Genomic DNA, 70,138 nt, shown 5'->3' with positions numbered 1-70,138 from the left:
TTTAAATGAGTAGCAATTTTAACAATATTATGCACTACTAAACAAGATGTTGGATAATAAACTCCTGATAAACTCACAGTTGAATCATAAAAAAATTCAAGAAACTCCAGTATCCTTGCAGCAACATACCAATGCGCTTCTGTGAGTAAAGTTTGACCCCCATGCTGATGGTAATGTGTATGAATAAACACATCAAATGTGCTCTTATATGGTATAATATTTTTAAGCATCAAGAAAGTAGAGTTCCATCTCACCGCATGTCCAGAGTAAACTTATGTGGACGCACACCTATTGCAACACAATACTGTTTATATGCTGCAATTCGTTGGTTAGGGGAGTTCCCAAAAGATATTGCAGTACGAAAATCGTCTAAGTATCGCGACAACCTCTTCAAAACGGATTTTACTATAAGATTGATAATATGACAAGCACAACGTTGATGTAACAAGAAAGATTCAACATAGGTACTAAACAACGGAGTAAGAATATCCATTGCTCTAGAATTTGTACCGGCATTATCTAAAGTGATAGAAAATATTTTATTCGTGAGACCAAAGTCTGCAACTACTTGAGATATTTTTTCAGCAATATTTTCACCGGTATGCGCGTTGTCAATCAAACGAAAACCTATTATTCTCTTTTCTAATTCCCAATCATTATTAACAAAATGAGCAACTACATTAAGATAATCCTCTCTAGCCCTACCTGCCCATATGTCCGAGGTCAAAGCAACTGAAAATGTACATATTTGCAACATTTCTTTAAGCTTGTTACGACACGTATTGTAGTATCTTACCATATCAATACTAGTTGTCTGTCTAGAAACATGCGTGAACCTAGGATTATGAGCTTGCTTAATGTAATCTTCAAATGCAGCAGACTCACCGATATTGAGTGGTAGATTCGCTCTTCTAATGAAGCGACATAGCTCTTTTCGAGCATTGGCAGAGTCGTACTCCCAATGACGAACAGAGCCGTCGGGGTTGTACTGCAACACCGCCTGCTTCATGGCTGCTCCACTCTTTCACTTGCAACTTGTGGCGTGCCTCTTCAAGTGCCCCGTTTCACCCGAGGGCTTTGCAGATAATTCATGTTTACAAATATAACACCTAACATACCTGACACTTACCCAATCTCCCTCTTTGTAGAACCTTTCAAAGTCTTGCCAAACTTCGGAAGTACCGGCTCTTGATCTTTTAGACCCGGTGTTTGCTAATGTGTGCGCACTTGTAGAGCCTGACGATGGAACTGCTGCTGCATCACCTGCATGTGAACCAACCGGAGGTTCACCGTCGGGTCCATCATCACCTGCAACACTGGTATCAAAGGGGCCTTAGTCCCCTGTGAGTCCTTGGAGAAAAAAATCATGATCTATGGATGTATCATGATCACCGGCATCCATGATCAATGTCGAATGACACTACAAAAATTGCAAATATTCAGAGTTAGAAATAATCAAGTAATAAAACTAATAATAAAATAAGACTCAACAACGATGCAAAAAAATCACCAAGATTTCTTCAACTTCAAGATAGCAAGTCAGCAGGATGACGGTTTTGGAATTGCTCGGATTTTTTTGCAACAATTCAAACTAATTTTGCCAAATTATCGCTAATTCTCAAGAACTTTGAGACAAGAATGAGAGGAGGAAACAAGAGAGAAAATAGTGTTGCTGATGTGGAATGGAAGGACAGGGTGCTCCTCTATTTATAGGTGAAAAATGGTGATTTTTACAATTCTTTTCGAATTTTTTGAGCTCAAACGGTCACAAAACGGCTATAAAATTCAAAAATATCGGGTTAAACGGGCTGTTCCCGGCCCGTTTAACCCGTTAACCCGTGTGCCCTCGCGTGCCCCCACCGGCCCGTCGTGCCCCCACGTGCCGGCCGAGCCGTGCCCCGCGCGGTGGGCCGTGCCGTGCCGTGCGGGCCGCCGCGTTCCCAGGCCGTGCCTCCTGGGCCGCTCGTGCTCGAGCCGGGCCGTGCTCGTGCCGACCCAACTCGACCGGGCCGTACCGTGCCGGCCCGCCGTGCCACGCGCTCGGCCTAGGCACAGCCCGTGGCCTCGTGCCGTGCCGACCCGACCCATCTCGGCTCGGGCCGGGCCGTGCCTACAGTGCCGTGCCTCGGGCCGGCCCAGTAGGCACGGTCCATATAGACATCTTTAGGATTATGATCGTTGATGGAATTTGGGGAGCTATGTATATTCGTAAGTCATTGGTCAGTTAAACTATTATTTTGCATTAGCTATACATATTAAATTATATTATCTCGTAAATTTTTTTGATTCCCGTTGCAACATACGAGCAATTATTTAGTAATAAAATAAAAAGTAACAAAGACCAGTGTGTCGTGGGGGTAATTCAGAAAACAACACTCTTTCTTGTTGCTGTTATGGATATAGCATCCTAAAGTGGTGTATTCATGAGATAGCACTGTAAGCACCAAATATGGATTCAAAAAAGCACCCCACCTCCTTTTCCCACTCTTCTATTTTTCTCTATGCCTTTTAATGACCAAATTGTTCCTGCAAGGCACACCGGCCTCCTTTTGGGCCCCTTCTGTGCATTTTAAACAAAGACATCACAAATTGCCCCATCTAAACAAAACACACGCAGATGAAAAAAGAGACATCAGAAATAGATAAATGGACAAATACGAGTTCCATTTAAGTAAGCCTAAACAGATCCAGCAGATTGCATATTAATGAGTCTGAGAAACAGTAAAGGGTAAGTCGGTCATTTGCTTTTGGGGAAAACTCTGGAAAAAAAAATAGAAGAGGGGGGAAATGAGGAGCGCTGTAATTTCGGTGTTGTTTCGTGAATCGGAAATGTTGTGGTACGGCCCTTGGACACATCGGACATTTTGACTGGACCCGCTTACACTTGGGCAGAAAAATTATCTATTTGAGTTAATTTTTATATTTTCATAATTTTAATGTTTTAGACGTTCAAATTTAATATTTCAAATGTTATGAAAATTTGTTGTCATAGTTATTTTCGTATATTACATCTCGAAATCTCTTGCGTACAGATTCGGACCGAAAAAATTATCCATTTGAGTTAATTCCTATATTTTCACATCTCTAATATTTCAGACGTTCAAATTTAATATTTTAAATGTTATATTTTTTTTGTCATAGTTATTTTCGTATGCTGCATTCTGGAATCTCTTCCTTATAGATTCAAATCCGAAAAAATTATCTATTTGAGTTAATCATATATTTTCGTATTTATAATGTTTCAGATGTTCAAATTTAATGTTTCAGACGTTATGAAAATTTATTGTCATAGTTATTTTTTATGTTACACCCAATTCTACACCACATATATTTTACATGAAAATATTATATTAAATAAGCCATAACGTTGCGATGAAATTTTTTTTCTAAATCAGATACATATGATGTGCTATTTTAATATATGTCTTTTGATATTGTAAACAGTCGATTTCAATGTTACCGACGTTATTTCTTGGAACTCCGATCCATCAAACGTGGGAACACTAGCAGCTCCCTTAAATACACAGCTTTGGGGTGCTATTTACTAAACACCACAGGAAAATAGCATTATTTTCTGCATTTCCCCGTGCACCGTGAGACGTGAGGGCAAGCCTGCAGGGCGCAACCAGTCAACCACCCACCGCCCCAATCCAGCACTATTCAGCTACTATTCCCCTACCCAGCCGCCACCGCCGTCGCGCGCTCAGATGCAAATCCTCCGCTCTATTCTACGTCTCCTCCGACGCCCTAAAGTCGCCACCTCTCCTGCCCCAATGCACCGCCTCTCATCTCCTTCGCGATCTCTCCTCCCTTTCATGGCATCTGCTCCGCCTCGCTGGTGGTCACCAGCGCTTGCGCGACGAGTTTTCCCACTCACGGCGGCTCCCAATCCACCTGTCCGTCGTGTTTTCCGGTGTGTTTTCTTTTTCTGTTGCTAAAGTTTGCGCCTTTACTTGGTTGCTATAGTTTTGGATGTGGATTATGACCAACTTTTGGTTTTTATTTACCCTTCTCATGTTGATTTTTGAAAGCAAATGGGGGAAAATATGTTTTCTTGTTCTGATGCTAAAGTTTGCGCCTTTAGTTGGTTGCTATAGTTTTTGGATCTGGATTGTGACCAACTTTGGGTTTTGATTTACCCTAGTTATGTTGGCTTTTGAAGGCAAATGGGGGAAAATCATTTAGTTAATCCCATATGACTCCAAAACAGAGAAAAAAGAGACGGAAAAAAAAAATAGAAATCAGTTTCAGGCTTAGATAATGTTACATTACGATTTCAATCCTTACTGGTGATACCATCTTATTTATGTCGGATGCTGAGATTGGCTTTTTGTGCGCTTTGGTGATAGATTTCCTCATGGATCTCGGAACATGGCCACCATCAGTCGAGTACAAGGCGATGAGTCTGGTAAACCATACAGGCGACTGCCCATCTCTTCTGGTAAGGTTATTATTATTTCCCAGGGCAACGAGCATTCTGCGATCGCCCAAGGCATGAAAAACATTAAGACGGACAATTCAAAAAAAATGAAAAACATTGAAACGCGGGGCACAATCTCGGAGGTTATAGATGAAGATTTGAGGAGAAGTGATAAAGATGCTTGTAGGACAACCTCAGAGGTTATAGATGGCAAACGTAATACATGGGGCCAAAATGTGAACCTCACTGGTTGTGAGGAAGATCGAAGGAGCGCAACCAAGGATCATACGGCAGAAATCGTTGTCAGTGAGGACGAAGAAGTCAGTGATGACGAAGGATATACTGTGAATGATATACTTGCAAAAAGCAGACACCGTGATGGTTCTATATACAGGGGTATGGATTTATGGTGGAAAAAAGAGTATTGTATTGCAGACCGTAATGAGAGTAAGTGATCAATATCTCTTTTCCTATTTTTATTTGTTATTATTAGAGATATGATCTGTTTCCTTAAACATAGCGTATCTCTTTCCATATCCTACAGCTGTACATATTTGATTGTGATCCTAGATATTATTTTTATGGAGCCCTATGGCACTGCCAGCACTCTCAGTTATGAGAGAATTGCACTGGAAGTCCTTAAACTTGGACGAGAGTAGCACTTGCACCCCAAAACCTGCACTTCACTTTCGCAGACCCTTCAACCTGGCACCGTTTGCACAAATAGCAATTTGCGCTGTTACCTGACAGGAGAGGCTGAGGTGGCATGTAGAGTTTTGATGACATGGACTATGACCTTATTCCATGCTATGTAATTACATAAATGCCCAATTGCCCATGTGAGGCTGAATAAAGTAATGCTTTCTCCCTGAAATTTGCTTCCATATCAAACCGTGCAGCAACACAGTGACACAGCCTTTGAGCGTGTATTTGAACGGCAGAATACACAGGAAAATGACAGACATAAGTGCAAATAACATTCTAAATATGGGCAGTCACACTGCTGTAGTTACAATTAGGTTTAAAGTCTCCATACGTGCAGCCACAAGCCGCCAATAATACAAAGGTTTTCAAGTCCGCAGGCAGCCACATACTAGCAATAACATAAGTCCTCAGGCAGTTCACATACTATAATATACATAACCTAAAGGACTACTAGGTATGAAAGGGGCCAACCAAACCTTCCAATACCCCTGTTTTGCATGAGGTTTGGGTTGCCACTTTCCAAAATGTATACCACTTCCCAAAATATGTACCACGTCCTAGCTAGCAAAATTATAAGTGATTTTTTTGCTGCTGCACAAAAGTATTTCCTGCACAAAAAGAGACATGCCTCATTGATTGATATCAATTCTTCTTGGTAGTTGTTGTCTTCTTCTTTGAACCCACCACCTTAACCCTCAATGCTTGTCTATCCTTCCTGCTTGCTGTTGTGTGTGGAACCTCAATTGCTTCTGACCTCATGTTGGATATGAAAGTGGGATATGGAAGAGGTGCTTTGTTGCTGTTCTGAGTAATTGATTGCTTGTAGTTTTGAGTGATGAATGCGCACACAGGAAGCCTTAGCTGTGACAAGGGAAAAAAATAGCATTTAGAAGTGAAGTTCTATAGTCTAGAAGGCTGGTAAAGGAAAGAGTATACCTGGTTTGCTGTAGAGGTAGCCTGCTCTTCAGTTATTATTGGTCCCTCCTCACCCTGTTGGTCTTCAAGCATCTCTGTAGCTTTTCTCTTCCTTGGCTTTGTAGGCTTAATACCAGCTTTTCTGAACTTATATCCCTTCTTGTTGTGGTTCGGTTCATTGCAATAGCTGCAGTGTATTGTGACTCCTTGTTTGGACATCTTGTTTTTCCCTGGCACCTCATGAGGTTGCTTTTTCCTTGACCTTCTGGACCTACCTGCCTTGTCATACAAAGGTGAGTTTACAGGAGACCCATTAGTCTTATCCCATTCACTGGAATCTCTTAAGTGGAATAATCCTATTGCCATATGCTTGTAGGTGATACAAGGAGTCTTATCCCATTAGAACTTTAGAAGGATGGAGGTTGCTCTCCTCCCTCACTCTTCTGCAGTGATACTAGAGGGTATTGAGTTGTAGCGCCAATGGACTGGAAATTATCCCAGTCAACTCCTTCTAGCACACCAATCTCATTTAAATAGATGACAAGTGTTGTATGCTTTGGGACAAAAGAGGCCATACAATTTGTGTCGATATCCCCTTTAATCCTCATTAGCCCCGTGCTCAATGTTTTCCTTGGAAGCAACCAATAAGCTTTTCAAGGCAATGCTTTCTTTTGGTGTTCCTAAAGAAGAACTTTTCGAGGGAGAAAAATTCCTAGTAAAAAGAACATATATAGTTTCTACTTAGTAGATGAAAAGGAAAAATTCCAATAGGGCCATGTAATCCTAAACAGCATTTTTACTTTTCGAATGGCATGTATTTGTTTACTGCATTAATTTCCAGCTACAAATTTACAATATAACTTTACTTTTTATGAAGCTCGGTTGGAGGCAATGATGTTATCAGATCCCACAAATTGCATCATTCGCAATGGAACTTGCATGAAACATGATCCTCGTCGCATGCTACAACTTTTCTCATTAGAGTTGGCTAAAACTCCTGTGGATGGTGGCTTAGTAGAGTTGTATGGATACATAGCAATGCGGGATGATCTGGATCCATTGCTTAATTATGTCGTCAATATTAGCAGGGATGATCCCATCATTGTGGAGCAGGTGCACATCCATACTTATCTGCAATTATTTCAAGGAATAAGTCTACCCTAACACCCCCTAGTATCGAGGTTTGTCCGCTTAACCCCCTTAATTATAAAACCAGGTGTTTGCCACTTAAAAGTATCCACTACCATCTAAATCGCACCTTGGGGCAGTTTTGGAGGCTGTTTCACCCATGTGGCTCGTTAGGTGGACGCTGCCACGTGGGCAAAACCGCCCTAGAGAATCATTTAGATGGTATATTTAGATGGTATGGAATATTTCAGGGGTCAAATACCAGATTTTGTACTTAAGTGTGTTAAGTAGACGAACCTCGATACTTGATGGGGGTTAAGTAGACTTATTCCTTATTTTAAATTACATTATTCATTTCACAACATAAGGCTAAACTTATCACATGCATAGAACATACGAGATTGGATCACTACATTCTCTCGATGGCATACTACAACTACTACTCTCTTTTACATCATTAAAGTTGGGATAGATTGTGAATGTTGTATTATTTGTGCTCTTGAATTATTTAGTAGACATAAAGCTCAGTTTTCACTCTTGATTTCGTTAATAACTAGAAATAGGATTAGTTTATTGTTGTTGTTCCACAGATATTTATTGTGTTATAGCTCCCATATAATATTTTGTCTTAGCTGCAAAAAAAAAGAGCTTCCGTGTGATTAATCTGTCCAAAAGTAGCAGAATAATAGTATAATACTTTGGATTGTACAAGCCACTACTATATTATGAAATGATGATTTACTATGAGAACAGATTTAAATTATGAAACTAAGGGAGTAACACGAATTCCAAACAAAATCAAACTGAATAGTTTTGGATTCTTGGTGGCTACTTAGTACACTACATAAAATTGATTTCCTTTTGTTTATAGGCATATGAAGACGCATATCATTAATGATCCCATCACTACAAAAGTCATTTTCTTTTCTCTTTTCATTTCACACAGGCTTATGTAAATATTTGGGATTTGAAACAAAATCAAATGAATAACTGGGGCCAATTTTCCCTCTCTGTCACCATTATGCACTTTGTAACCATTTTGTTTGATACGTGACAAAGATCTTGGTTATCAGTTGTAAAATATTCCTTGAAGTAAATGTTGTTACAAGTGAAACATCATAAGGGAAGTATTTAGCTTTAGATATTTCCTACTTTATATGAAGAACTACTAAATATAATAATTTTGTAGGGTTCTCTCATCAACATGGCTGGCCCTAAGCGAGGGATAGACATGATGGACTTTACTCTAATCGAATATGACATGAGGATCAAGACAGGTGAACAAGAAAAAGATGACCTACAGCTGATCGATGGTGCGTCAATCATAGGCCCTGCAGGCACATGGAATCGGCCATTCACATTTCACATCCCTGGCGACTGTGGCGCAGTTGACATAACTTTATCACGTCTTAACAATGCAGTTGAGGCGACTGTAGAGGTTCTCATATCGGAAGTGCAAAGCAGTTTCAATTTGTCTCTCGGTTGTTTAACCAGTGGGTTGAATGAGGAAATCCGGCTCTTTGATGGCACCATCACTGAGTCACGTGGCTTACAGAGGTCTGTGGTTGCTGTAGTGAAGCATTCTTTGATAGATTTGAAGTTCAAGGTAGGCACACTGTCATCCAGTTCCGACCAACATTGTTGTTCCTTCAAGGCGAAAACCCATGGGCATGATACTCAAGAAATAAAGACTGATTTTGCGTTAATCTCAGTGAAGGTGACTTGGTCGACTTTGCCTGGTAGCTTTTCTGCCTAAGGTTTGTCTGGCCATACTAGACGAGTGGACCAAGAGACTAAGAACTTAGGCAGTCTAGAGTCGCGGACTGGTGACAAACTGGAGTGTAATCAAACTATTGTAGTAAGTCGGTCTTTGTACTATCTACTTACATATTCGGCTCAGAGGCCATGGATGCTCCACAGTCGTGCAGTGCAGTTGTTTCACATTTTGTTTCGTTTCACATTTTGTTTCATCTCTCCATTATTTTAGCACCAGGGGTTAGGTTAAAAATACGGAGGAATTTCCCAGCTACACATCCAGAGAGTGGCTTCTCTGATGATCTTAGGTGGATGAGAATTGGGAAAGCGAGGGCGGAGGATGTACATGACTCCAGTTTCTGACTGAATGTTTAGTTCTAGTTTCTGAATTATTTATTATGTAGTACATCTTAACTCCGTATGGAAGCTTTTCATGACTTCATTGAGCAGCTGATCAACTTGAACAACCTACTGAATCAGGAATTAATGTAGTTAAAATTGGACTTCAGGTCTACCTTTTGAAATTTCTCTTGCATTGAACCGAAATTTTTGCTCTGGATAGTTAAAGTTTATCGAGTTCTGTAATTATGCCAAAATTATCAATATGACATTTAGCAGTACATGCATGTGGTGGTTGCACTTTGCTTGGCTTCCAGAGTAGCTGCACTGCAGCAACTTTTAGAACTTTGCTCGGCTTCTAGGCTGCTGCAAGTTTTCTCCTTTTGTGCTTTGACGCTGCATCTTTTCTTTACAAAGACATGTTGTAGAGAGGTTCAGTCAATTGTAATGGCAAATTTCTGCATCTTATTGTGCTGTCCTTTATATACAAATTGTGTACAAAGATTGTGAGAAAAAAATTTGATGTACATCAGCACATGTATGTGTATATCAAGCCAAAATTAAGGAGGCGGAAATATTTTTTCAATTCTCTGCATTGGCTTGAGAGCAAGCCAAAATTGAAGGAGGGGGAAATGTTAGGACTCAGTGGGCTGCCTGTCACATGGGCCATGGGCTTTGGCGAATTCGGGTTGAATGCGAAGTATAAGAAAGGAGTAACAACATTGAGGAGGGCCCTTCTAAAATGCGTGCGCGCCAGGAGCCCAACTGGCAATTTTTCGTCCCGTGTCTTTCCATTTTTGAAAAAGTTTTTTGAATAAGTTATCTGAACAAGTTTTTTAAACAAAAGTTAACGAGAAAAGTTTTGAGAAAAAATTAACAAGAAAAGTTTGGTAAGAAAAGTTTTGAGAAAAAGATTTCGAAAAAAAAATTCCAAAAATGGAAAGTGGGTCTGTTAGGGGGGGGGGGGGGGGCAGCGTGAGCAAGGCAACCGCGCACGCGTGTGAAAAAGAATTTTAGACTTTTCTAATTCATGCGCGCGCGTTAGGGAGGGAACCAACAACTTTTCAGATAGCCCCCCTCCACTTTCTGTTTTTGAAAATTTTCCCCTCTCACATCTTTCTATTTTTTGAAAAAATTTCTGAATAAGTCATTCGAAAAAGTTAATAAGAAAAGTTTACTCAAAAACATTTTGAGGAAATGATTTTGGAAAAAAATCAAAAAATGAAAGTGGGGCCTGTTGGGGGGGGGGGGGGCAGCGGTAAATCGCGCGCGCGTGCTAATAAGCATTTTCGGATTGAATATTAAGAAACCGATAACTGGCTTCTTCTACCTCTGCCTCTTTGCTTTCTTCCCCAAATATCCTTCCATGTATATCTGATCTTCCTTCCTAGAACTTGGCTGTACTTCTATTCTCGATTCCCCTTGCTTGGGTTCCTATCCCTAATTCCATCTCTCTCATTTTGTGTCAAATTCTACTATCAATGCTTGCTAATGGAGGTGGTGTGATCGAGGTGGTTAACAATTGGTAATCAAAGCCGTTCCATCCGCGGGATTCAAACAAGGAGATGATGTGGAAGGTCAGTAGTTGTTGTTGTTGCATCCTGTGGTCGGATTCGGGCAAGGGCAACTCCTATGGGGAGAACGCCTACTAGTTGTTCGATGGATTGCCTACTGGCGGATCTCAGAGCTGGACGCCCCCAAATCGCATCCTCGAGGTCACTATCGGCTTCTATCCAAGTCAAAGTATGATGCTATTGAAGCCTTTGGGGAATTGCATAGCCGAAATATGTACCATGGTTGTTGCCAATTGGTCATTTAGTATGGGTCATTCCAGAAGCCCGTGGCTACGGAGGGGAGTGATGGTGTCACTGTCACTAGCTTGACATCAGTGTTCCCAACTTCTTCTATGTCCACCGTCACGGAGGAGGTCGTCCCTGACACATGTCCTGGTTGTAGGACTGAGGTGACCCCAGAGTGAGGGAGGTGAATTGGGTATTTCGAAGCTTTAAAAACTCTCTAACTACACCCCTAAACAAACCTTAGCCTAGTGTGGACTCGTTGGGGCACGAAAATATGCCCCAACAGCATGCTCACCTCGCTAATAAGAGGAGGCTCAAACTTAGAGATGAACAATGAGTCAAAAGGAGAGAGCCAGAGAGAAATAAAGCCAGTGTAATGGGGAAAACCTCTGGGATCCCCTTCTCCTGCTCTTTGAGGGCTTATTTATATAGAGAAGGGGTAGAGAAAATTACCAGTTTACCCCTAAGATATTATGTTACAATAATATCTATAGAGTGGTATTTTGGGTATTTCACCCTTTACATATGACGTGGTGGCTGAGATACTATGATAGCTATAGTAATACCACAGTGCATCGTCTAAATATCTCCAGGCTGGGGTATTCCCCCAGCAGCACCCCCTCATCCGCTAGTTCCGAGGTCCTGAGGGATGGACGGATGTATATAAAACTAGCTCCAACCCTTTTGAAGCCAGGCTATCCCGGATCGCTCCCTACCGCTCTGATGTGGACGTCTAGGTCAAGGAGTGAAGTGTCGCAAAGCTCTTCGGGGTTGCACACCAGGGGCAATGGTAGCGTGGCCCGAAGGAGCTGCATCACTCGGAGTGCCACTACGGTGGGACTCGATGGAGGCGTGGCTGTCACAGGGCTGCGAGGGCCAGAGGAGAGGATGACGGCGAGGCAGACGGATGCAGTCCGCTATCCCCTCAGCGGTGGACGTGACGGGGCTCGACAGAGGAGGAGCCGTCCGGAGCCCCTCGTGGTGGTACCGAAGATGAGGCCGATGGTGAGGCTGAATAGGGAAGTACGCTACCCCCTCGGTAGCGGGCGCGATGAGACTTGACAAAGGCAGAGCTGTCCGGAGCCCCCTGTGTTAGTAGCCAGAGACAGAGTCAATGGTGAGGCTGAGGGGGGCAGTATGCTAACCCCTTAGCGGTAAGCGCGGTGAGGCTCATCGGAGGCAGGGCCGTCTGGAGGTCCACGCGTTGGTAGCTAGAGACGGAGTGGATGGCGAGGCTAAGGGAGGCAGTACGCTACCCCCTCAGTGGTAAGCGTGGTGGGACTCGTCGGAGGCAGAGCCGTCTGGAGCACCCCACATTGGTAGCCAGAGACAGAGTCGATGGCAAGGCTGAGGGGGGCAGTACGCTACCCTGTCAACGGTAAGCACGGCGTGACTCATCGGAGGCAGAGCCTTCCGGAGCACCCCACATTGGTAGCTGGAGACAGAGTCGATGCTAATGCTGAGAGGGGCAGTATGCTACCCCCTCAGTGGTAAGCGCGGTGGAACTCATCGAAGGCAGAGCTGTCCAGAGCCCCCCCCCCATCGGTAGCCAGAGACGCAGTCAATGGCGAGGCTGAGGGAGGTAGTACCCTACCCCCTTAACGGTAAGGGTGGCGGGACTCATCGGAGGCAGAGCCGTCCGGAGCCCCCCCCCCCCCCCCCCCGCGTCTGTAGCCGAAGACGGAGTCAATGGCAAGGCTGAGGAGGGAAGTACGCTACCCCCTTAGCGGTACGCGTGGCAGGACTCATCGGAGGCATGGCCGTCCGGAGCCCCCCGCGTCGGTAGCAGGAGACGGAGTCAATGGCGAGGCTAAGGGAGGCAGTATGCTACCCCCTCAACGGTAAGCGTAGCGGGACTCATCGGAGGCATGGTCGTTCGGAGCCCCTCGCGTCAGTAGCTGGAGACGAAGTCGATGGTGAGGCTGAGGGGTGCAATACGCACCCCTCAGCGGTAAGCGTGACGGGCCTCATCAGAGGCAGAGCCGTCTGGAGCCCCCCGTGTTGGTATCTAGAGACAGAGTCGATGGCAAGGCTTTGAGTGGCAGTATGCTACCCCCTTAGCGGTAAGCGTGGCGGGACTCATCGGAGGCGGTGCCGTCCGAAGCCCCCCGCGTCGGTAGCCAGAGACATAGTCGACAGCAAGGTTGTTGGAGGCAGTACGCTACCCCTTCAACGGTAAGCGTGATGGGGCTCATCGGAGGTAGGGCCGTCTAGAGCCCCCCCCCCACGTCGGTATCTGGAGACGGTGGATATTGATTCTTGCACCGATCCTGTAATTCTTTGAAAATAATGTGTTTTCACAGAGTTAGAGAAATTCTGCAACTTATGCCGGATCGATCAAGCCTTTTGGAGCTAGTGAAATTCTGCAACTTGTGCAGGATTGGCCAAGCCTTTTGGCTCCATGACTCCCCGACCCCCTAACATTTTTCGGCCGTGAGGGAGCGGAGGGCGCATTATATTTGCGCTATTGTCATGGTTTTAGCCAACGTAGGGAAGCTTCTAAGGAGGTTATACCACATGTATGTATGTATGTATGTATGTATGTATGTGTACATGTAAGTAAGTAAGTAAGTAAGTATGTATGTATGTATGTATGTATGATGCATGAATGTATGTGTATATGTATGTATGATGTATGAAATGAAGTAATTTTTAGATTAATCAATAAGCTGATTTGGACAGCTTCCGCCACCGAGGCTATGCCTGCAGGTGCATAGGCATCTCCGTCACTAGGGCTATGCCCGCAGGTGCGTAGGCATCTCCGTCACCGGGGTTATGCCCATAGGTACATAGGCATCTCCGCGTGCGGAGGTTTTCAAGATATCTCCACGTGCGGAGGTTTTTCAAAACATCTTTGCATGCGGAGGTTTTCAAGATATCTCTGCGTGCGGGGGTTTTCAAGAAATCTCCGCGTGTAAAGATTTCTCACATCTCCACACGCGGAGGTTTTTAATTGCTAGGCACTATTTGAGTAAAGGTATAACTTAAGTTTTGTACTTTACTGTTATCAGCAAATAGCTAATTTGTAGTAGAATGTAAACAACGAGTACGATCTATGTAAATATTCGCCGAGAGCCAAATATGTGACTGGAGCATTGATGAGTTCTCATCTAGCTGACGTAAGTACTCACTGAGAGCTCATTCTAGTTTTTTGCACAACAATAAAAAAGACTGTGTGGGTACCTATAGAGGCCGGAGGCATGGTCTGGAGCCACGGAGGCTGGGCTCCATGGTCGCTGAGGAGCAACCCAAGGGGCTTGTGCTCTTGGTGCGGAGGGTCTCGGTTCCACGGGCCTCGGCTGTAGCTTGAAGCGCAGAGGGGGCCTCCCTCTACGGCGTGATGGAGGTTGGTGGCATGGTTTTCGCCGGTGAGCATGGTGGAGATGTTGCTGATGTTGACAACGAACAAATCCATGAGGTACCATACTGCGAGCCCCACGCCAATGATGAACACCCACAGCCCACCGATGTCATCCTGGTGCGTGGAAGTAGACCGAAGGTTGCTTGCGTAGCGGATTCCATGCCTCCATGGGCAGTGGATTGCCAAGATGGCTCATGATTCTTGCAAGTTGCAGGGTGTGCGTTAATGTAGTGTTAGATTGTGAGTTCGAGGGGGCTCCGTCCCAAGGTTATGAACACATCGAAGGTGGCGGCGACCCCTGACGTGGAGCCTCCAAGGTGCACGACCTCCGCTGTGAACAGCTCCAACGTGGAGGTGGTCATGGAGCTTGTCCTCCGGCGAGGTGGGCGTGGAGCATGGCCTCCGGCGAGGTGGTCGCAGAGCACGACCCATGGCCGAAGAACAATCTTCGGCGAAGAGGAGGACTGGAGCATGGCCTTCAGCGCGGAGCTCGTCCTACGAGTGAGTGGAGGAGGCGTAGATGATCATTGAGCTGATTGGTAGGGACTGTCTAGGCATCCTATTGGAGGTGTTCACAGTGCACATGGACCTCAAGTGCATCGCTGTGGCATCGGATGTGTGGGCGCACGACGTCCGCGTGGTGGTGCTGGTGTGCGTGATGGCTATTGAGATGCTTGACGCTATTGAGGACCTCAAGGGGTTGGACATGGTGAAGCACCTCCTCCGGCACATCCTGTAGAGAAGCCGTCAGGACAAGAAATTGCTCGTGCTGCCATCTCGATGTGCGTGGCTCACACGCATTGCCGACTGCACCAGATTATGTACGAGGACCAGAGCGGCCACCGCAACGAGGACGGTGAGAATGGCCTGGCCTCTGGGTGAGCAGCCTCCGATGTGAAGGTTGCCGCGGATGTCGTGCGCAGAGGTCAGCCACGGCCTCTTGCATGCAGAGGGGTGGTCCGAGTATGGAGGTGACCCAAAGGGGCCTTCGTTGCGTCAGTGAGCCAGAGGGGCCTTTGGAGCGGCAGTGGACGGAGGGGCCCTCCGGAGCGGCTATGATCCAAAGGGGCCTCCGGAGCAGCTGTGGACGGAGAGGCCTCTGACACCACAGTTGGCGGAGTGGGCCTCCAGAGTGGTAGTGGGCCGGATGAGCCTCCGGTGAGAGTAGACAAAGGGGCCTCCAAAGGGGGCCTTCGGAGTGCCTGTGAGCCAGAGGGGCCCAGGGCAGAGGAGATTGGAGGAGCTCTGGCCGATGAGGGTCGCTTGGTCACAGCCTCCAGAGTGGTGCGCGGATGGGCTCCGGGCAGCGGATCCTGGAGGGGCTTTGGCCGATGAGCGTCGTGCGGTCGCGCGGCCTCCGGAGTGGTGCGCGGAGATTGGCCAGAGTTGAAGCCCACAAGGTCGGACCCAGATGGAGCCGACAAAGCTCTCGATGCTGGAGACAGAGCCCGCAACGCCGGAGACAGAGCCCGCAACGCCGGAGCCAGAGCCCGTGACATCGGAGCCTGCCAGAGCCAGAGGCCGTCTAGAGCCAGAGCCAGTGACGCTGAAGTCTGTGAAGCTGTCTGGAGCAGCGTTGGAGCATGCGAAGCCGTCCAGAGCATCGCCTGGAGCGTTCGAAGCAGAGGATGCCGACGCCGCTACACACTACGTCGGGGCTGCCCCGACGCGTCCATCTGGTGCTTGTACCCGATGACAGTGGCCACCGTGATGTAGAGGAAGAGCAGCATGGCGATGAACACAGCGATGTCCTTTGCCATGCCCACACCCAACTCTCACTCTCTGCTCTGGAGAAGCTTTAGCTCAGGCGGCTATGGGCTTGTTGCAGCTGGGTGTGTGCATGCGTCATGTGAGGAACCGTCCAAATTGAATTCTAATTAATCATTAAGTTGATCATTGATATAATCATGACTACAATGATTAATTAGAATGCAATCCCGGTAGTCCCGGCATGTGTTTTGTGTTTAAGATTGGAACACACGCCTTTCCAACATATCATCACAACAAAGCTTAATAAAGAGCGAGTAATTAAAATTATATTACAAGTCTTCAGAGAATTACCAATTACAACAAAAGAGAGCTAGGAGGTTAAAGAACAGATCCATCTCCTATCCCAAAAGAGAAACTACACAGCGGAAAGTAAAGCTATAAACAACAAAAGGTGGGTGGAGCCATTGCCCTGAGGCACCACCCCAAAATCTCGCCATTCGAGTAGTTTGCACTACTCATGCCCGCCACCTACATCGGCAGGCGTGAAGTAGCCAAACACTAGCTCCTCCTCACCTACATAACCTGAAAGAGCTGCGTGAGTACGAAGGTAGTCGCAAGACTTAATCCATGATTGGTACATATAAATAACCCGACTCCAAGGATTATGCATTCGAATATTTAGCAAGGAATGGCCAAAGGTTAAGTAAATTCATATGCGAAAGCCATGTTTTGACACAAATGTGTGAGCATCTATACTTAACCATAAACACCTTATTCATGAGATTCATGAAATAAGCTGGTGCATTGGTTAATCCAAAAGACATAACTGTATACTCATATAATCCATATCGAGTACTGAAGGCGGTCTTGGGTATATTTGACAAACGAATCTTCAACTGATAATATCTATTACTCCATCCGAGACTAACCATCATGTAAACTATAACCATCTAGTACTCCATGTACTAGAACCAAAACTATGACCATAACCATCTCCAACTAATCACGTGAGCATCCAAGTCATCCATAACCGCGGCACGACTGTTATAATAGATTTTATACTATGCAGAGGTTATCCAACTTTTAGCCACGAGTCGTGATATCCATGTTGCCATCTTTGCAAGAAACTTAATACACTTCAATGGTGTGCCGCTAGGAGATCACTACAAAGCATGGTCCATCAATTAGGTCCTGGTACTCCAACGAATGCCAGCCAGGTGTCTAATCGATATGCTAAGCCTTACCCATATCGACATCGTGTTTGTTACAGTATTTCTTGGGTTGTCGCTCCATGAACTGGCCTTTATATGTGACACTTGGGCAAAGACTATCCAACAGTGAAAATAACCAACAAAACCTAACATCTTTTGCTTGGAAAGTATCCATAAGCCCACCATATGAACCACCATTATCAAACCTATTCCTTTCCCAAGTCCTAGCGTTCCATGTTACTAAAACAAGTTCATCAACACCATTGCATATGTCCACTAATCCTGTAAAAGACACTTCCTAACATCCTGATAGTATGGCTAAGCAATTCTACCCAAAAGACTCATAACAACTGCCATCTAGGCTTCAAGGGATGTAAAGGAAAAACTAGGGCACCATAACATAGGTGACTACCTGTCAGATTAATAGACATTGCATGCAATTTGTAAAACAAAATATTTAAAAAAACATAGGTTCAAGATGATCAAAGGCACTTGCCTTCTCCTTCCTGCTGCTTAGTGTACTCTAGCTCTTGGTCTTGACATTCCTCAAACTGATCCGGGGCGTTGACGTCTAACCGCATAATTATTGGCAAAGCACACAAAAAAATACACTAAGAACAAGGCACAAACAAAATAACAACAAGACAAAATCTATCTAAAATGATAGAGCTTTGAAAAAAAATCCAACGATGCAAAAATCTCTTAAAACGGAGCTAGGACGACAAAGATACGCTAAAAACAAGATTAGGCTTAAAACTGAAAAAGAAAAGGACTTAATTTGAAATAACAGAAAGTTTAGGGACCTTTTTGTAAAAATAGAGGGACCTATTTGTAATTACGGCTGACGTAGTGTTGACATGGCGGGGCTGACGTGGCTAGGGCTACTGACTGGGTTAATTGAGGGACACGTGTCAACATCCTATTGGGTGCTGAAGGGGTATGCAAGGTTCTAATCTGGGTGGTTGGCTATAGATTGGACGGTGCAGAGAGGATCAAGTAGCTGGGGAGAGAGAGAGAGTGGCGACGCCGAGGGGGAAGACAGCGGTACACGACTGGGAAACATGTCGGATGGTGCTTCGGCTCGCCAGCGGTGATGGTGAGCGACGAAACATGACAAGAAGCTCATGTGGAACCCAATTTTGCGATTACCAAAAGGAGGTGCAACACTGGAGGGTGGTCAGCGATGACGGCGATAGCGGAGGCGCTCGGACCTCCTCGGGGGCAGTGGCTCCGGCGGTCAAACGGCAAAGACATCGACGGTTTAAGCTTCGGCGAGAGTAGGCATTCCTGCTGGGAGGCTCAGGCAATGCTAGGTGGCAATGGTGTGGCGCGTTGGTGAGCTAGGCTAGAGGCGGCTGCAATGGCGGCGGTGGGGCTTGGTCTTGGTGACTAGGGCTCAAGTTTCGGCAACTTTGGGACGAGATGAGAACGGGAGGGGGACCTGGTGTTATATAGACGGCTAGGAAGGCATCGGGGCGGACTGGGATTCCTTGGCAGCGATGGTGGATTCATCTCGGACTTGGACATGGTGGTGGCGCACTCCGACTCGGAGACGAAGGCATAGGGCATGAACAAAGGCGGAAAGCGGCCGAGCGTGTTTTGTGTGTGGGCTGGCGCGGAGGTAGGCCGAGGCAAACTTCAAGCTGGGCCAGGAGCGCGTGCGCAGGCCCAGGCAGGTGAGCGGAAGGTTGCCGAGGGGAAATGAACCAGCTCAGGTTTGGGGAGAGAGAGAGAGAGAGAGAGAGAGAGAGAGAGAGAGAGAGAGAGGAGAGGAGGAAAGCTCGGGTGTAACACCCTGATTTTCATAATTTACAACTTTTTAAAATTTTCTAAGATTATTAAATAGCTTCACCAGTAGCACAGGTTTAAAACCTATTTTCTTAATCAATCAATCAAAATAGGTTATTATTTTGTGTGCATTGCATACTGAGTTTTGTTAGGAGCTAGGTAAATGCATTAGAGTTATTTTTCTTTTTCTTTCTCTTTCTCTTTGGTGTTTTGAGTGAAAAAGATTTTAAAAAGGTTTTTACGAAACTTTGTAATAAACTAGTTAAGGATCTTAATGGTTGGAATTCAAAATCCTTGAATTCATCATCTATTCAATCCTTGATCATACCTGATCCTTTTGTAGTTCAATTAAAATCTTATCCAAATCCTTATTTCTAAAATTCTACTCAAATCCAAATTCAAATTCCTTATCTGCTCCTATTTTCGTTCAACCTCATTTTTTGTTTCTCTTAAATTCACTCCAAGCTCAATTCAAATTCAAACTCTATTCAAATTTCTCTGCGAAAGTCTCTTTTCTAAACCCTAAATATACCTAAAGTGTCTTTAGGCTCAATATTGCTCAAGTCCAAACTCTTAGCCAAGTCTTCTAGAAGGCCCAACACAAAGGATCCACGAAATCTGCAAATTTTCGTGGAGTCTTGGACAGCCTCATCTTCACATGAAGTTTCGGAGTTCAAAACGGCCTCAAATGCAAATCTTGACAATACAAAAGTTGTAGGTCCCATCGAGAGATTCGATTTGAACCTATGAAACTCCCCTTTTGGACAATAGAGCTAGGAGTTATGGCCCTCGAAATCAGTGCTGCGTAGATAAGTCTGATTTCAAATAGTTTATCTTGTGATGTATTTTTGAAAATCAATATGGCCTTTTCAGAAGTTCCAATGAATTCGAAAGTTGTAGATCTTTTCAAGTAATACAATTTAGAGTACAAAAACGTCCAAGTTGGAGTCTGGACTGTGGCGATATCATCCTCGTAATAGAGAGCTACAAAAAAGGAAATCCTAACTGACTTGAACTCGAATCCAATTCGTGTCTGGCTTGGACTCCACCTTAAGCAGCCGCCCCTAGTCCTATAAATAGGAGTTGCACACCCTCTCCTACCCCTATTCCACATCCCAAGCTCTAGACGCCGCTGCTGCCCTGCCTGTGCGCCGTCATTTACCAGAGTCGCCGCCGCCGCCGCTTGTGATGCGCTACGTCGTCGTCTACATGAATCCTCCTTCCTTGACCATCGAAGCATGGTGAGGACCCCTTCTTCTCCTCCCTTACTATTGTTTTACTATCATACTAAGTCCTTAGCCAAGCCCTAACTCCAGCCAAAGCCCGATCTACATCGCCACGGTCGTCGCCGTCGCGGACAGCCGCGCCATTGCCAATTGGCATTGACGTTCCCGGCCGACCAGAAGTCAAATCGCCATGCCCTTTCACTAGTGCATGACCCATGATGTTACCCACACCCTCACCGACCAGGTCGGCCAATAGAGCAGCCAAACCACGAGGATCAAGGTGGACATGCCTGCTGTCCGGTTTCTAGACGCGTTCTGCACACACACCGGATTTGCATTTGCGTTCACTGTCAATCCAAAAGCCGTATGGATGCACCAACCACGTCACAGCATGTCCCATCGAGTTTTGTATGTGACCTAGGAGCCCATCCCTGTTTGTGCAGCGACACGATCGGAACGCGATTGCCAACCACAACAAGTTGCAACCGTCACCCATCTCATCTCCACTGATCATTCTTCCTCTCAGGGGATGATCTATCAAAACCCATGCCGTAGCGTTGTGTTCTCAGGATATATGAACGTCTCTATTCAAATGGTTTCTCAAATTTTATAGCCAATCTCTGGGAATGCGAGTGTCTTCATTGCTGCATCTGTTCTCGTGATTAGTCGATAACGTTCCAGAGCAGTTCGAGGGACTTCAAGACCAAGGTTCGTCAACACTGAGCAGCATTGGGTAAAAGGCAAGTGTCCTTGATCATCTTAAACCTATGTTTTAAATGTTTTGTTTTACAAAATTGCATACAATGTCTGCCAACTTGATGGATAGTCACCTATGTTAGGGTTTACCTAGTTCTTCCTTTACATTGTTTGAAGCCTAAGTGGTAGTTGATATGAGTCTCTTGGGTACATTTGCTTAGCCATGTTTTTGGGATGTTGGGAAGTGTCATATACATGTTTAGTGGATATATGCAACGGAGATGATGAACTTGTTTTAGTAACATGGAACCCTAGGAGTTGGGCAAGGAGTTGGATTGATAATGGAGGTTCATGTGGTGGGCTTGTGGATACGTTCCAAGAAATTTGTTGGTTATTTCCCTGTTGGTTTGATAATGGTGGTTTATGTGGTGGGCTTGTGGATATGTTTCAAGTAGAGATGTTAGGTTTTGTTGGTTATTTTCCTGTTGGATAGTTTTTGCCCAAGTGACACATATAAAGACTGGTTTGTGGAGCGACAACACAAGAAATACTGTACCAAACACGAGGCTGATATGGGTAAGGCTTAGCATATCAATTAGACACCTAGCTGGCATTCGTTGGAGTATCAGGACCTAATTGATGGACCATGCTTCGAAGTGATTCTCCTGGCGACGCACCACTGGCGTGTGTTAAGTGTGTCATGAACATGGCAACATTGAAATCACGACTCATGGCTAAAAGTTAGATAACCTCTACAAAGTGTAAAATTATTATAACAGTCGTGCTCGCGGTTATGGGAGACTTAGATCCTCACATGATTAATGGGTTGTGGTTATAGGTTTGGTTATGGTTCTTGTTATAGTACAGGGAGTACTAGACGGTTATGGTGTGCAAGGTGGGAAGCCTTGTACGCTGGATGTTGCACTGTATGGGTTACATTCACTTAATAATTGTTTAATGCTTTTTGAGTCCAAATATCTTTTCATTACTCGCATTTACGCAAATATACCATGTGTTAGCCTATTCTTGATATAAGCCTTCATATCATTATCTTTCCCACACTTGTTGAGCGCGTCATATGCTTACTCATGCTATTTTTCCTATGCCATGCGACATGTGTGGTGCTGCTTAGTGAGTGAAGATGTTGAAGGCTATCAAGATGAGGCTGTGACGTCCTAGACGCGTGTCTCCCAATCAGTTGCCTGTGGTGTTGTTGGGCACCAGTGCTTCTGTTCCGCTGCAGATATCTTCATAGAAGACAATATATATCAATTTTTGTATAAGTTTAACATTTATTCTATAAAAATATTGCTTTTCTTACTTCACCTGTGACGTCCTTATGTGTGTTAAACATCCTGGACACACATAAGCCGCATCTGGTTTGGTCCGTTAAAATTGGGTGTGACACCGGGTTAGAGTTTTGCTTTTATCTTTTTCCTTTCTTTATCCAAATCCTTTTGAAATTCAATCAAGCAATCAAATTCAAATCAAAAGTCACAAAATCAAATCCAAATAAAACAAGGAAAACCTAGATGCCTAAAAACAGCATGAATGCATGTTAGACAAATATAACCTATGACAATTTGGCTTTTTAATTTTATAAAATAGATCTTAGCCTATTCCAATTATTTAAACTCAATTTAAATCTGAGCAAGTTTTTAGAGGTTTGCAAAATTTGAAAATTAGGGTGTTACAGCATCCCCTTCACTTGACTTTGTCAACATTCCATATTCTTCCACTCTTCCATGCTTTGCTTGACCACCATGTGCACAGTTAGGATCACCCTTGACTCCGTCTGGCCTCTTTGATCGTTTGGCACCAAGCACCCTGCTCGGCCTCGATCATCCCGCCGTTGACCGCCAAGTTGCATCCATCACATGCACAACATTAGACAAGCAGACATGTTTCCCAACTCCATCTCCAGTTAGTTCAAAATCAAAATTCTCAGTTCAAAGAACATTCCACAAAAATTTTGAACACCGTATATTCCAGTGTGTACAAGCTCTGAATGGTGTATGCATTTCTTCCTCCGCTGGAAACCTCCTAGAAAACCCTTTGGTGAATACTTCGGTTTTCACACTTCTCAACACTAGACCATCCAGTAAGTACAACTTTAGCAGACTCGCCGTTTGTGACCTCTCAGGAACAAAACCTCCGATGAAGCCTTTGATGTTCAATCCTTCCATCACCGGACCATCCGGTGTGTTCATCTTCATTTTCTTGAAACTTGCACTTCTCCTGGAAAATAGTCTGGTGTGCACAGTAGCCCATCGCCGGACCATTCGATGTTCAATGTTCCATTTTACTCCAAAAATTTCTTCTTTGCAAGAATTAGTCTGGCGTTCAGACAGGTCCATCGTTGGACCATCTGGTGCACACTTCCAGTTTTGCTTCAGAACTGAAATGCTCCGATGTTAGCCACTTTAGAACACCAGACCATTCGGTGTGGACAAAATCCACACACCGGAACATCCGGTGTATGCAATTTTCCTGCCACCGAACCAGAAACATGCCAACTCCATTTTCCTTTCAACTTTGGTTACTCATGGTCGCAATTGCAATACATAAATAAGCTCATGCAATCCGACAAAACATCAAACCAAAAGCAACGATCTTGTCAATCACTCATCACATGTAAACCGATGCACTTTTCAACTTGGTTTCTCAGAAGTACCTTATGATGCCTTTGTTGATTAGTGGGCCGAATCAACAAGGCAATGATATCGATGTGTATCTCAAACCATTGGTTGAAGATCTTCTTATACTGTGGAAATATGGTGTACGGGTACGAGATGAGTACAAATGTGAGAATTTCACCCTACACGCAATGCTGTTCATAACGATCTCAGATTGGTCTACTCTTGGTAACCTATCAGGGCATACTGTAAAAGGGTACAATGAATATGTTCAGTGCTTGGAGGAAACAGGGGGGCGGTGGCTGACGAACAGTCAGAAAATGATCTTCATAGGTCACCGTAGGTTCCTTCGTCTGGATCACCCATACCGCAAGAATGAAAGAGCTTTTGACGGCACAGTGGAGACTCGTCAAGCTCTGAAGATTCGCACTTGAGAACAGGTATTTAAGATGGTAAAGAAACTTAGAGTTGTACTTGGAAATGGGCTAGGAATTACAAAAAATCCTGGCTAGGCAACATGCTCCTATGTGGAAAAAGAGATCAATATTTTGGTTGCTACCTTATTGGATGTATATTTTGGTCCGACATGCAATTGACGTCATGCACGTGGAGAAGAATGTGTTTGATAGCTTGATTGGTACCTTACTAGACATTAATGGCAAAACAAAAGATACACTAAAAGCACGGTTGGACCTGAAAGAAATGAACCTCGGGAAGGACTTACATTACATACAATTATACAATGGAAAAAAGAAACTTCCTACAGCTTGCTACACTATGAGAAAGGAAGAGAAGATCAGCCTGTGTGGTTGCTTACGTTATGTCAAAGTTCCGACTGGTTACTCCTCCAACATCAGTAGCTTAGTAAACATGAAAGATAAGAAGTTAGTCGGCACGAAGTCTCATGATTGTCACATGATGATGACACGGATGCTTCCAGTTGAAATTAGAGGTTTTCTATTGGATAAGTCTGAGACCCAATTATGAAACTGTGTTCATTCTTCAACGCAATTTCACAAAAGGTCATTGATCCAAACAAACTGACAAAGTTGCAGGAAGACATGGTCGATACTATATGTCAATTTGAGACTATTTTCCCTCCACATTTTTTGATATAATGTCCGATCTAATTGTTCACATTCTGGGTGAGATAAAGAGCCTTGGACCCATGTTTTTGCATCAGATGTATCCTTTCAAAAGGTTCATGGGGGTTCTGAAGAAATATGTTCATAACCGAGGTCGCTCGGAAGGTTGCATTGCCCAAAGGTGGACTATGGAGGAGGTCATTGAGTTTTGCATTGACTACATGAAACTGAACGCGATTGGTATGCCTATATATCACTATGAGAGGAGGCTAAAGGGGAAAGGGATGATAGGTCATACTTCAATCCATATCAAAGATTGTGTTTCATTCACTCAAGCACATTTCGCAGTTCTACAACAATCAGTTGTAGTGGGCCCGTATGTCAATATGCACGTGAGCATGCTACGCTCCACAAATCCAACGAAGTCAGAGGTTTGGATAGCAAGTGAGCACATAGATAATTTTGGTAATTGGTTACGTAAAAACATGACGGGTAAGGATACCAACGATGCTCTGTTGGAACTGCTGGCTAATGGCTCGCCAACTACGATTCGCATATTCCAAGCATATGAGATTAACAGCTATACATTTTATATGAGAGCACAAGACAACAAGGGCAATAACCAATATTGCGGTGTCTGTATTGATGCCTATGACCGTGCTTGTCGAGGCTTAGTTCCTGACAATATGTCTGTAAGTGACAGGGTTGCCTTCGTGAATCAGAGATCGAACATGAAGCGAGGCACACACGATGTATACAGGTTCGGCCCCCCGATCAGAGTAATACCCTACGTCCTGTGTGGATGATTATGTATATATATTCACTTGAGTATAAGCAATATGTCTAGACCTATTACAGGGAGTAGATCGGATCTAGGCTTGGCTAAGCTGCGGATGAAGTAGCTAAATATCTCCTATGCTTGGGTCTTGATCCTTGCATCTTGTTCTCTTCCGAAAGCCCTCTCTCTCTCCCCTGAGGTCTAGGTCCCTGCCTTATATAGGGGTGATGTCCTGCCTCCTATCTAGCGGTAGTCGATAGGGAGTCTTTCTTCTTGTCCATCAAGAAAGAGCAGATAAATCTGGCCAGGATATCAGTTGTTCTCGAGTTGGGGTCGAGACCTTCCTAGTACGTACCTCCTAGATGTCCGGGTGCATTAGGTACCGCAAATTTGGTTCTGTAATATCCGGAGTTGTGCAAGGTATACCCTGTCCATGTATGGTATACTCCTTATACGCATATACCCCACAGTTAGATATTTGACAATAGCCCCCTAACTCTGCTCGGAAGGAAGGGTTTCCATAAGTTCCCAATCGATTACTTCCAAGTCTAGGCCTAGTCAAGTAAGGTGGATCAGGCTCACGGTCAAGAGAATCGAGCAAAACGGATCCTGTTCCGAGTATTGAGTGGAAACACAAATGGGTCGAGCGTTGTCACACCCGGTTTTATAAAGGAACAAAACTAGATGTAGCAAGTTTCCATGCAGTGACTTCATCAGTGTATCACACACAATGCCATTATTACAACGTATAAAATGAATAAATAGAAAGGACTTCAAAGTCTTAAACAAAGCACACTAGCAAAACACAGCGAAGCTCCCATCTTCCACACACAAACAACTAGGGTTCCTCCAGCCTAGCAATCTTCATCTTCGTTCGAGAAGTAGTCTGGTTTTCCTTCATTGTCTGAGCAGCGGTTTGATGTACATTTGTGTGGAAATAGTAAGTATGAGTACATGTCGTACTCCGCAAGTGTGAGAAATAAATGACATGCAAGCTTATTAAAAAGGGACAGGCTGTAGCAGGTACAATTTGCATAAATGCCAACTATTCTAATGTAAGAGTTATAAAAGCCTCCTATTTAACTAGGTGAATCATCATTAACTACCAACCTCTAGAAACATCTTCGCATGCTTCCCAACTACCTGAAGTCCACATCAGGTTCCCAAACCAACTAACTTGATACCCATCACAAATAACCAAGAACCAAACATTACTATTACCCATCACAGGTAACCAACCATCCAAATTCTACCCATCACTAACAACCCGCCATCCAAAATAACAAATCCTGTGAGGATCTAAGTCTCTCATGACTGTGAGCATGACTGATATATTAGATTTTACACTCTGCAGAGGTTGTCCAATTTTCCCCACAAGACGTGATTTCATCACGTGCAAACAAGTGACTAAAGTCTCCATTTTTCCAGTGCTGATTAGGCACATTTCACACTACCCAAGGTGTGCGGCTAGGAGATCACTACAAGACCGTTACAAAGTTTCCTCCAGAATGTGCATGCTCGTTGAGGTTTCACCACTGTCAAAGTGGAGTCACACCACCCAGAAGCCCCCTCTTGCTCCTTGTAGCTCTATAAAGAATCACTCTTTCCTTCCTACACCACCATTGCCACTAGCCAAATGGTTCTGGCTCTATAGCTGTCCCCACACATCCACTCCCACCGTTTGGCACACACAATCTGGAATCCTCTAATTAATAGGCCAGGCCCTCCCATAAAGGCTCGTGGTTGGTACGGTACTTCTTGGGTTATCGCTCCACAAACTAGTCCTTACTTAGATCACTTGAGAAAACACTAAAACAACAACATAACTATGATCATCATCACCAACACCTCTTTGTTCAAGGCCTAAGGTTCCATGTTTCTATACCAATCAACAGAATTCTCATTTCATAGTTGCATAGTTCATTAGTCATGTTTAATTGACTATCCAACCATACTCTTGTGCAAAGCTAAGCATAAGCTACCCACATAACCACTACTGACAACTAGGGTAACAAGGAAAATATGGAACATGGTACTATAAGTAAATGGGATTCAAAATTAACAGCATTCATGTTTGAAATAAAGATCGCATCTGAAAAACTGGGATCATAATGTTCAAGGACACTTGTGCCATTGTGCCTCCTCTGCTATTTTTTTAGAAGCAAACATCATCTTCAGCCTTGGAATCAATGGAAAATGTCTAAATACCTTCTCAGGAATATGCTTGCTTGCATTTGCATCTTTCCATCTTGGTGCACCACATACTAGGCACTCATCATTTTCTGCATGCTCCTTCCGAAACAAGACAATTATTCTTGCACACATGGATTTAATCATATCCAAGTCCAATGGAACGAAGAAAGTTCTTTGCTTCATTTTAATCTGCTGGAAGAGAGCAAGCCGGGAATGTTGAGGATAACAACTTTAGTGGTGCAGTAAACGCAACATTATTGACCCGATAGAATGACTTGATATGAAGTAACTTCCCAACAAATGAAAATCTAGTAAAACCAGCACATCTAAGGTAAAGTTCATGCTTTAACTCTTCTATTACACTTGGAAACATTGTTTCCCTGCCACCATGGCCTTCAGCTGTGTACATCTCCTCTATCATATTAGGAATTCTATCATCAGTGTCTTCATCCTCATTGAAACCAACATCCTCTTGACCACTAATATGTTCATCCTGATGGTGTGCATTTTCATGAACTCCAGCATCAGATGGTTCTCCATGATGGATCCACCTATTGTATGTGCTTGCCATCCCGTGAATATATAAGTGATCCTCCACATGTCCTTGAGGTCGATGAATCCGATTCAGACATTTACGACATGGGAAAAGTATTTCTTCATTCTCACCAAATCTTTCTTCCCTAACAAACTTCATGAAATCACTGACCCCATCAATATGTGCCTTGCTAAATTGTCTAGCATTTATCCAACTTCTGTCCATCTGTCAAACATTCAAATAAGAAAAAATTAACAGCTCATTACAGTGCCTAGAATAAATCAACATTATTGTGCATCCTTTATAAATCTTTGTACCGTGCAACATAAATCAACAAAAAAAAAATGGTTCCATGACAGAAGAAATCATAAAATCCACAAACACATTCTCAATTCAGTTATTTACTAGAATATAATCAACATAAAGAATGTACTATCTGAAATGGTATAGACATGTGCAACAATATATAATATCACCATTATTCAAGCAAAATCTAGGCACTGAGAAGCAAGGGATATTACTGAAACCAATACCGACTAGAGGGCGTCCATACCTTCGTTGGAAGATTGGCTGGACTAGCTGTTGTAGCCGGATGGCAGGTCGCGTGGGCAAACATCGTTGCCGAGGAAGACAAGCCCTTCCAGGGCTACTGCGTTTTCTCGGAGGCATGGCTGCTGCGCCGGCTACACCGCAAGGTAGAGCCACCGGGGTGCGCTGCCGTCTCCACCGGGATGCATCACCTGGCTTCACCGTCGTGTGTCACCGCAAATCTACACTGTGAGGTGCCCACCATTGCCTCTAGTCTGCACCACTGGAGTGTGTCATCGTCACCGCTGTCTCTTTTTTTTTGAGGGGGTGCGCCACTGTCTCAGCGGCGGGGGCATGAATCCGCGATCTGTTTTTGCGCCAACTCCCAGAACAGACTTGTTGCTCTGGGCTGCAACTGACAGGTAGGCCACAAATTTATGTATATATAAAATTTTAGATGTCAATGACTCGAACTCTCTCCATAGCTCAGTGGTAGTGCTGACCCTCCTCATCTGATCGGTTCCAGGTTCAAACCTTGGGATGGATTTTTTATATTTTTTATGCCTCCCTACTTTTCACCTCATAATTTCACAGGACACATACTGACATGTGGGACCCAAGCTAACGAGCGAGACACGCTTGTTGGAACCTTGCCTAAAGTTTTATGATGATAGAAGATGCTATGACAATAAATATTAGATCACAACACATTGGTCTATCGCTTAGTGACGATTTCAGATTGGCTATGACAATAACTATTTCATCACAACACATTGTTCTACTACTTTGTGATGATTTCATATTGGCCTTAGTGACGTCTCTAACACATTCGTCACTAAAACGTAGTGCTACATCCCGTAGGTTATTCCTTATGACATTTTTGAGAAGAAACATCATAAATCAATGATAGATTACTTAGTTGTCACAGAAAATATGTCATAGAAGGCCATATTTGTTGTAGTGTACCCCTGCAGGGTGTAAGAACAATTCGAATTGCCACGCTCTCGGTTATAAGCATGCTTCTATCAATTTGCATCAATCGTAGAGTTCTAATGTTGGGATGGTTTGGTATGTTGGGAAATGTGGTGATGGTTGTTGTCGAGTTGAGATGTTCAGGTTACTGATATGGTTATGTTGTTGATCATACGATATACGGTTACAACTAGTTTGGTGTAGATGCTCACACCTTGAGTCAAAAGTTTGCTTTGCATATGAAATTCATTTAACTCTTATGGCTGATTCCTTGCTATGCATCCTCAAATGCATTCTCCTTGGAGTCAGGTTATTATAAGTACCCATTATGGATTAAGTCTTGCAAGTACCATCGTACTCACGCTGCTTTATTTTTCAGGTGAGGAAGCGTTAGTGTTCGGCTACTTCTGCTCGTCAACATTGGCGATAGGCAAGAGTAGTGCTACCTGTGCCTGTTGTTACTCTGCTTAATTCTGATCTCTAACTCGTCTCCTTCTTAATGGGTTAAGGATGCCCGCTTTTTGCTTTGGTGATGGCTACTCGTGCCGAGGGTGTGGAGGGTTTTCCTGCACTCCTCCATGAGATGTTGTGGCGTGCAAATTTCATCTATGCGCCAGAGTATGCAGTATACGCTTGAGAAGTTGGGCCTAACTAGGTGGACTACTTGGTGACCGTTGACATTCGGGTGCGAATCATCGAAGGTGGAGCCAACCCCCACTACTTTGAGGCAATTTGAACTTCATAAGAGATGATAGTTCAAGCGGTGACGTACAAGGCAATTGCTGCCCTTTGTGGCGAGTTACCAGTTCTACGCGGGTGGCCATTGAGGCGATGGTACGAGAGGGAGGTGCTCACCAACTTGTTAAAGTCAGCGAACTCATGAGAGGATAAACGATCTTGCATCTTGGAGGAGAGACCGTTCACAAAATGATCTTTCTTCCTTACGTCAGTGTTGATTTCTTCCGGTGCATATTGGCCCAGGTGGTTGAACACCTGCACATACTCCATAACAGATTTGCCTCTCTACTGGAGGTCCAGGAATTCCCACCTTTTGACTTCCATGATCCCCTTGGGGATGTGATAGTCGTGGAAAGCTTGTCGGAACTCTGCCCATGTCACGCGGTGGTTGGCGGTGTGCATGGTGAGATAGTTGGTCAACCACGCGCTGGCCATGCCTTAGAGTTTATGGGTGGGAAAGAGAGCTTTCTCATGGTACTCGCACTGAAGAAGAGCGGGCTTTTGTTCGATGGTGTGAAGCCAATGATCCACATTGAGAGGATCCTCAGCGCGAGTGGATGGGAGGACTAGTACGGAGAAAATCTGAGTAGTCATCGCGGCGTCCGGCTCCACCTCCTCCTTCAGGGGCCGTATTGCGCACGAGAGCTTTAAGAAGAGCAGTCTGAGCTTGACGGTTTTGCTCAATTTGCATCAAGACATCCGCCATGCTCAGCGGTGGAGGCGATGCTGGATTGTTCTTGTTGGAACCCTCAAGGAGATCATTTTTGAGGTTCTGACGAGTCCTCATCCTGCTGTCAATTCCAAGGTTAGTGACGATAAGATCTTGATTAGGGAGATAACAAATGGGAAATTTGGACGACAAGGAACAAATAAAATAACATGAATGTGGTCGGGCTCCTTAAAGCTCATGATATGTAAATGTGTGCATCATGATAGATAGGATATGTTCGCATTCCTATCTACACGTTTCTTTCACGAGTCATCACTCCCCACAAGCATCATATAATGACACACCAATCATCACCCTTCACGCGAGAACGAAAAAGTGTTCGTGCGAATGGTGCTTGTGCAACTCGCCGCACAAGCGACATTTCATACGTTGTTGCCAACTTATTCACTTCTCGTACCATCGCCTTAAGGGACCCCATGTGTCGGTGACACAGGAACCAGGGGTTCCCGAGTCTCGAGGCCAAATCAGCAGTTTGCCACGTGGTGCCCTCCCGAGGGGATTATCTCTGTGAGGTACGAGAAGACTAAGTCCTGGGAGAGGGTGCTCGGGGCCATGAACAGTGGTCCCCGAGTACCCGAGTTCCCCGATGACCCGAGAAGACCAAGCGCTGGGAAGAGAGTGCTCGGGGCTGTGAACAGTGGCCCCTGAGCACTCAAGTCCCTCGACGACCAGAAAAGTCGAGTACCGGGAAGAGGATGCTTGGGGCTACGAGCAGTGGCCCCTGAGCATTCGGTTCCCCGAGGACCCGAACAGCCAATTCCGGGAGAGAGTGCTCGGGGCCGTGAACAGTGGCCCCCGAGCACTCGGTTTCCCGAGGACCAAGAAAGGGCATATCCGGGAGAGAGTGCTCAGGGCTGTGAACAGTGACCCCCGAGCACTCGGTTCCCCGACGGCCTCAGAAGTCCTTCACCGGTGGCCCCCATAGAGGTCCAACGGTGAGGTGTCAACCAGTGAAAGGTCCGATGCCACATTTAAGAGGGCGCATGGCCTGTCACTTCCAACTGCTCCTGCTACGCTTGCTGTTAGTCCCTGTCATGGCCTGGCAGGGAGGCGTGGGGACATTTAATGCACAGGTCCCATCCCGCGTCATCCGGCGTGCCTCGGGATAACATCACGAAGCCTAAACAGTGGCTGCCCAGTGGGCCCTCCCCGTGGCGCCCGTTACAGAACGACATCATGACGAACAGACCAGATGGGGGCGCATTTTCAACCCTCCCCGTCACTTCGCGTAGCAGCCCATGATGGTTGCTTTCCATTTATGGCGCCTTGGAACTCGTGCCCTCCCTTTCTGGGCACGCTATCGCCGGCGAGTATTTAAGGTAGGGCGGGCTCCCCGGAGAGGGGGGATTTCGGAGACAAGGCAGATCTGGACAAGTTGGAGCACAGAAGCTGAGATTACCAAAGAACAAGGAGCCCGAAGCTCTAGGCTAGACAAATATTCTTGTAACCAGCAACATCTCTGAGAGACATTCTTAGAGCATTTATAGCACACACATAGGAGTAGGGTATTACGCTTAGTGCAGCCCAAACCTATCTAAATCCCTCCTGTGCATTTACTGCATTCTGCATTCAATCCTTCCATCCCACCTGCCTCGCATTTACGCCCATTTATTTCACCCGCAAAACAGATTCAGAATCATCCCCCGGCCGAATCTCAAAGGGGGTCCCTCCGAATCCCTGCTTGAGGAGTTCACCCTCCGACAGCTGGCGCGCCAGGTAGGGGGGTTGCATCCCTGAATTTGTTTTGTTTTCCTACAGAAAAAATGGCAAGTGGCCATCGTCTCCGACGCACCGACTTCAGCTCCAGTGAAGAAATGGAGCCCCTCGCACTGGAGGCCCCAGTCGCTGCTGCTCCTCTGCAGCAGCCACAGTTCGCCCGCACGGCGCTCCCCTCTCATGAGGGCCATGACGCTGGGCCCAGCAGGGCCACCGCTGCCTTTGCAAGCGCGCCGCCTAACCCTCATCAAGTGGCAGAAACTCCTGCCGTGAGGTCCACATCTGGACAGCGTCGGGCGTCGTTACGGTGCAGGCTCGCCTTCGGCGATGCCTGTCTTGGGAGCGCACTGCTTGCGGTGCAAGCTCTCCTCTGGCACCCGCCAGTCCAGACGGCGGGGGAAACCCCGGAGGGTCGCTGGCTCCAGAGGTGGCCGCCTTGGTGGGCACGGCTCATCGTCAGGTGTTGGCCGAAAGCTTCCGGGCTACCTCCCACCACGGCGCAACCAAGGCCGGTCCATCCTCAGGTGGCGGCCGAACTGGCCGGGGGGCCTCCAAGCGGAGTGTCGGCCCCCTGGCCACTACCGGGGCTCAGGACCTCCGATTGCATCTCAACGAGCGGAGGGCCATCGAAGATGCGCGCGTCACCCTTGAGCGCCAACGAGAGTCCCGGCATGAGGTCGAAGCTGAGGACCAGGCCTCCTCCATGCCGGCCCATGACCCCTGGGGCTCCCCGGCTCGCTGGCGTTCACTGCCCAAAGGCATTGCCCGCGCAGCAGGGTACGGCACAGGCTGCCACGCCTTCACCAGCGAGCTCCGCCGGGTCAACTGGCCCACCAAGTTCTGGCCAGAACTGCCAGAGAAGTACGACGAGTCTATCGGGTGACGATAGAGCCGCCCCCGACAACCAAGAGCTCGGCTTTCAGGAGCTTGAGCACACCATCGCTTTTATCTACGGAGGCGCGTACACGCCCTCCTCCCGCCGCTGCATAAAAACCAAGGCCCCTGAAGTGGTCGGACTCCCCGATCACGTTCAGCCTGGCCGACCACCCCGCAGGTATTGCAGGCATGGGGCGACTACCCCTGGTAGTGTCCCCCACCATCTGCAACGTAAAGGCCAGCAAGGTCCTGATCGACGGGGGTGCAAGCCTAAACCTTCTCTCTCGGGAGGCCTTCGAGAAGCTGCAGGTGCCTTTGAGGTGCCTAAAGCCATCGCTCCCCTTCTACGGGGTGACGCCTGGGCACTACCTGCCCCTCGCCTAAAGCCGTCGCTCCCCTTCTACGGGGTGACGCCCGGGCACTACCTGCCCCTCGGGCAGGTCGAGCTGCCCGTAACATTCAGGAGCTGGGACAACTTCCGGACGGAGAACGTCATCTTCGATGTTGTGGAACTCCCCCTCCCCTACAACGCCATCCTCGGGCGCCCGGCGCTCGTTTGGTTCATGGTGGTCACCCACTACGCATACCTCACGGTGAAAATGCCGGGCCCAGCAGGCCCCATCTCCGTGCCCACCGAGACCAGCAGCGCCGTATCCTGCGCCGAGAAGCTATACTCGGCCTTGGTCTCACTCGGGCTGAGGTTGAAGGTTACCCAGGGGGCCCGGGACCCTCTTCATCCAAACCCCGACTCACTGCCAACGCCTCCGTTCCTATGAAGGAGGTCGTGGTGGGCGAAGGCGCTTCCCAGGTCGTCCGAATCGGCTGTGACCTGGGGCGGCAAATAGGAAAGCGCTCTCGTCACCTTCCTCCAGGCTAGCATTGACGTGTTTGCATGGCAGCCGTCTGATATGCCCGGGATTCCTAGGGAGGTGATTGAGCACCACCTTGCTGTGCGCCTGGACGCACGACGGTGAGACAGAAAGTCCGGCGGCAGGTGCCTGAGCGCCAGGAGTTCATCCGGGAGCAAGTAAGTAAGCTCCTTGACGCTGGCTTCGTCCGAGAAGTCCTCCACCCCGAGTGGCTGGCAAACCCAGTTGTCGTCCCGAAGGCCAACGGCAAGCTCCGCATGTGCGTCAACTACACCGACTTAAACAAGGCTTGCCCAAAAGATCTTTTTCCTTTACCCCGCATAGATCAGATTGTAGATGCAACCGCGGGGTGCGATCTTTTATGTTTTTTAGATGCAAACTCTAGTTATCACCAAATTCGCATGGTCGTAGAGGATGAAGAAAAAACTTCCTTTACCACTCTGGTGGGCACTTATTGTTATTTATCAATGCCATTTGGTTTGCGCAACACTGGATCATCTTTCCAGCGCGTCGTGCGTATTACCCTTGATTTGCAGGTTGGCCGCAACATCGAGGCTTACATCGACGATCTCGTGGTTAAATCCCGAGACCGCGCCACCTTGCTGGAAGATCTGGCCGAGACTTTCAACAGTCTCCACACTACCCGCTTGAAGCTCAACCCCGAGAAGTGTGTCTTCAGGGTGCCTGCGGGCAAGCTCCTCGGTTTCTTGGTCTCTAGCCGAGGAATCGAGGCCAACCCAGAGAAGATCCGGGCCATCGAGCAAATGCGACCCCCGACTTGACTCAAGGAAGTTCAGCGCCTCGCCGGCTGCATGGCGGCCCTCGAGTGCTTCATCTCCAAGCTCGGGGAGCGAGGACTCCCCCTCTTCAAACTCCTAAAGAAGACCAGTCACTTCGACTGGACGTCGGAGGCCGAGCAGGCCTTCCGCGACTTGAAGAAATATCTCACCTTACTGCCCGTACTGGTGGCCCCCTCCGAGGGTGAGCCTCTACTGCTCTACGTCTCGGCCACACCTCAGGTCGTGAGCATGGTACTAGTGGTGGAGCGTGATGAGAGCTCGGGGCAAGGTGCTGGGTCCCAGCTCCTGGCCGCCCCCGGGCAGTCCCCAGTCCTCGCGGCTCCTCCCGAGCAGGGAGTTGAGCCCGAGCACCTGGCTCCTCCCGACCAGGGAGTCGAGCCCGAGCACTCGGCCAGCCCTGACCACACCGCTGAGCTCGACGGCTGTGATAAGCCCTCGGGTGAAGCCGCAATCTGAGCCCGCCGTGTGCAGCGACCGGTGTACTTCATCAGTGAAGTCCTCTGAGATGCCAAGACAAGGTACCCCTAAGCCCAGAAGCTGCTCTATGCCGTGCTCGTCGCTTCCCGGGAGCTGCGCCATTACTTCCATGTGCACAAGGTCTCGGTGGTTACTACGTATCCGCTGGGGCCCATCCTCCGGAACCGAGAAGGCACTGGGTGAATCGTCAAGTGGGCAGTGGAGCTGGCGGAGTTTGATCTGCACTTCGTCAGCTGCCAAGCGATCAAAAGCCAGGCGCTCTCTGACTTTGTGGCGGAGTGGACGCCCGTGCCCGAAGTCGATCAAGAAGAGATTTTCGCATATCCCGGGCACGATGCGCCCGGGTACTGGGTTATGCAATTCGACGGATCCCTCACGCTGAAAGGCACGGGGGCCGGAGTGGTTCTCACCTCCCCAACGGGTGAAGAACTCCGATATGTCGTGCAGCTGTAGTTCCGAGCAACCAATAACATGGCGGAATATGAGGGCCTCATCGCTGGCCTCCGGGCTGCGGTAGGCCTCGGGATTTGTCGCCTACTGGTCAAGGGAGACTCCCAGCTGGTGGTCAACCAAGTGTCAAAAGAGTACTAGTGCACGGATCCTCAAATGGCGGCGTACGTGGCGGAAGTCAGGAGGCTGGAGAGGCACTTTGACAGCCTGGAGCTGCGGTACATATCTCGCCGCAACAACGCTCTGGTCGATGACCTTTCTCGCCTGGCCTCTTCCTGTGCGCACATCCTTGCCGGAGCCTTTGAAGAAAGGCTCACACGGCCTTCCATCCTGCCTACCGACCAGGATGAAGGGGATCCCTCGAGCCTAGTTGAGGGGACCCAGGCGGCGCCCTCAGTGGGGAGCCCCGTCAGGGTGCCGCCACCCGGCGAGTGCGCTGCGCTTGCTGGCGGTTCTCAAGATGCCTCGTGGATCAATGAGATCCGAGGGTACTTGAAAGAAAATTTCCTTCCCGGGGATGATGCCTCTGCCTAGAGGATTGCACGACAGTCCAAACGCTATGCCATAGTAGACGGGGGTCTCTACCGGTGCGGCACGGATGGTGTCCTCCTGAAATGCATCACCCGGGCAGAAGGCGGTGAGCTTCTCACTAAGATCCATGAGGGCGAGTGCGGTGGCCATGCATCATTCCGCACGCTGGTCGGGAAGGCCTTTCGGCAAGGTTTCTACTACCCTACAGCTCTCCAGGACGCTTCTGAGTTGATTTGGCGCTACAGGGCGTGCCAGTTCCACGCAAAGCAGATTCACCAGCCAGCTCAATCTCTTCACACCATCCCCCTATCATGGTCCTTCGCGGTCTGGGGGCTGGACATCCTGGGTCCATTCCCCCGAGCAATCGGGGGGCTATGAGTACCTCTACATCGCCATCGATAAATTCACCAAGTGACCGGAGGCGGTTCCAGTCATCAAGGTCACCAAGAACACGGCGCTTCAGTTCATCCGCGGTATCACAAGTCGCTTCGACGTCCCGAACAGGATCATCACCGACAATGGCATTCAGTTCACAAGTGCCCTGTTCGGGGACTACTGCGAGGACCTCGGCATCAAGCTCTGCTTCGCCTATGTCGCTCATCCTCGGAGCAATGGGCAGGTCGAGCGTGCCAATGTTGAGATACTAAAGGGGCTCAAAACCCAGACCTACGACGTGCTCGCAAAGCACGTGAAAGGGTGGATCGACGAGCTACCTGCTGTGCTATGGGCCAATCGGACCACGCCAAGCCGCGCCACTGGGGAGACGCCATTCTTCCTTGTGTACGGTGTTGAGGTGGTCCTCACCTCCGAGCTCACTCTTGGCTCCTGTCGGAGGATTAACTCCAGTCGCAGGGATCTCGAGAGACCCCTTTTTAGAGATTCGGTCGGGGGGATGATCCTGAATAAGTTCGTCGGAGAAATAAATGGGAATGAATGCAACGACCGGTGGTGGTGTGGTGACCTAGTGCAAGAAGAGGTAAATGCACCAGAATTTAGACAGGTTCGGGCCTCACGGGGGCGCAATACCCTACTCCTGTATGGATGCTATAACTGTCCCGAGGAAGTCCCTCAAAGATGTTGCTGGTTACAAGAATCTTGATCTATCTAAGAGACTGGGGCTCCTGGTTCTTCGGCCCGTCTCATGCTACTCACTTCTTAGCCGTGTTTCTCTTGTGCTGTGTTCTTCGTCCGTCTTTTTCTCTATCTAGCTCCCTTTCTCTATTCGTTTTCTGCCCCTTGGTTCTGGGCCGCCGGCTGCCTTAAGTATTCGCCGGCCGCGACATGCCCCGAACGGAAGGAGGGGGCCCGAGTTCCGAGACACCATAAATGGAAAGGGCGTCATCATTTCCTCTGGACGAAGTGACCGGGGGTGGAAAATGCGTCGCACGCCCGGTCATCCATCACCATAAATGCCCTGGTAACGGGCGCCGTGGAGAGGGCCCACCGGGCAGCCGCAGAGCAACCGGCGTGCCCACCCTGTCTTATTCCCCTGCCACAGCAGCGCGGCAGACGAAGTGCCTTGGTCCTTACGACGTTATCCTAAGATAAGCCGGATAGCACGGGACGGGACCTGTGCAATTAATAACCCCACGCCTCTCTGCCAGAACGTGGCAGGAACTGACGCTGAGCGCGGCGGGAGCAGTTGGGGGTGTCAGGCCACGCATATTCATTAAATGCGGCCTCAGGCCTTTGACTGGTGGACACCTCATCGGCGGGCCCCTCGGGGGCCTTTCGGGGTCGTCGGGGTACCGAGTGCTCGGGTGTACTGTTCACCTCCCCGAGCACTCTCTCCCGAGAACGCCTTTCCTTGTCCTCGGGGGCTGCCGAGTACTCGGGGGCTGCCGAGTACTCTTGTACGGAACTTCAGGGAACCGAGTGCTCGGGGGCTGCCGCACGCAGCCCCGAGCACTCTCTCCCGAGCACTCTTGTACGGACCCTCGGGGATCCGAGTGCTCAGGGGCTGCCGCACGCAGCCCCGAGCACTCTCTCTCGGAACTTATCTCTTCTGGTCGTCGGGGTACTAGGGTGCTCGGGGGTGACCGTACACCTCCCTAAGCACTTTCTTCCCGGTACTTGGATTCCATGGATCATCGGGAAACTAGGGTGCTTGGGGACCACTGACTGTGGCCCCGAGCGCCTTCTCTCGGGACTTAATCTTTTCTCATCTTGCAGGAGAGATCCCACGGATGGTGCCATGTGGCAAATGGCTGGCTCGGCCTCGAGTTTCAGGGACCCCCGGTTCCTGATACACCGACAGTAGCCCCCGGGCCCATTGGCAGGCAATGTTCCAGAGATTGCGGATGGGCCCTTCGTCGCGAACGAGGCCAAAGCCGGCACGGACGCCACATGGCGAGTCTTCAGAAGGTGGTCCCTTTGGTCTGGGCCTTTGGTACGGCCCAACGGGGAGCCGAATGGACGCGCGTCCACACAACTCCCGAAGGGTATGACAATAGGACAGGCGGTGCGTGATGACGGAGTAGGCGGCACGCGCTGCAGCCGCGCGAATCGAGAAAAATACGCCTGGCAACCGCTGACACCGCACGACCTGTGGGAGACCCGCCTAGCAGTTGCGTCGATCGAGGAAACCGTCCCACCGAGTGTGCTGTGGCAGGAGACGTTTGAATTCCTTGGGGTGTAAAAGGAGGAGGGGAGCAAACTGCCCTCCTCTTTACGCCATCTCGTGATCCAGCCCTTGCTTCCTTTGCGCTCTTGAGCCCTTAGACTTTCCTCAGGCGATCAGAACTTCTTCCCTTCCCCCCCGTCCAGTTCATCTCCCATCTCGACGAAATGCCGAGAGCAGGAGGAAGCCGACGCGACAGGACTCCAGACAGCGTGTTGCCGGAGTCCCATCTGTCGAACGAGGAGGCGGCCGAGAAGATTCGGAAGTTGCTGGTCCCCGAGGGCCAGCAGAGGGCCCTGGTGGTGACACCGGCGAGCTTCCCGTTGGCGACCAACCGCCCGAGGCGCATCGTGCTCTTCACCTCCTTCGTGGCGGCCGGGATGGTGCCGCCGTTCTCCACGTTCTTCCTTCAAGTCCTCGACACCTATGGGATCCAGCTGGTGCACCTGAGCCCCAACTCGGTCATCATCCTGGCGGTCTTCGCCCACTTCTGTGAGATGTTCATGGGGGTGGCGCTGTCGGTGACACTCTTTCGGCATTTCTTCGCGCTGTGATCTGCCGGGAAGAAGAGGGGCTACTCCACCACGGACGTCGCGGGCTGCTGCAGCTTCCGGCTGTGGGACGGCATGGGGGAGCGATACATCCCCCAAGTGCTGTGAAGAAAGTGGGAGGAGTGACGGCGTGATTGGTTCTACGTCGACGTCGACCCCCACGACCGTCTCACCCTGCCGGAGGTGGCGGCGGAGCCCCAGAAGGCGACCTGGGAGGTACCGCCCCTGTCGGATGCGCGGCTGGAGCCAGTCTTCGAGCGCATCGGGTTCCTGCGTGACACCGGGCTCACCTCGGTGATGGTGGTGGCGGATTTCCTGCGGCGCCGCTTGGCGCCCCTGCGGGAGCGGGCCCGGCCCTGCTGTATCTACACCGGGCCTGAGGACATCACCCGGACCCAGATCGGCGTGGACTGGGACCTGGGCACGCCAGAGTTGAGGGGCATGCTCCGGGTGGTGACCGGGGTGGATGATCTGAGCCGGGTGGAGCTCCCGTGGAAAGAAATGGTGCTCTGCACCAATCCTGAGCGGGTGGCGATCCAGGCGAAGCTGCCGGAGTTCGACTCCCAGGGGTTGGTCGACCGGCCAAGGTGCCGGAGTCCCGAGGCCGCTGAGATCCCCGGGTTGGATGAGGCGGCCGGCGAGGGGGCCACAAGCGGTCCGGCGCGGACTGGTGGCCCGGGCGCCGCGAGCGGCGAGCCGCAGGCCAGCAGTGGGGCCGCTGCGAGCAGCAGCCGTCGCACCAGAGGAGGAGGCAGCGCCGGCAGCGGAGCGGCGCCGGCGTCGGAGGATCGGGGGAAGCGCCCCCGGCTCTTCATTCCTATGCTGGAGTCCCCACCGTCGCCATCGCCAGGCGAGGGGGAGAGCCGGGACGGCCAGCCGCCCAGCGCGGGGCCATCGGCGGGGGCAGCATCTACGGTTCTGGAACCGCGCCTTGTTCTGCTTGGGCCCGATCCGGCGCCCGGAGACCAGGCGGCGGCCCCGCAGAACCCCCGGCGGAAGAGGAGGAGGGAGGACTCCAGGTCGGCGCCATCGAGCCCGGAGTTCAGGATTCCGGCAGCACGATGGCAGTACCGAAGACCCACAACCGCGTAAGTTTTGTCCTTCATTCTTTCTTGGGCAAAATACCGCTAAAAGCCCGGACTCAAACCGGACTCACACCGTCTATGACGAGGCCCACATGACCACGTCTGCGAAGGTAATCAGCTCGCCTACCATTATATCAGCATGTGGTGAGTAAGGTAAGTGCTAAAGCCGACTACACCGACGGTCGGTGCTTAACCGGTACAAGCGGTCTACGGTGTTCGGGTTCCCTCCTCGAACTGCCTGAGGACTCCTCGTGAGCAGATGACACCCCTAACACCGCCCACACCTCGTCTCAACTCACCACTCACCAACCGACTCATCATCAACACAACCACAAGTGTGAACAAGTAACAAGCCCTAGGCTCGCGACAACGGTGGACGCCGTCGTCGACTTCTACCAGAAAGCCTAAGTACCACTAAGCATAGCGAACTAAAATTAGACCGCGACGACACCACTAGGCTCCAAGGAATAACACATGACATGTGATCGGAATGGGAGAATGCATCGGCATAGGTTCTACCCAACTCGGTACCCGACACATGCAATGTATACATAAGCGTAGATAACATATTAGATTTTAAAGTAGACACGGTGCAATATGAACGATGCTTGCCTTGCTGCCCTAGCTGCTGCTCACAGCTACCTGAGTCACGATCACCACTGCGGGAACCTCCGGGGACAGACTCGTTCGCCTCGTTCGCCGGGTCGAAGTTCCCTAAAAGAATCACGCGTGCAATGTAATGAATATGAATGACATGCAATGAAAGATGCTTCACTGTAAGACAACAGTGGAGATGCAATGCACTTATGCCATGAGTTAAAAGCCTTAAGGATTTCCTTATTTGAATTATTGTTTAACATTTAACAACTTCCTAGATTGATTAAGCTTAACTCTAAGCTTAAACCTAAAAGAAAACTAACTATACTTATCATGAGGGTAACTCTTTTAAGTGAACAGGGAACCCACTAATAGGATTTACACAATTCGATTTATGGACCAACCAATTATGAAATGTTTAAAGATTGAAACCATTTTGATAACTCATTAATCCTCAGTAAGCATTTCATAAACCCCAGCATTTTTAATGAACATGGCATAATTTAACAAGACTAACAAAATTGGATTTACCAATTTTGGACTTATCAAAATTTTGTTTATGAATTATTGAAGATTAAACACATTTCATTAATTGAATAAATTTAATTATATATTTCATAACACCTAGTATTTTTCATGTGCAGAGTATGATAATACAAGGCCAACAAAATTAGTTTCATAATTTTTGGACATATATTCGATTTTCTATGTATTTTACAAATTCCAGCCGATTTAACATTGAACAAATATTCTAATTCGTATTTTCTGGAGTTTCCCGATTATTAAAAATGCCCGCAATACTCTTTGCACACCCGGCCGGCTAGCCACTGAGGCTGACAGTGGGCCCGGCGGGTTTGACCCGGGTCAAAATTGACCGGGGCAGGGCTGCACAGTGCCGGCGGCACGGTCTGGCTTCACCGGCGGCGATCGGCGGCGAACTTCGGCCGGCCGAGGGCATCAACAGCACCAGCACGCTTAGGGGGACTCTTCGGTGGCACAAGTGGTCGCCGGAGACGATCGGAAGACAACGAGCGGCGACGCATGGCGGAGCAAGCACGACGGCGGCTCGGTTTCAACATGCCGACGACGAACAGCGGCGCTACTGATTCGGCCGGGGACTCCTATAGCTTCTATGCAAGCATGCTGTTCTAAGGGCGCAGCTAGTTCACGACGGGCCCGACGGAAATTAGGCCGACGGCGACCGCCATGGCAAGGCGGCGGCTGGTTCCCGCGGAGAACGACGCCAGCGACGGGCCAAACAGAATCCAGCGCGCGCACAAGACTCAAAAGGGGGACGGAAAGCTCACCGAGCGCTTCAATGGGCCGAAGAAGCAGCAACGAGGCAGCTCGACGGTGAGGTGCGGAAGGAGGCCGCCGGCGCCGAGGAAGACGACATGAGCTCGCCAAATCCGACCGAGAGGGGAGGGGATTCACACGGGGATTAGTTGGAGAGGCTTCGATGATCCTCCTTAGCGCTTCTCGCGGCTCGAGCTCAAGGGAGCTTGCCGGTGGCGCGTCGGATTTGGCCGGCAGCGCAGCACAATGCTGCTCTGCTCTGTGGTGTGCTGGGCGACAGGGAGAGCAAGGGAGGGAGAGAGAGGAGAGAAGCCACGAGAGAGCGTCCAGGGGGGGGGGGTAAGGCCGACGATGCTTCCACTCGAAGGCTCGGCCGGTGACTCGACGGCGTGTTGGGTTTGCCAGCCGCGGAAGTCAACAAAGCCGGCGCCGACCTCTGGAAGCAGCGCGGCTGGGTGAGGTGGGAGGATGACGAGTGGGTCTCGCATGAACAGTAACCGGCAAAGAAATATCTTCACCACTTTGGTTATCAAAGTGGAGGTCTTACTGTGGTCTAAAATTCGTGGAACAAATTTTGTTGACTTCTATAAATCATGACTAATTCATTTTACCTTGCTTGACCCAAAAAGCTTGCACCAATTTCAAATGAAAATTCTCCAAAGAGGCAAGCTTTTCTAACTTGTGTTGATTTTTATGCCTTTAAAATAATCCCCAAAAATTTGGGAAAATTCATTTATATTATCCTCCTGGCATCTACTAATTTCTAAAATTGTCACCGGCCCTATGTTCCATAGAAGTTTTGGGAGATGCTTTACAACGCATCAGTTAAACCTGGTTTAACCAAATTCGGTTTAATTCACATTACATGTCTACACTGCTCAAAACAAAACAAATGATGCTAATGATGCCCATTAGCACTTAATTACAGGTTTTAGAAACTCTAGGCCGTGACAAACCTCCCCCCTAAAAAGAATCTCGTCCCGAGATTCGGTACGAGCCGGAGAGGGGACAATGAGCACGCTGTAACGACTTAGCAGGTTGTGAGCCGACATCATGACGCAAGAGATGGAATCCCACGTAGATTTTTATTCAATCATAGAGATGAACACATAAATGTGAGAGATTCCAAATACGCTATATTACATTGGTATTACAAATTCTCAAAGAACTCAGGATACTCGGAACGAAGCTGACCTTCCCGCTCCCAAGTCGCTTCGGACTCAGAGTGGTTACTCCACTAAATCTTTAAGAATTTGATTGAACTCCGCCGTGTCTTGCGCTCGGCTTCATCCAAGACTCGCATCGGTTTCTCACAATATGTCAAGTCCGGTTGCAATTCTTCGGGCGCAACATCAACGACATCGGTCGGGACTCGTAGACACTTCTTGAGTTGTGAGACATGAAACACATTATGAACCGCGGGGAGGGACGGCGGCAACTCCAATTGATATGCAACCTCTCCACGCCGAGCTAGAATCTGAAATGGTCCAACATACCGAGGCGCCAGTTTGCCTCGGACTTGGAATCGACGAACGCCTTTGAGAGGTGAGACCTTCAGGTACACATGATCCCCCACCTCAAATGTGAGCTCCCGGCGACATCGATCTGCATAGCTCTTCTGCCTAGACTGGGCCGTGAGAATACTCTTGCGGATATTCTGGACATGGTCTTCTGCCTCCTTGACCAAATCCGGACCTAGAAAAGCCCGCTCACCGGATTCGGACCAATTCAGCGGCGTACGGCACCTCCGACCATAAAGGGCCTCAAATGGCGCCATCTCTATACTAGCCTGGAAACTGTTGTTATACGAAAATTCCGCGAACGGCAGGCATATCCACCCATAGGGCACTAAGATACCAGGGGCCTTAGAAGATTCATGGGAATGATCACTTAGCAATCCCAAGGCTTTGACATAGCCTTAACAATATCACCAGCCGGACCTTGGGCTACGCACCACCCAAGTCTTCTCCTGGTCCCCATTGCCACTACCGCCCTCCGTGTGGGTACCGTACTAAGTCAGAGGGGTTAGGTCAAGTCCTGCCCATACAGGTCATGTGGTTGTACGAGTGGATACTAGGTGAGATGTCACAGCGAACCGGTCCTTATACGACCGAGGCAAGAGTCTCCCAGCAAAAACACCATAAAAGCGAACCTTGCTCCAAGGTAGTTCCTACCTTTGTGGGGCACCTTACTCACCCTCGTCAACACTACTCTAGAGTTTTCCCAAGAACACAAGTTTTACACGCACATGCACCAAGCACACATCACTTCACATTGAAAAGCATGATTATCATATGTAAATAATCTAGTTCTTTCTTTTGAGCAAAGCAATCCTAAGCATACTAGTAAACAAGCATTCATCCAAACAATCATTATAGTTGATGTTGGGAACCTTCTAGGGTTTCAACGGAATAAAGGTAACAATGACAAGGCATGGGATAAACAAGCTGGGCCATAACTATTCTAGCATTTCTTAAAAATCACAACTATTAATCTAATCATGCATAATGCTATTGTTTGAAACAACAGCTCTATGGGTTGTATTAAAACATAGGATCAACATGATCAACGGTTGTAGGACTTGCCTTCATTGAAGTCCTCGTCTGCTCCTTTTTAAAACTCTGGGTCCTCGAGGTCTTCCTCGAATGCTGCTTTCTCTAATAATCGCAACAACGATAAAGGCATACACGATTAATCAAATGATTAAAATAAGGACTAAATAATTTACAAAAATTATGAAATTGACATGATTGCATAGATCTCGAATTTAGATGAATATCGGTGGAAGAATCGTTGAAAACAGAGTTAGGACGGAGGAGAAGCGGGCTTCGGAAGTTTTGCCGGAAGAGAAATTCAGAAAAAAAGAAAAGAGGAGAATATTCCTGAAATATTCTACTGAGCCGGCTCGGGTTGGGCTCGGCTTCACGGCTCAGGCTCGGGATCAGCAGCTCGGCTCGGTTTTTGGCTCAGCGGCTCACGGCTCGGCTCTAGAAGCAACTTGGCTCAGCTGTTGGTGGGCTCGGTGGGTGGCTCGGCTCGGCTAAAAACGGGGCCCACCTATCAGCTACACAGAGAGAGATAAAAGAGGGCAAATTGGGAATTTAGACAACATACGCGACCGTATTTGCGAAATTAGACAACATGTCGACGTATTTGTAAATCTAGCACTCGTATTCGGTAACTCAAATTCCGAAACGTGGTTTGCGGTAACTGAAATTCCGAAAACACTGAATTCGGCAACTGAGGTGCCGAATACGGCACTGTGGGCCATATTCGGCACCTCAATTGCCGAAAACACCCTGTATTCGGCAACTGAGGTGCCGAATATGGCACTGTGCAACTGAGGTGCCGAATACGGCCCACAGTGCCGTATTCGGCACCTCAGTTGCCGAATTCAGTGCATCATGTCGCTTTCACGTCGTGTCGATGCTTTCGGTGTGTGCGTGCCAGCGGGATGCTGCTTTTGCGCTTAATAAAAAGCCCTGGCTCGCAGAAGAGAGAATGGAGAAGGGAGAAGAGAGCAGCAAAGGAGAGAAGGGAGAAGAGAAGAGAGCAGCAGTGGAGAGAAGAGAGCAGCAGCGGAGCAACGCTAGGAGAAGCAGCTCGAGCAGAGGGGGCAGCCGGAGAGGATCAACGCGAGCAGCAGCCGTGCTCAATTTCCTTAAGGTAAGTTCCTAGATTACGTAGTTAATTAGTAATTGTAATTAGATTTTTCTTAGTTCGTTCAGAAGTATATTAGTCCTTTCGTCAGTATATTGTTAAATTCATTCAAATACATTTGATTAATTATATTATTTTGATAAATTAGAGTATTTAAATTATTGATTTAGTTGGGTTATATAATTTTTATTAGTAAGTGTGATTAGATTCTTTACTTAATATAGTAACATGAATTTACGTGATTTAATCTAGGTAATTAGTTTTATTAAAGTAATATAATTAATCAATTAACTTGATTAATTAGTTTAATCACTTAGGTTTGGTAGAACCGTAGAAGATAGTGTCCAGTAGCAACAAAGATGCATATTAGTTGTATATTGCACTATTTAATTAGTATTATTTTTGTACTTATTATTTATTACATGTACATTTATTTAGGAGATACGGTATGATTTTCCATATTTATTATGGAGAACGTCCCACAGTTTTGCACGGGAGACTTGTAACAATTCAGAACTGCCAGCACATAGAGAGTTCGGTTGAGGTACCTATTGATCTAGATGGCCTGAAATCACATATTATGCGCCTTTTGCGTGTGAACCAGCAGTCCCATACTGTTGTCCTAGAGGGTGTACGGCCGCGGCTTGTTCCAAATAGCTCGGTCGTTGTCCATACGTTGTTCGAGATGAGTAGGAACAACGCATGGGCTTTGTACTCACGCAAGGCATTGGAGGAGAACTTTGATATGGCGGTGTACGTAAACATAGTGTCACGACTGGTGCAAGGTGATGCAGTGACCACTGTGGAAGGCTTAGGCCAGCAGGTGATGCATGAAGAGGATGGAGGGCATGTCGGGGAGGGCAGTTCCAGTAGAGAGGGAGGTAGAGTGGACCCTTGTGAGGTCGATGCAGGATGCATGGATAATGAAGACAGTGGTAGCGGGGATGAAGAAGCTACTAACAATGATGACCCGGTCCCGGCGATCCAGTACTTTCGTGGTACTGGGCTCCTGGAGTGTGTCGTCGTTGAGTATAACACCTTATCAAACTGGGGATACCAGAATAGCGACATTCAGGTCGGGCAACAATTTCGTAACAGAGGGGAGGTCATCCACTTTATTAGCAACTATGCTGTAATAACAAGAAGGGACCACAAGTGCGCCCGGTCTAACCCTACGGAGTATGAGGTCAGGTGTACCAAGCACCCGAATTGCCCTTACTTCGTACGAGCACATCAGCCGAAATATGAGAACTATTTTGTGATCAGTAGACACACCCCACATACATGCAGCGAAGAGGCTATTAGGAATGTGAGCCACGCCGTTGATGCGAGGTTCGTAGCCCAACTCCTCATCACGCTTATTGGCACGGAAATTTGTTTGTCGCCAAAATCGATTATGGGGGAGGTGCACACTAAGACTGGCATGCTTATCAATTACCACACCGCGTGGCGAGCGAAGCAGAAGGCGTTGAAGATGCTATTTGGAAGCTTCGAAGAGTCATATAACAATGCTCTGAGGTTGCTGCAGAAGATTGCCATGACGAATCCAGGGACTCAGTGGGCCATGGCGGATGAGCCGATCAGGCTAGATGATGGGTCATATAGCACCACTGACCGATACCTCATTAGGTAATTCTGGTCCTTTGGACAATGCATCGAAGCATTCAGGCATTGCAGGCCGGTTGTATGCGTGGATGCCACATTTCTGAGCGGCAAGTTCCATGGTACCCTTATGACAGCAATGGCGGCGGATGCAAATAATCAGATCATTCCTCTCGCCTTTGCAATGGTTGAGAGTGAAAACAATGATAGTTGGCTGTGGTTCCTCACCTTGGTGAGGACACGTGTCGTGGGAAATAGGGAACGAGTTTGCGTCATCTCAGACCGCAACAAGGGTCTTCTGCATGCGTTGGACGTGCTGCATGATAGCACAAACTGCTCCATTGCATGGCCTGATGTGGAGAGAAGATGGTGCATGCGACACTTGGGCGCGAACCTGTACACAAGGTACCACAGCAAGTCGCTTGTAAAGAGATTCAAAGGGCTATGTCTTCAGAACCAGCAGGCGAAGTTCAATGAGATATGGAGAGAGTTAAATGAGACCACTCGCAAGATGATGGCAGACCAGCAAGCAGGGGAGGATCAACTGCGGGCGCAAATAGTTGGGGGTCAAACTATCGTTAGTCGTTCACGTGGTACATTTAGCCAGTGGATAGCGGGGAAGCCGGCGGAGCGTTGGGCCCTTATCCATGACACTCATGGTGCTAGGTTAGCGCATAGAATTGTAAAGATCATATTGTACCGATTCTTATGCAAATAGCCATTCTAAAATTATTGTATCCCATGTTAGGTACTCCATCATGACAACGAACATAGCGGAGGCGTTCAACAATGTCCTAAAGGGAGTACGGGGCCTCCCGTTGTGTGCCATTATTGAGCTCACATTCTACAGAACGGCGGACTACTTTCGAGACCGTGGTAATGCTGCTATGAAGTGCAGCACACGGTTTGCACCTAAGGTGGAGCAAATCATATCAAGAAGGAGGAGCAAGGCACACTTTCATCGGTCGAGGATCTACGACCTGGCCAACAATGACTTTGAGGTCATGTGCCACCGTAGGTATGCTTCAGGGTATAGCTCCGGGGACACCGTGCAGCAATGTCAACTTGGACCTAACGAGGTGAAGTGCACATGCAATAAGCCAAAACTGCACCATATCCCGTGCTCGCATGTCTTAGCCGCTTGCAGGGACATAGGTGGCAATGACGGATCACAGTACGTATCACCGTACTTCACGATCGATGCATTGAGGAGCACATGGCTTCCAAAGATGCGGTCCTTTAACATCGGAACCAACTACAAATCGATCGAGGGGCCTAAGTGGGTACCTTATCCACGACCACGACGCACAGATCCTGGAAGGCCTAGATCTACGAGGCTGCAAGGTGACATGGATGAAGCAGATGCTGTTGATGGCCTACGCAGGTGCAAACTTTGCAAACAACCTGGCCATGACAGGAGGACTTGCCCGACCCGTCAGTAAACTATCAGCCCACTGTCGAACTAAACTGTCTTAGAGACTTTGCATTTTATTTTGTTCTTACAAGCTATCCGCATAAATGGTTTGTATTGTAAAATGTTATTCACCTGTTAGTTGTACTACTTATTGTGCATTATGTGGTTTGCACTGTACCCCTTTAGACAAGAAGTGACCATTGTATTGTAAATATAATTTTATTTATTTATTTCGTGTTTCTTAAATATTCATGGATCCGTGTTTTGATGCAGAGACAGAGCGTTGTAGTCAGTGAGCAAGAAATCTATGGCGGGATCCTCTAGTATAGGCTTTCCATGGACACCTTCAACGATCGTTATAGCACTTAATGCCTCCTTACAGGTTGTGCGTGAAGGAAACGATGATCCCTTAAAGGAGAACAACATAATCCAAGCCGTGGCGAAATTGCATGCAAGACCCATATGTTCTAGGTTAACCGCGCCGCTCCAATGTGTAACCACCGAGGACCTTAGGGCCCTCTTGTATCACCGGCGTCAAATGTATCTGAGGGTCCGCGAACTGGCCGACCATCCTTCTGTGATAGGTTTCTCTAGGAGGCAAAGAACGATAGTAATGTCGCCGGACCAGTATGCATCCCATATTCAGGTATGTTATATAAACATTTGGTCACCCTACTTATCTTATTTCCATTGATTCGAACGGTCCTCTTCTGCGTCAGGCTTTCCCGGAAGACGAACAGTTGATCAACAAAGAAATCTCACACTTCTTGGCGATGTATATGCTCTTCGGCGGGGGTGTGATGCCTGGTTCGCGTAGAAGACGACGACAGTCAGCGAACCAAAGGGGTACAGAGGTGACCTCTACGAATCATCCAGATAATGACGAGGACGAAGACGATGACGATTTCATGCCCCCCATGCCTAGACGTTCCAACAGAAATACAGGAGAAGGTTCTAGGAACACTGCAAGAGGACGTTCACGCACAACATCGAGATGCCATACAACTGATAGGGAAATAGGACGTGGTACCACCTCGGAGAAACCTCAAGATGATGACGACGACGACAATTTCATGCCACAACGACCCCGCCCTCCGAGGCTTCCATCTCCGGAGGACACCGATGACCCTGAAAATAATGATGGATTTGCTCGTACTCATTTTTACAACTTCCCAGAACCACCTCGGAGACGACAATCATCTTACCCGGATAGCTTTGACCATCACACCTGGAATTCTTACGCTAATTTGCGTCGCCACTTTCCTTCGCCCTAAGCATCTATTGTAACCCTGTATATTTTATTCCCTTAAGGCATGTTATTATGTTCTTTAGGCGTATCATACATGCTAATGTTTGTTGTTGTCTGCTCTTTATGTGTAACCTCTGTACCGGGTTCCATGCTACTTATGCTTTACAACTACTATTGTTTCCTCTGTACTGAGAATTTCTTACATTAACAATACAGTGAATAAGACATAATAGGGATGACCTCGACATTAAAATCAATAATACATGTGTCATGACAAATTGCCCTGGCTACTCAACGGCGACGATGCCTCACACAATCCCCAGGAGTGTAAGCGTCTGGCGGGTGTGTGGCTCTCATCCCAGCAGCCTGCGCAGGCCCCTGCCTTGCGTGCCCTTGGTCGTCTTCATCATCATCTGCCTGCCCTGTGGGAACCCCACCGAACGTGTATCCCGCCCCGCTAACTCGGCCCTGCATGTACCATGCCGAAGGATCCTCGTGCGGAAGTGTGGATGGCCCTAGAACGTGCTCCGATGGAGTCCAGTGTGCCGAAGGCTCCATGTTGGTACCAATGTGAACTTCCAGGTTCATCGAGATCTTGGGAGGACTGTCCGCCGAGTAGATCAGTGAAGGTGGCGGTCGCATGCATTGCAGCAGCCCAGTCAAAAGCATTTGGGTCGCTCCAGCAAGGGGTCTGCTGCGTGTAGTCAACGACGTCCTCCTGATGAGTAGATGCTGCAGCCGGAGGTGTCATCGTAGCCGGAGGTGCTAGTGAACCCAACGTAAACTGCTCGGGCGCAGGAGGCTGCGTGCACTCCTCGGCCTCAGCACCGGAACATGAGACATGACGCGCCGAAGCTGAAGATGTATGTCGTGATTCTGACCGGACGGGTTCCTCACGAGCACTGGATGACCGCCTGCTGTGGGAGGCACGAGACGGGTCCATGGCAGGTTGGTCGTACCCCCTCCATTGCGGGGCACACCCACCTAGACCACATATAGCGTTTAGGAAGCGGGATCCTCTTGTCCTCATGTACTCCCGGAGAGGGTTACGATCCCTCTGCGATGATGACCTGCTTGGTTCCCCACAAGCTTGATCCGCTTGCGTATGCATCTCATACGCCTCTTCAGTCTGTATAAGATGAGGGACATGTCAGTAATACAGAGATTTTCCAAAGAAAACCATTATAAGTAACGCATCACTTACCACAACATGAAGTAGGCGGGCACGATCCTCGGGGAAGGGTCTGGGGCCCGGCTGTACAGGTCCGCTGAGTAAGGTGGCACGCGTGCGCGGACGGTACCAAGCAAGGTAGTCCCAGTACGTGGCCTCGTCGTATTGTCCAGCAGTAATGATGACATCCACCGCAGCTGACTCTGTCCACCTCCGTATGTAGTCGGCATTTTGGATGCCCAGTTCCGCGTGCCTCCACCCCCCTGTGAGCTCCTCCTGTACGTGACATAAACAGTTATAATTTGTTAACATGGATAACCAATGTACTAAGGCAACATACAATAACACACTTACTCGTGCGCCCGTCCGGTGTCTCGTGGTGGTGGTACTGGCACCACCTGTCGATACCCGAACTGCCTCTGTACACGTTCTGGAGAATATACTTCCACGCAGTTCATGTACAACAAGAAGCATGTGGTCAACCATAAGTCTGCGTCACGGCTACAAGAGGATGCGATGAGTCCACCATCTGCAATTTCTTCTACTCGTGCCATACGCCATGGATCCCACTCCACTAGATCAGTGCTGAGGACGTCCAGGTCACTGATCACCCTGGAGTAGTTACCATGGTCTTGCTGCTGACTCCATCTCAGCCTGGCATGAATCGACCGATACCCCATCGTTGGCCTTATGTCATCGGCAATGCCATCGGAGATGTGGACTGGGTAGTAGCACTTAAGCACCCAAGGTCTGGAAACCTGGAGGTACTCCCAACTCCATAGCTGTAAGAGGTGTATGCACCCTGTAATAGTTGCCTTCCTCTTTATTCGCTGGGTTGCATCACACAAACCTCTGTAGGTTGCAGCCAACACTGCAGATCCCCAACTGTAAGATGTAGGCTCATAAGGATGTGACGCGAGGTGGGCTGCTAACCATACAATATAGGGGACGACATAATCGCCTGCCGTATTGCAGAACATGATGCCTCCGAGCAGGACGTACAAGTACACCTCATAGTGCTGCATAAGTGTAGCCTCGTCCGCATCCAGTGGGCATGGACCGAACTGTGGGAGCCCATGAACCCAGGACATGGAGAGGCCAGCATCCTTCCCGTCGTATTGCACACCAAACCTATAAGATGCAGATGGTCAGATGAAGCTTTAATAGCACTATAATATTTGAAGTGCATTACATAACAAATAATTACCTATCCGCAACATAACCCTTCCACTGCTCCCTTGCGGGTCGCGAAACTATTAACGGGGCGCCCCTGATTGGTAGCCCGGTCAGCATGGCCACGTCCCTCAATGTTACAGCCATCTCACCAAAAGGAAAGTGGAACGTGTGCGTCTCAGGACACCACCGGTCGACGAGACCTGTGAGCAGTGCCTCATCAATCGCCGGCAGAGGTGTCCTACCACCGACCTCTATGGGAGCTCCGGCCATCATGAGAGCGAAAGGTAGTAGTCCCGCCCGTGCGAGTGGCTCGTGGAATCGAGGGTCCAACTCCTTAATCTTGTGCACACTCCGGGCTCGTAACGGACCCAACTGCATGAGTTATCCAATACATATATAGAGTTAGTTCGAAATTATCGTGGCAATAAAATAGCACATATAAACGTGGTACCTGCTGTCCTGTGAATATCATCCTTCCCCTATGGTTCTCGTCGTACCGCTGCTGAAGAAGCTCGGGAAGACCACCATGAGCCATGATAATGATTTAAGGCTTCATGGTTCAACAAATAGGTGAACAACAAATTAAAATATATTACAAGCTTCATAATATTGTATCTGCTAAACAAAGGTACACGTAATTTTTTCTAATTTTACCGAATAAGGACATTCATATAATTATACTAAGGACACAATCTAATTACAATGCTGAAAGAAATTCATGATATCAAACTAATTAAATAATATAATTATATAGACTAATCAAATTCATATAATCAAACTAAGCATCGTAATTAATTAATCTAAGTACTCTAATTTATCAAATAATTTAATTCATTTAATCTAATTAAATAAACTAAGTACTCTAATTAATTAATCTAAGTAATCTAATAACGTAATTAAATAATCTAATTTGTATAATCTAAGTATTATAATTAAATAAACTAAGTACTCTAATTAAACTCTAAGTACTATAATAACGTAATTAAATAATCTAATTTATATAATCAAAATACTCTAATTTATCAAATTAATATAATTAAAAATATATAATTGAACGGATTAAACAATCTACTCTCGAAAAACTAATCTACTTCGAAACGGACTAACCAAATAATCTAATTAAATAAACTAAGTACTCTAATTAAATAAACTAAGTACTCTAATTAATTAATCTAAGTAATCTAATAACGTAATTAAATAATCTAATTTGTATAATCTAAGTACTCTAATTAAATAAACTAAGTACTCTAATTAAACTCTAAGTACTCTAATAACGTAATTAAATAATCTAATTTATATAATCAAAGTACTCTAATTTATCAAATTAATATAATTAAAAAATGTAATTGAACGGATTAAACAATCTACTTCGAAACGGACTAACCAAATAAACTAATTACTCTAAATAATATTACTAACCTAAGTATTAAATATGTAATATAAGGACTAACTGGTACGAAAGCTAATTAAGTGCTTGCGTTGCTCCTCTTCTGCTGATGCTTCTCGTGTTCCTCTGCTCCCTTCTCTTCTCCCTTCTCTGCTTTGCTGCTGCTGCGACCTCAATTTATTCAGCAGAGCAACGATCTCTCCGCGTGTGGCGCCAAAACAACAAATGCATGCACCGGTCGAAAGCATCATGGGAGGGAAGGGAAAAATGATTGATGTGACGGAAAAGAGATTGATGCGACGCAGCAAAAGTCGGTCGGCCGGCATATTTCGGCAACTGAGGTGCCGAATACGGCACTGTTGTATGCCGAATACGGTGCACAGTGTCGTATTCGGCACCTCAATTGCCGAAATATGTGGGTCCGGGGTGTTTTCGGAATCTGAGTTACCGAAAGCCAAATTTCGGAATTTAAGGTACCGAATACGAGTGCTAGATTTACAAATACGTCGGTATGTTATCTATTTTCGCAAATACGGTCGCGTATATCGTCTAAATTCCCAAATTTGCCGATAAAAGAGAGAGAGGGGCGGCTCGGGCAGCAGAGAGAACGGGAGAGAGAGAAGGGGCGCGGGCGGCGGTGGCGGCCCGGCGGCGGGGGCGGAGCTGGCCGGCGGCGGGGAAGCGGCTTCGACCGACGGAGGAAGAGCGGCGGCCGGCGGAGGAAGAGTGGCGGCCGACGGAGGAAGAGTGGCGGCCGACGGAGGAAGAGTGGTGGCCGACGATAGCAGGGAGCCAGGTACGCCCACAGGGGAGGGAAAGGAGGGAGAGTGAAGGAGAGAAGGGGGCCGTGAGGGGCTCACCAGCGGCAGCACTCGGAGGGAGGCGGCGGAGTGCTCGGGGAGAGAGAGGGGGTGTGAGGGGGGAAAGGCACTGTTGACCCCTTATATAGGCCGGCGATCGGGTGACGTGCGGGGCGAGGTGGCTCGGGGCGCGAGGCGATGGCGCGAGCAGCACGGGGCGCGAGGACTGCTGGTGCGGCGACGCGACAGCGCGGCGCGGCGCGGCGCGGCGCGGCAGGTGGCGGTGGCAGACGGGAGGTGGGGAGGTTGAAGAGAGGAAGAAGAGAGAAAAAGAGGGAGATGGGAAATTTTTTTAGGGTTTTGACAATCAACGAGCTCACGCATCACCGGCGGCCTCACTCCAGCCTCCTACGGCTACCCCCTCCTGCCCCCGCACAATTGCGTCGCCGTCGTGGTCTCCTTGCACCCTTTCCATCTAGGGTTCGTTGGTCCCGCTTCCTTCCCGTCCCCAAGATTTGCGCGACGCAACGGTGATTTGAGCTTGGCGTGCTGATCGGCGGCCATGAACAGCGCATTCAGCGAGGACATACTCGCTGACAAGCTTGCCAAGCTCAACAACACGCAGGAATGCATCGATAGTATCCTTGCCCTATTTTTCTTTGGTCAAATCTTTGGATATTTTGGTCGTTTTGTGGTGCTTCCGGGAAGTTTAGTGTGGAGGTGCAACTTCTGCGCTTAGTCTTGCGTTTTCTGTGTGATTAGACTGTAGAGCTTCTCTTTTCTTCGCTTAATCTTGCGTCTATCGATTTGCTATCAGCTTCCTTCCAAAGGATGTATCTTTGAATAACAAATTAGAAGGTAATGCGCAAGGAAGCATTTTTAGGCGCCTAGAAATGCAAATTCTTGTGTGCCCGTTTTACACTATTGGCAGAGAGGTTCTTAACTTGTTGGGGACTTTATTTTTCTCGGGTCAAATCTTTAGATATTTTGGTTGTTTTGTGGTGCTTCCGGGAAGTTTAGTGTGGAGATGCAATTTCTGCGCTTAGTCTTGCGTTTTCTATGTGATTAGACTGTAGAGCTTCTCTTTTCTTCGCTTAATCTTGCGTCTATTGATTTGCTGTCAGCTTCCTTCCAAAGGATGTATCTTTGAATAACAGATTAGAATGTAGTGCGCAAGAAAGCATTTTTAGGCGCCTAGAAATGCAAATTCTTGTGTGCCCATTACACTATTGGCAGAGATGTTCTTAACTTGTTGGGGGCTCTCTGTTCTCTTCGTTTTATAATTTATAGAACACCTATTGACCTATTTAGGTGATGCAAATACATGGTTTTCTTTGTCATAACATGCATTCCTATGCTCGGGTTGTTGCCTTGACTTTTGCTCTTTGTGACCACTATCGCTTTCGCATTGGTGCATTTACCATAGAAAGAATGCAGAGCAAATCGTGCAGACATGGGATAAGCAGTTCCACAGCGCTGGAAAGGAGCAAAAGATCTTTATTTATCTTGCTAATGACATCTTACAGAACAACAAGCGCAATGGTACAGAGTTTGTAGAACAATTTTGGAAGGTTCTCCCTGGTGCGTTTAAAAATGTAACTGAGAATGGCGATGATCGTGGGAAGAAGGTGGCATCTAGACTGGTGAGTTTCATATATCGATGCTATGAGTTGGCAAACTTTGTTAGCTATAGCCTGTCAGGATAAATTGGTGATGAAGCTATTTGTCAATTGTTGTTTCATACTGAAGATACACCTATACCCTGTTAGTGTAATCGTGTAGCTGCAAAACATATTTAGCAACGTACTAATGTGTGTTCTAGGTCGACGTATGGCAAGAAAGGAGAGTTTTCAGTTCACATGCTGGGGGCATCAAGGATGTGATGCTCGGGATTGCTCGCCTATTTTAGATATGAAAAAAGCGCTCTCACAGTTCAGCCATAAAGATTGTTAAAAGAGATTCACGTTCTGTAAAACTTGTAAGATTTTCTACTCCTTCTGCTAGACTCTTTTTTCACCTGCTATGAAGTTCTTTCAATTTTAATCATCATCTTTGATCAGCGACTGGGCATTGGAGGAACTGCAGAAAGGATTGTATCTGCATTTCACACTGTTCTCAGAGAACAAGCAGATGAAGACGCTGACCTGGAAAAATGTAAGACTTCTACGCGTCATGTTGGAAAGATGGAGAAGGATATTGACAGTGCCTGTAGCAAAGGTAGTATTTGTTGCTGATCTGAGTTGAATTCTGCACCTTTGCTATCTTTGTAGGCATCCTTAAAATGTTTTCTTTGTGCAGCCGAAGATCCTCGTCGTTAGGTTCTTTGCACAGAACTAAAGGATGAAGAGGCTAGCATGAAAAAATGCATCGAAAAGCTGAAAGTAGTTGAAGGAAATAGAGCAGCTGTTGTTTCTGCATTGAAGGAGGCATTGCAGGAACAGGTCAGAACAACTGTTGATTAGTAAATAGCTATGCATTTTAGTTTTTTTTTTTGAATTGGTATTTGCTTGTCATCACCCAGCTTTACTTGCATTTTGGCTTAGGAACTATGGAATTTTACTTGTATATGTTTTGCAGGAATCTGAACTGGAGAAAGTCCGCACTCAGTTACAGGTAATGTTAAACAAGCATCCCAAAGCATGGAAATGTTGTTACATGCTTATAGTGTTTCGTGAGATGTAAACATTTGTCATTATTATGTTTTTAACTTCCAACTTACAACTGGCTGAAGCAATGGTACACGAAGCATCCAACATGCAACGGAGACTCAAGAATGAGCCAACCATTCCGCTGCCCCTGCCAGCATCATCAGCGGTGCGTTGTTTGATGTATTGGTCGTTATCTATGCACTCACTTCAGGAATTGCTAGGTACATTGCTACCTCTTTTTATTGTCAGCTGGAGGGGACGAACTGGGTATGTATTGCCTTATATGTATGGGATCACAAATTCAAATGCACTTTACTGTTATAGTAGTAATGTTGCCATTTTATGTTCATCTTTTCAGGTGAGGAATTTGCTATTGACAGGGTGCCTGTTTTGTGGACCTCTCTTCCTGACATTCTACTTCTTGAACACTGTTGCTATTGCTTATAGTACAACAGCAGCAATTGCCCTTTGGCACTATCGGTGTTATTGTGCTCATCTGGACCTTAGTCACATTTCCTAGCAAAAATGTAGTAGTTCTCAATATATATGGCACTGAAAGGCAAAAACCCAGCCATAACCATCTGTGGAATAGTTCTTCGGTACCAGGGAAATTTAGTGGCATCCTAGATTTAATTCTATGATCAATGGAACTAGAGGTGCAGAGACCAATGTTCAGGGTTTGCCATATAACAGTAAGTGACTAACATTTGAAAATTACAAGCACTAAGATCGACAGTGCACCATGAAGATTAATGTTTTTTTTTATATTTTTTCTTCTAAAAATTGCACACGGATTTGTTCTTCTCTCTTCGATTATCCTTCTTGTAAGACTGAAGGCAGCCTCAGAAGAAACTGTAGATACAGGAACCGTTAACAAATCTCGCGCTAACAGTGGAAGTACTGGATAATTCGTCTTGTGCTCATGCCACCATTGCAGTATGTTGAAGTTTTCTTGTTTGTGGCCGATAACGTCACTGTCGATGAAGGTAGTTAGCTTCCTTCCGGATGTTGGAATTCCGGTGCCCGTAGACGATCGTGACGAAGAGTCTGAACTTCTTGATGAAGAACCTGCACCAAATATTTTCTCCCACGTTGTCGTCTTCTTACTTGTTGTGGGTGCTAGTGGAGGTTGTTGCAGGCGAACTTCACCATACTTTATTTCATATTTACTATAAACTTCGAATAATTTAGAACTAATGGAACCCACTAGGGTTTGTTCCTGATCCTTCGATGAGAGTTGGGGATAACTTCGATTTGGGATGGATTCGACGTTGGCTGTCCGACTACAACGATCACAAGGGGATGCGCCTTAGCAACAGGTACACCGTCTTCGTTGGTGATGTTCTTGCCGTGCCAAGAACACCGCTGCTCCTGCTAGCAATCGAGAACAAGCAAGAACAAGATGAACAAGCAACTAACTCACGGAATGAAATCCAAAGGATTGATCTGAATCACAAGTTGGGGTCTTGAATCAAGCAAATCGGGTGGTCTGATCGACACACGTTTACAAGGAATCGGGTGGTCTGATCGACACGCGTTTACAAGGAAGTAGCAGTAGCTAACTTGCATCTAAACAAAATCCAACCTTGCTCCTGGCGGCTGGAGGTTCTATTTATAGGTAGAAGGCAGCCAGGAGGCGTGGGGTGAAGAAACCCTAACACAAGATGGGCCCCTAGTGGGCTGAACTCGATACAAGGATCTCAGCCCAAGACTGGAGGTCTAAACGTCTTCTGGTCGATTCTGAGCAGCTCCGGTGGAGTTTTACAATGAGGTTGGATCCATTTGAAAGTAGACTTCAAGATCTTTCCAACAAGTACTCATGGGTCTCAAACAACCTTCGGAGTCCAGAAATATGGGCCAAGCAATTTGGGCCAGCCTGGCTGTCCGAATTTGATGTCCGAACCTGATGTGCAAACTTCTGCAGCTTGAAGATCTTGATGTCTGAAGTGGACGTCCACACTTGAGTCATCTGGTTCTTCTCCCATGTTCCTAAGCATAAGAAAATCATCACAAGACTTTAGTAGTACCCCATTCAAAGAAGAACTCATTTTCAGAGCGAGGAACGACTTTACCTGATAATTGAGTTGTCGTGCCCGAGCTCTTGTCATTGGTCCTTGTTGTGCAGTAGGTGTAGTTGTATCGTTGGAAGGGATGTCCTCATCAAGAACGAACATTAGTATAATAATTAGAATAATCGTGGCCAAGAGCATCACCTAGAATTGCGAGAACTCTAAAAAAGCTACAATTTTAGCTCTATGATCTAAAATAAAGGCAAAAGCGTATAACAAAAGAATTTCTTTCCAATACTTTAAGAATTTAGATTTTATAGGAACTACACAATCTCTTAGAAGATTGTTATTTTCATAGTTGTTAAATGAGTAGCAATTTTAACAATATTATGCACTACTAAACAAGATGTTGGATAATAAACTCCTGATAAACTCACAGTTGAATTATAAAAAAATTCAAGAAACTCCAGTATCCTTGCAGCAACATACCAATGCGCTTCTGTGAGTAAAGTTTGACCCTCATGCTGATGGTAATGTGTATGAATAAACACATCAAATGTGCTCTTATATGGTATAATATTTTTAAGCATCAAGAAAGTAGAGTTCTATCTCATCGGCATATCCAGAGTAAACTTACGTGGACGCACACCTATTGCAACACAATACTGTTTATATGCTGCAATTCGTTGGTTAGAGGAGTTTCCAAAAGATATTGCAGTACGAAAATCGTCTAAGTATCGTGACAACCTCTTCAAAACGGATTTTACTATAAGATTGATAATATGACAAGCACAACGTTGATGTAACAAGAAAGATTCAGCATAGGTACTAAACAATGGAGTAAGAATATCCATTGCTCTAGAATTTACACCGGCATTATCTAAAGTGATAGAAAATATTTTATTCGTGAGACCAAAGTCTGCAACTACTTGAGATATTTTTTCAGCAATATTTTCACCGGTATGCGCGTTGTCAATCAAACGAAAACCTATTATTCTCTTTTCTAATTCCCAATCATTATTAACAAAATGAGCAACTACATTAAGATAATCCTCTCTAGCCCTACCTGCCCATATGTCCGAGGTCAAAGCAACTGAAAATGTACATATTTGCAACATTTCTTTAAGCTTGTTACGACACGTATTGTAGTATCTTACCATATCCCTACTAGTTGTCTGTCTAGAAACATGCGTGAACCTAGGATTATGAGCTTGCTTAATGTAATCTTCAAATGCAGCAGACTCACCGATATTGAGTGGTAGATTCGCTCTTCTAATGAAGCGACATAGCTCTTTTCGAGCATTGGCAGAGTCGTACTCCCAATGACGAACAGAGCCGTCAGGGTTGTACTGCAACACCGCCTGCTTCATGGCTGCTCCACTCTTTCACTTGCAACTTGTGGCGTGCCTCTTCAAGTGCCCCGTTTCACCCGAGGGTTTTGCAGATAATTCATGTTTACAAATAAAACACCTAACATACCTGACACTTACCCCATCTTCCTCTTTGTAGAACCTTTCAAAGTCTTGCCAAACTTCGGAAGTACCGGCTCTTGATCTTTTAGACCCGGTGTTTGCTAATGTGTGCGCACTTGTAGAGCCTGACGATGGAACTGCTGCTGCATCACCTGCATGTGAACCAACCAGAGGTTCACCGTCGGGTCCATCATCACCTGCAACACTGGTATCAAAGGGGCCTTAGTCCTCTGTGAGTCCTTGGAGAAAAAAATCATGATCTATGGATGTATCATGATCACCGGCATCCATGATCAATGTCGAATGACACTAAAAAATTGCAAATATTCAGAGTTAGAAATAATCAAGTAATAAAACTAATAATAAAATAAGACTCAACAACGATGCAAAAAAATCACCAAGATTTCTTCAACTTCAAGATAGCAAGTCAGCAGGATGACGGTTTTGGAATTGCTCGGATTTTTTTGCAACAATTCAAATTAATTTTGCCAAATTATCGCTAATTCTCAAGAACTTTGAGACAAGAATGAGAGGAGGAAACAAGAGAGAAAATAGTGTTGCTGATGTGGAATGGAAGGACAGGGTGCTCCTCTATTTATAGGTGAAAAATGGTGATTTTTACAATTCTTTTCGAATTTTTTGAGCTCAAACGGTCACAAAACGGCTATAAAATTCAAAAATATCGGGTTAAACGGGCTGTTCCCGGCCCGTTTAACCCGTTAACCCGTGTGCCCTCGCGTGCCCCCACCGGCCCGTCGTGCCCCCACGTGCCGGCCGGGCCGTGCCCCGCGCGGTGGGCCGTGCCGTGCCGTGCGGGCCGCCGCGTTCCCAGGCCGTGCCTCCTGGGCCGCTCGTGCTCGAGCCGGGCCGTGCCCGTGCCGACCCAACTCGACCGGGCCGTACCGTGCCGGCCCGCCGTACCACGCGCTCGGCCTAGGCACAGCCCGTGGCCTCGTGCCGTGCCGACCCGACCCATCTCGGCTCGGGCCGGACCGTGCCTACAGTGCCGTGCCTCGGGCCGGCCCAGTAGGCACGGTCCATATAGACATCTTTAGGATTATGATCGTTGATGGAATTTGGGGAGCTATGTATATTCGTAAGTCATTGGTCAGTTAAACTATTATTTTGCATTAGCTATACATATTAAATTATATTATCTCGTAAATTTTTTTGATTCCCGTTGCAACATACGAGCAATTATTTAGTAATAAAATAAAAAGTAACAAAGACCAGTGTGTCGTGGGGGTAATTCAGAAAACAACACTCTTTCTTGTTGCTGTTATGGATATAGCATCCTAAAGTGGTGTATTCATGAGATAGCACTGTAAGCACCAAATATGGATTCAAAAAAGCACCCCACCTCCTTTTCCCACTCTTCTATTTTTCTCTATGCCTTTTAATGACCAAATTGTTCCTGCAAGGCACACCGGCCTCCTTTTGGGCCCCTTCTGTGCATTTTAAACAAAGACATCACAAATTGCCCCATCTAAACAAAACACACGCAGATGAAAAAAGAGACATCAGAAATAGATAAATGGACAAATACGAGTTCCATTTAAGTAAGCCTAAACAGATCCAGCAGATTGCATATTAATGAGTCTGAGAAACAGTAAAGGGTAAGTCGGTCATTTGCTTTTGGGGAAAACTCTGGAAAAAAAAATAGAAGAGGGGGGAAATGAGGAGCGCTGTAATTTCGGTGTTGTTTCGTGAATCGGAAATGTTGTGGTACGGCCCTTGGACACATCGGACATTTTGACTGGACCCGCTTACACTTGGGCAGAAAAATTATCTATTTGAGTTAATTTTTATATTTTCATAATTTTAATGTTTTAGACGTTCAAATTTAATATTTCAAATGTTATGAAAATTTGTTGTCATAGTTATTTTCGTATATTACATCTCGAAATCTCTTGCGTACAGATTCGGACCGAAAAAATTATCCATTTGAGTTAATTCCTATATTTTCACATCTCTAATATTTCAGACGTTCAAATTTAATATTTTAAATGTTATATTTTTTTTGTCATAGTTATTTTCGTATGCTGCATTCTGGAATCTCTTCCTTATAGATTCAAATCCGAAAAAATTATCTATTTGAGTTAATCATATATTTTCGTATTTATAATGTTTCAGATGTTCAAATTTAATGTTTCAGACGTTATGAAAATTTATTGTCATAGTTATTTTTTATGTTACACCCAATTCTACACCACATATATTTTACATGAAAATATTATATTAAATAAGCCATAACGTTGCGATGAAATTTTTTTTCTAAATCAGATACATATGATGTGCTATTTTAATATATGTCTTTTGATATTGTAAACAGTCGATTTCAATGTTACCGACGTTATTTCTTGGAACTCCGATCCATCAAACGTGGGAACACTAGCAGCTCCCTTAAATACACAGCTTTGGGGTGCTATTTACTAAACACCACAGGAAAATAGCATTATTTTCTGCATTTCCCCGTGCACCGTGAGACGTGAGGGCAAGCCTGCAGGGCGCAACCAGTCAACCACCCACCGCCCCAATCCAGCACTATTCAGCTACTATTCCCCTACCCAGCCGCCACCGCCGTCGCGCGCTCAGATGCAAATCCTCCGCTCTATTCTACGTCTCCTCCGACGCCCTAAAGTCGCCACCTCTCCTGCCCCAATGCACCGCCTCTCATCTCCTTCGCGATCTCTCCTCCCTTTCATGGCATCTGCTCCGCCTCGCTGGTGGTCACCAGCGCTTGCGCGACGAGTTTTCCCACTCACGGCGGCTCCCAATCCACCTGTCCGTCGTGTTTTCCGGTGTGTTTTCTTTTTCTGTTGCTAAAGTTTGCGCCTTTACTTGGTTGCTATAGTTTTGGATGTGGATTATGACCAACTTTTGGTTTTTATTTACCCTTCTCATGTTGATTTTTGAAAGCAAATGGGGGAAAATATGTTTTCTTGTTCTGATGCTAAAGTTTGCGCCTTTAGTTGGTTGCTATAGTTTTTGGATCTGGATTGTGACCAACTTTGGGTTTTGATTTACCCTAGTTATGTTGGCTTTTGAAGGCAAATGGGGGAAAATCATTTAGTTAATCCCATATGACTCCAAAACAGAGAAAAAAGAGACGGAAAAAAAAAATAGAAATCAGTTTCAGGCTTAGATAATGTTACATTACGATTTCAATCCTTACTGGTGATACCATCTTATTTATGTCGGATGCTGAGATTGGCTTTTTGTGCGCTTTGGTGATAGATTTCCTCATGGATCTCGGAACATGGCCACCATCAGTCGAGTACAAGGCGATGAGTCTGGTAAACCATACAGGCGACTGCCCATCTCTTCTGGTAAGGTTATTATTATTTCCCAGGGCAACGAGCATTCTGCGATCGCCCAAGGCATGAAAAACATTAAGACGGACAATTCAAAAAAAATGAAAAACATTGAAACGCGGGGCACAATCTCGGAGGTTATAGATGAAGATTTGAGGAGAAGTGATAAAGATGCTTGTAGGACAACCTCAGAGGTTATAGATGGCAAACGTAATACATGGGGCCAAAATGTGAACCTCACTGGTTGTGAGGAAGATCGAAGGAGCGCAACCAAGGATCATACGGCAGAAATCGTTGTCAGTGAGGACGAAGAAGTCAGTGATGACGAAGGATATACTGTGAATGATATACTTGCAAAAAGCAGACACCGTGATGGTTCTATATACAGGGGTATGGATTTATGGTGGAAAAAAGAGTATTGTATTGCAGACCGTAATGAGAGTAAGTGATCAATATCTCTTTTCCTATTTTTATTTGTTATTATTAGAGATATGATCTGTTTCCTTAAACATAGCGTATCTCTTTCCATATCCTACAGCTGTACATATTTGATTGTGATCCTAGATATTATTTTTATGGAGCCCTATGGCACTGCCAGCACTCTCAGTTATGAGAGAATTGCACTGGAAGTCCTTAAACTTGGACGAGAGTAGCACTTGCACCCCAAAACCTGCACTTCACTTTCGCAGACCCTTCAACCTGGCACCGTTTGCACAAATAGCAATTTGCGCTGTTACCTGACAGGAGAGGCTGAGGTGGCATGTAGAGTTTTGATGACATGGACTATGACCTTATTCCATGCTATGTAATTACATAAATGCCCAATTGCCCATGTGAGGCTGAATAAAGTAATGCTTTCTCCCTGAAATTTGCTTCCATATCAAACCGTGCAGCAACACAGTGACACAGCCTTTGAGCGTGTATTTGAACGGCAGAATACACAGGAAAATGACAGACATAAGTGCAAATAACATTCTAAATATGGGCAGTCACACTGCTGTAGTTACAATTAGGTTTAAAGTCTCCATACGTGCAGCCACAAGCCGCCAATAATACAAAGGTTTTCAAGTCCGCAGGCAGCCACATACTAGCAATAACATAAGTCCTCAGGCAGTTCACATACTATAATATACATAACCTAAAGGACTACTAGGTATGAAAGGGGCCAACCAAACCTTCCAATACCCCTGTTTTGCATGAGGTTTGGGTTGCCACTTTCCAAAATGTATACCACTTCCCAAAATATGTACCACGTCCTAGCTAGCAAAATTATAAGTGATTTTTTTGCTGCTGCACAAAAGTATTTCCTGCACAAAAAGAGACATGCCTCATTGATTGATATCAATTCTTCTTGGTAGTTGTTGTCTTCTTCTTTGAACCCACCACCTTAACCCTCAATGCTTGTCTATCCTTCCTGCTTGCTGTTGTGTGTGGAACCTCAATTGCTTCTGACCTCATGTTGGATATGAAAGTGGGATATGGAAGAGGTGCTTTGTTGCTGTTCTGAGTAATTGATTGCTTGTAGTTTTGAGTGATGAATGCGCACACAGGAAGCCTTAGCTGTGACAAGGGAAAAAAATAGCATTTAGAAGTGAAGTTCTATAGTCTAGAAGGCTGGTAAAGGAAAGAGTATACCTGGTTTGCTGTAGAGGTAGCCTGCTCTTCAGTTATTATTGGTCCCTCCTCACCCTGTTGGTCTTCAAGCATCTCTGTAGCTTTTCTCTTCCTTGGCTTTGTAGGCTTAATACCAGCTTTTCTGAACTTATATCCCTTCTTGTTGTGGTTCGGTTCATTGCAATAGCTGCAGTGTATTGTGACTCCTTGTTTGGACATCTTGTTTTTCCCTGGCACCTCATGAGGTTGCTTTTTCCTTGACCTTCTGGACCTACCTGCCTTGTCATACAAAGGTGAGTTTACAGGAGACCCATTAGTCTTATCCCATTCACTGGAATCTCTTAAGTGGAATAATCCTATTGCCATATGCTTGTAGGTGATACAAGGAGTCTTATCCCATTAGAACTTTAGAAGGATGGAGGTTGCTCTCCTCCCTCACTCTTCTGCAGTGATACTAGAGGGTATTGAGTTGTAGCGCCAATGGACTGGAAATTATCCCAGTCAACTCCTTCTAGCACACCAATCTCATTTAAATAGATGACAAGTGTTGTATGCTTTGGGACAAAAGAGGCCATACAATTTGTGTCGATATCCCCTTTAATCCTCATTAGCCCCGTGCTCAATGTTTTCCTTGGAAGCAACCAATAAGCTTTTCAAGGCAATGCTTTCTTTTGGTGTTCCTAAAGAAGAACTTTTCGAGGGAGAAAAATTCCTAGTAAAAAGAACATATATAGTTTCTACTTAGTAGATGAAAAGGAAAAATTCCAATAGGGCCATGTAATCCTAAACAGCATTTTTACTTTTCGAATGGCATGTATTTGTTTACTGCATTAATTTCCAGCTACAAATTTACAATATAACTTTACTTTTTATGAAGCTCGGTTGGAGGCAATGATGTTATCAGATCCCACAAATTGCATCATTCGCAATGGAACTTGCATGAAACATGATCCTCGTCGCATGCTACAACTTTTCTCATTAGAGTTGGCTAAAACTCCTGTGGATGGTGGCTTAGTAGAGTTGTATGGATACATAGCAATGCGGGATGATCTGGATCCATTGCTTAATTATGTCGTCAATATTAGCAGGGATGATCCCATCATTGTGGAGCAGGTGCACATCCATACTTATCTGCAATTATTTCAAGGAATAAGTCTACCCTAACACCCCCTAGTATCGAGGTTTGTCCGCTTAACCCCCTTAATTATAAAACCAGGTGTTTGCCACTTAAAAGTATCCACTACCATCTAAATCGCACCTTGGGGCAGTTTTGGAGGCTGTTTCACCCATGTGGCTCGTTAGGTGGACGCTGCCACGTGGGCAAAACCGCCCTAGAGAATCATTTAGATGGTATATTTAGATGGTATGGAATATTTCAGGGGTCAAATACCAGATTTTGTACTTAAGTGTGTTAAGTAGACGAACCTCGATACTTGATGGGGGTTAAGTAGACTTATTCCTTATTTTAAATTACATTATTCATTTCACAACATAAGGCTAAACTTATCACATGCATAGAACATACGAGATTGGATCACTACATTCTCTCGATGGCATACTACAACTACTACTCTCTTTTACATCATTAAAGTTGGGATAGATTGTGAATGTTGTATTATTTGTGCTCTTGAATTATTTAGTAGACATAAAGCTCAGTTTTCACTCTTGATTTCGTTAATAACTAGAAATAGGATTAGTTTATTGTTGTTGTTCCACAGATATTTATTGTGTTATAGCTCCCATATAATATTTTGTCTTAGCTGCAAAAAAAAAGAGCTTCCGTGTGATTAATCTGTCCAAAAGTAGCAGAATAATAGTATAATACTTTGGATTGTACAAGCCACTACTATATTATGAAATGATGATTTACTATGAGAACAGATTTAAATTATGAAACTAAGGGAGTAACACGAATTCCAAACAAAATCAAACTGAATAGTTTTGGATTCTTGGTGGCTACTTAGTACACTACATAAAATTGATTTCCTTTTGTTTATAGGCATATGAAGACGCATATCATTAATGATCCCATCACTACAAAAGTCATTTTCTTTTCTCTTTTCATTTCACACAGGCTTATGTAAATATTTGGGATTTGAAACAAAATCAAATGAATAACTGGGGCCAATTTTCCCTCTCTGTCACCATTATGCACTTTGTAACCATTTTGTTTGATACGTGACAAAGATCTTGGTTATCAGTTGTAAAATATTCCTTGAAGTAAATGTTGTTACAAGTGAAACATCATAAGGGAAGTATTTAGCTTTAGATATTTCCTACTTTATATGAAGAACTACTAAATATAATAATTTTGTAGGGTTCTCTCATCAACATGGCTGGCCCTAAGCGAGGGATAGACATGATGGACTTTACTCTAATCGAATATGACATGAGGATCAAGACAGGTGAACAAGAAAAAGATGACCTACAGCTGATCGATGGTGCGTCAATCATAGGCCCTGCAGGCACATGGAATCGGCCATTCACATTTCACATCCCTGGCGACTGTGGCGCAGTTGACATAACTTTATCACGTCTTAACAATGCAGTTGAGGCGACTGTAGAGGTTCTCATATCGGAAGTGCAAAGCAGTTTCAATTTGTCTCTCGGTTGTTTAACCAGTGGGTTGAATGAGGAAATCCGGCTCTTTGATGGCACCATCACTGAGTCACGTGGCTTACAGAGGTCTGTGGTTGCTGTAGTGAAGCATTCTTTGATAGATTTGAAGTTCAAGGTAGGCACACTGTCATCCAGTTCCGACCAACATTGTTGTTCCTTCAAGGCGAAAACCCATGGGCATGATACTCAAGAAATAAAGACTGATTTTGCGTTAATCTCAGTGAAGGTGACTTGGTCGACTTTGCCTGGTAGCTTTTCTGCCTAAGGTTTGTCTGGCCATACTAGACGAGTGGACCAAGAGACTAAGAACTTAGGCAGTCTAGAGTCGCGGACTGGTGACAAACTGGAGTGTAATCAAACTATTGTAGTAAGTCGGTCTTTGTACTATCTACTTACATATTCGGCTCAGAGGCCATGGATGCTCCACAGTCGTGCAGTGCAGTTGTTTCACATTTTGTTTCATCTCTCCATTATTTTAGCACCAGGGGTTAGGTTAAAAATACGGAGGAATTTCCCAGCTACACATCCAGAGAGTGGCTTCTCTGATGATCTTAGGTGGATGAGAATTGGGAAAGCGAGGGCGGAGGATGTACATGACTCCAGTTTCTGACTGAATGTTTAGTTCTAGTTTCTGAATTATTTATTATGTAGTACATCTTAACTCCGTATGGAAGCTTTTCATGACTTCATTGAGCAGCTGATCAACTTGAACAACCTACTGAATCAGGAATTAATGTAGTTAAAATTGGACTTCAGGTCTACCTTTTGAAATTTCTCTTGCATTGAACCGAAATTTTTGCTCTGGATAGTTAAAGTTTATCGAGTTCTGTAATTATGCCAAAATTATCAATATGACATTTAGCAGTACATGCATGTGGTGGTTGCAC

The 70,138-nt window shown here is 46.5% G+C and overlaps 4 protein-coding genes and 1 pseudogene across 4 annotated transcripts; 4 read left to right on the top strand and 1 right to left on the bottom strand.

The window, feature by feature from the left end:
- Positions 1-3,574: 3,574 nt before the first annotated feature.
- LOC133897467 (uncharacterized) lies at positions 3,575-9,360 on the top strand. The gene is made up of 4 exons (XM_062338200.1): positions 3,575-3,913; positions 4,350-4,867; positions 6,918-7,153; positions 8,358-9,360. Exons 1-4 carry the CDS (start codon positions 3,708-3,710, stop codon positions 8,922-8,924), a joined length of 1,527 nt encoding a protein of 508 aa, XP_062194184.1. The 5' UTR covers positions 3,575-3,707; the 3' UTR covers positions 8,925-9,360.
- Positions 9,361-50,159: 40,799 nt separating this feature from the next.
- Positions 50,160-51,142, top strand: LOC133897081 (uncharacterized). Its single transcript, XM_062337651.1, has 3 exons — positions 50,160-50,438; positions 50,512-51,033; positions 51,125-51,142. The coding sequence occupies exons 1-3, from the start codon at positions 50,331-50,333 to the stop codon at positions 51,140-51,142; spliced, it is 648 nt and encodes a 215-aa protein (XP_062193635.1). The 5' UTR covers positions 50,160-50,330.
- Positions 51,143-52,812: 1,670 nt separating this feature from the next.
- Positions 52,813-53,955, bottom strand: LOC133897080 (protein MAIN-LIKE 2-like). The gene is made up of 4 exons (XM_062337650.1): positions 53,840-53,955; positions 53,420-53,760; positions 52,971-53,343; positions 52,813-52,824 (listed from the first exon to the last, which is right to left on the bottom strand). The coding sequence occupies exons 1-4, from the start codon at positions 53,921-53,923 to the stop codon at positions 52,813-52,815; spliced, it is 810 nt and encodes a 269-aa protein (XP_062193634.1). The 5' UTR covers positions 53,924-53,955.
- A 1,774-nt stretch (positions 53,956-55,729) lies between these two features.
- Positions 55,730-58,934, top strand: LOC133897627 (uncharacterized; annotated as a pseudogene).
- Positions 58,935-64,166: 5,232 nt separating this feature from the next.
- LOC133896755 (uncharacterized) lies at positions 64,167-69,935 on the top strand. The gene is made up of 4 exons (XM_062337369.1): positions 64,167-64,505; positions 64,942-65,459; positions 67,510-67,745; positions 68,950-69,935. Exons 1-4 carry the CDS (start codon positions 64,300-64,302, stop codon positions 69,514-69,516), a joined length of 1,527 nt encoding a protein of 508 aa, XP_062193353.1. The 5' UTR covers positions 64,167-64,299; the 3' UTR covers positions 69,517-69,935.
- The last annotated feature ends 203 nt before the right edge of the window (positions 69,936-70,138 follow it).

Source organism: Phragmites australis, chromosome 17 (genome assembly GCF_958298935.1).
Source record: "Phragmites australis chromosome 17, lpPhrAust1.1, whole genome shotgun sequence".
NCBI classification, from domain to species: domain Eukaryota; kingdom Viridiplantae; phylum Streptophyta; class Magnoliopsida; order Poales; family Poaceae; genus Phragmites; species Phragmites australis.
The sequence above is the reverse complement of the archived record's forward strand: the minus strand, read 5'-3'. Positions and strand labels throughout refer to the sequence as shown.

Excerpts from the sequence above, each read along its gene's own strand:
- LOC133897467 (XM_062338200.1), top strand. The coding sequence starts at position 3,708 with ATGCAAATCCTCCGCTCTATTCTACGTCTCCTCCGACGCCCTAAAGTC. Across the intron at positions 4,868-6,917 it reads TATTGCAGACCGTAATGAGA|CTCGGTTGGAGGCAATGATG; the intron begins GTAAGTGATCAA and ends CTTTTTATGAAG. Across the intron at positions 7,154-8,357 it reads ATCCCATCATTGTGGAGCAG|GGTTCTCTCATCAACATGGC; the intron begins GTGCACATCCAT and ends ATAATTTTGTAG.
- LOC133896755 (XM_062337369.1), top strand. The coding sequence starts at position 64,300 with ATGCAAATCCTCCGCTCTATTCTACGTCTCCTCCGACGCCCTAAAGTC. Across the intron at positions 65,460-67,509 it reads TATTGCAGACCGTAATGAGA|CTCGGTTGGAGGCAATGATG; the intron begins GTAAGTGATCAA and ends CTTTTTATGAAG. Across the intron at positions 67,746-68,949 it reads ATCCCATCATTGTGGAGCAG|GGTTCTCTCATCAACATGGC; the intron begins GTGCACATCCAT and ends ATAATTTTGTAG.
- LOC133897081 (XM_062337651.1), top strand. The coding sequence starts at position 50,331 with ATGTATCTGAGGGTCCGCGAACTGGCCGACCATCCTTCTGTGATAGGT. Across the intron at positions 50,439-50,511 it reads AGTATGCATCCCATATTCAG|GCTTTCCCGGAAGACGAACA; the intron begins GTATGTTATATA and ends CTTCTGCGTCAG.
- LOC133897080 (XM_062337650.1), bottom strand. The coding sequence starts at position 53,923 with ATGGCTCATGGTGGTCTTCCCGAGCTTCTTCAGCAGCGGTACGACGAG. Across the intron at positions 53,761-53,839 it reads TGATATTCACAGGACAGCAG|TTGGGTCCGTTACGAGCCCG; the intron begins GTACCACGTTTA and ends TAACTCATGCAG. Across the intron at positions 53,344-53,419 it reads AAGGGTTATGTTGCGGATAG|GTTTGGTGTGCAATACGACG; the intron begins GTAATTATTTGT and ends TGCATCTTATAG.